Raw genomic sequence first — 72,089 nt, 5'->3', positions numbered from 1 at the left:
ATCGGCAATCATAAGGTAGGTAGCATTTTTTTTAATTTACACAAAATTTGCATTTCTACGTGCGTTCTATACCGAGAGCAAGTCACATTTTAGTCGATGACGGTACATATAGAGCTATCTATGTATAAATATTACAAATTCTTTACCTCCTTTAACACTTCGCTGCTTAGAACCCTTTATATCTTTCAACCCAACATCCGTCAATCTGCGCCAAGAAAATTATCAACTTAGCGGAAACACTTTAAAGATTTAGCATAAAAGAAATTTCTTCTCGAAACTTTTCAATTTCCTGTCAAACTGTAAACGCGGGGTGACTTAAAACTTACGCTGACGTCATAATTTCCACTAAGAGCCTCCGTCAACTCGCTTCAATGATCCGCGATGACAGGTCACTCGATGTACGAAAGAGATGAGAATCTATTGACTTTTGAGAACCCTTTAGTGAAGATTTACAGTAAAAGATGAAAAGGTCTATTAGGATAATTAAACTTAGCTCCTGTAGAGAATTGATCTACGGCCCTCATCCTGTATCTACCTGTTGTAAAATTACACAAGTTATTTACTTACGTATCAGGCACTTATACCTATATACAGTACCGGTCAAAAGTTTAAGTTCACCCTTTGTTTTCGGTACAAATGAGTACTTTTGTGCGAAATTTTTTTGCAGTTCGGATGTCGAAATTTGTTTCCACTGATCCTTGAATGTTTACAGAGATGTGTTTAATTAGTCAGACACAATTTACGTACATTTCTAAACAACTAATTCACTAAAATGTTATTCCGTCTCATTTTAAAACATGCTTAAATTACATGAAACTTGGCAACATTATCTATGTCATATCATATATCTGTGTCTGGTGCTAGTTTTCGTTACTAAAAATTGTTATACAAAGAAAACAGAGCGATTATAAGTCTTGTATGTAAAAACTTCTCACTTTGTATAGGATATTTGACTACTAGTCAAATCAGCAGTTTCTTTTTTCAAACTGTCAGAACGATGTGCTACTATGGAATTTATATGAAACACTAGCGTGTGTCGTCACGATCAAATTACATACCTACTCTTTATAGTTTTATACGGGTTTTAAAATAGAAATTGTGTCTAAAAATAACTGCTGTCTACGTTTCTCTATTAATCTTCTGGTGCTTTATTTCTTGCATGGTGTAAAATAATTTATTTTAAATACAGTCGAATCTCGAATACCCTATTCCGTGTGACGTGTGACCGCTAATACCTCATCCAGAGTCTTAGGAAATCCTTGCAGATCCTATCTAAGACAATCAAGTTTTAAGAGACTAAGTGTCTAGTTGGCGCCGATGGAGGCAGTCATTTCGTCTTCTAAATTTGTCTCCTAATGACAACCACTTTATTCCTAGTACTAATAACCTGAGTGGGAACTGTTACATTTTGTTTTAGTATCACTTTTAGCAACTTTGTAAAATTTGCTGAAATAGTAGATTGTTAACCAAGGGTGGAAAGTGAAGCATCTTTTTTCCGATCAAAATGTGAATTGCGTCAATTCCAGTCCCTAATTCTCTTAGCCGCCAAAAGAAATATACCTATAATAAACCTACATTTCTTGTCTTTGACTTTTCTCATAGTCGAAATGAAAAGTATAGTGTTTAACTTGGGTAAAAGCAATCAGCTCACCCCCAAAATATCTCGGCTGATATCCTTCTATTTCCACTCTTGGTTAGCAATCTACTAAATAATATATGTGGCTAAGGTTATCAGTTACACGGTAGTTCTTAGCTTTAATCTATAAGGGTAAGTAGCCGCTGGCGCTAGCAGCTGCAAGCTGGTTTTTGATAGATGGTATGGTCGCATTCATAATTATTAATTGTCTATGGATTTGTTTGTTTGTTTCTTGAATGTTTTTCTTTTTTTTTCTTTTTTTTTCTTGTATACTTGTCTTTTTATTTTTGTTTGTGCTCTTCATGTATATCTTTTTGGTTTGGTTATTATGTTTGTATATAATTAGGTATTCTTTGTGTGTAGCTTTGTAATGTTTTAATATGTATCTTTGTGTGTTATCTGTCGTGGCATCACCGAATGGGCCCTACGGAAGACCAGCGCTGGCTCTATAGCTAGCATTATGCTGAGTTGGGTCCATTTCGTGATGCACACTTGATGATCTTTTCTTTTCTTGCTGTTGTTGTCTGTACATGTTCGTACTTGTGTTGTGATCGTCACGAATAAATGTCTTTTATCTTTATCTTTTATCTAAATTCCAACTGCCAAAAACCAATTCTTATGTTACTCCTACTATAAACGCACACAAAAATAAAGTTAATAAAGCCAAGTTTTTGTAACACTGTTATTTCGAAGTGTACAAAAAAGCACGTCAGAAGTTCAGATAGAAGGTACCTGTTACACTTTTTTTTATAATAGTTAAAATAAACAAAAAATTTAAATAGTTTTAACTACATAATTATATATATATTAAAAACCGATAGGTAAGTACTTCTGGAAGCACTAGCAAGTGTGTAGCGGAAATAAATACCTTGTTGTCGTCCACATAATATGTGGGTGTTAAGTAAATATAATTACAACATCAAACAACCCTCCTAAAATATCATACAAATTTAGTTTCCCTTAATTCACCAGCAGATTTCCTGTAACAAATGTAAGCTCATATTTACATGTTTATAAAGATAAGTTAGTTAGAAGACTGGTAATATAATTATTTCGAAAGCACAAAGCCGACCTGTGCCTCAATCGCTGGTGAATTTTTGATTATTTTTACCTTAAGTCGTAAAGTCTCACGATTATTACAACAACGGAACAATAAGTCCCAGCTTTATGATCAATAAAATACTTACTGTTATTTGTTTTCATTTAAGTATACCTAACCTGGGCAACACTACAATATACCTAATGAGAGGATAATGATGAAAAACACACCCACCATATACACATTCAAATTTTTACATGCTCCTGAAACATAGCTAACTAACGGGCTATGGCATTGTCTACAGAACATAATGTTTATTTTTTTATTTTTTTTACAAATATTATAGGGACATTCTTACACAAATTGACTAAGTCCCACGGTAAGCTCAAAAAGGCTTGTGATGTGGGTACTCAGACAACGATGTACATAATATGCAAATACTTAAATACATAGAAAACATCCATGACTCAGGAACAAATATCTGTGCTCATCGCACAAATAAATGCCCTTACCGGGATTCGAACCCCGGACCATCGACTTCATAGGCAGGGTCACTACCCACTTGGCCAGACCGGTCGTCATATTGACAGTCTTCATCGTGAAATTGTCTGTATTTGTATGTTTGTTCACACTTACGTTATTTGTCATATTGTTCTGTCCAAATAAGATAACGCACCCTAGCAATAACAAGCTATGGGGGAGATTTCCACTTTAAATTATAAGTGGGAATTAACAAATGTTTTATCTCCTTGTGGTTTAATAACGGTAGGGTGATATTTCACGTTTACCAGACGTAAAGGGGTGGAAGTGATTTGTCAGTTTTTTAAACTTGGCGTGTGCACTACCTTAAATGATCTTGGGGAAGAGTCATATAAATTTAAACGTTATAAAAGTAAGGAATGATTAATGCGAAAGTCTGTCTGCCAAACCTGCCTGCCTGCCTGCTGTCTGTTTGATATCTTTTCGCGGCGCGAGACATTTGGCAACAGGTTACTTTTTTTTGTAATTCGACTTATGTAAAAATGACAGAATGAGCCTAATGTGGACGAAGCCGCGAGAGCAGCTACCTAGTAATATAACGTCTTATTCCAGAATACAAAGTTACTAGGTACCATATAACATTCGGGCTGCCAAATATCTCACGAAGCAGTGTCCTAAGTTCTAACTATAGGCAAGTCTGAGGTACCATTGTTCTGTAAGAAGCTTACGGGCCATTATTTAGAGTTCCATTATTGTATAGTTAGTGTAAGAGTGCCTATTGTAAACTTATCATACACTATAGTGTAGTGTAGTGTAGTGTAGTGAGGGCAAATTTTTGTGGATATCGTTCGTGCTCAATTTAGGTAGGTATGTTTCAAAGAAGAACCGAACCCTAATTTGACAAAATAGGTTTTCTGCAGGATGTTACCCTTTCTTATTGTAATAGGACCTGGAACTAAATTACTTAAGTAACCATATATAATTTTATTATATTTATTATAGGTGAATACATTAAATAGCACTAAAGAAGATACAGGGTAACCAAGAGAATCTGAGCAATTAATTCCTGAGGTCCTAAGGAGTAAAAATTTAAATATTTACTTTAAAAATGAATTAAATAAAAAAAAGTGACGACAGTTACACATGCACCCATACACAATATGTTAAACTCCCTTCAGTGTTTTAGTTCCTTTTTAACTCCCTCTTTTTGCGTCAGAGGTAAAAAATGTACGTTGTGCATCTTATGTTAACCAGATGTTTCTTTGTACTGACATCTTATTACAACCATTAGCATACAGCCATCCATACATATAGGTGGAGTCCATAAATAATTTCATAGTGGTACGGAAGGCCCAAACAAACGCCACAGCATGCCGTTTGCATAATTCCACCGTTTGTATGCCTGCTCCGACGGACCTATAGTCTTTATGCCTGTGTGCGGGGTGCGGTACCACGAGTAAGGTCTGGTTTTAGTTAAAATAATAAACTTACATGAAGCCACATGAGGTGAAAGAAAAATTTTAAGAGTACTTGCACTTGACGAGGGCAATTTGGGATTATTTGCATTCTTTCAGATTGACCTGAACGGAGCTGTTAACAGTTAATGAGTTTATCAAGCCATCAAGTAACAGTTAATGGAAAGCTGTATTGATATATAAAGATCGCGGTTACTTTTTTTAACATTATTTATAGTTGATAAAAATAAATTCACTTTACAAAAATAAATTCAAAACTTATCCCACGAAGATCCTCATTTTCTTTATTCTTGACTGAATTATGGAAGTATTTCATTCAAATAAGCTTATGTAAACGTACATGTGGAAGGCTTTTTCTCAAATTAGCCCATATAAGTACTCAATCTTGATTCAACAAGTATTTTCTACAAGAATATTTAATTTTTCCACAAAGGTAAGTAGGACATTTATGTGTAGAATTTATCAAACTTTAATGTTGCCTTAAGCGTATTTTCATAGAATACATAGATTCAGAGCAAAATGTGATTTTTTCCAGGAAGGCACACATTTTCCAGGAAGCCATATTCTGGCTATGGTTCCTCGAGATCCCCAAATGTCAAATGGTGTGGACATGAAAGAGGGACCTTTAATTAACATGTATACCAAATTTCATGACTGTCCAAGAGATTTCGAGGTTTGTCTTATTCCGATTGTGCTAGTAGTCGGGTAGAAACTTTGACATTGCGAATGTAAAGTGTGTTTACAAATTTTACAATTTCCATAGTACCGCCGCCGCACGTGAATGCGGGCTGTTCGGCAAATTTGATAACCTCGTACGATCGTACGGAGTCAAACGGTAGATTAGTATTGAGTACGGAGAGGAAATGCCGGCTCAACCCTGATTTTCTATCCGTTATATTATGGTGTTAGTGTTCTGTTATAATTTTATGTAATTAGTAAAAAAGAACGACCAAAATCTTGACTCGCTAGGTGGCTGAATCAAGGGCCAGATGCAAAGGGTTGGACTATCTCTGCGATCCTGATCACCGGCAGCTTGGATCCTGTTGCTGGTGTTTCAATACTTTTTTATTGTTTCATATATTTTATATGTATTTCTGTATTTTCTTTTATAAGAATATTGTAAAAAGCCTAACCTTAAACGAAATATATAAATAATAATTAAAACATTGATAATCACAAATATAACATTGTCAATCATCTGATTGAGCACCCCATTGAGCACGACGGAAAACAAATACCAAATTTCTCCGTATCAAATTTTCTTCCTGTACAGTATATCAAGTTCTGTTAGTTTTCAGTGAAATTCGTAATAGGTGCCTAAAAATAAAAGAAACGAGGATGAATGAGGGTTATCATTTTACAACCCCCTTAAAGTTCTTTGACTAAACATGTAAAGGGGATCCTTATGAAATAGCATACCCCTTGTAATTCGAGTTCGTCTAGTTACAGCACACCCTTGCAATACACTTAAATATAGGCGATGTTCAAAAGAAAATTTGGGACATTGTAGCGCTGTTTAGGGCTCGATACCACAAAAAGTGTGGATTGTTTTTTTATCATTGTTGTATTTATCATTCCAGTAAGCAAGGCTGGAATGAACCAGAGACAGCCAATCAAATTCGAATCCGATGAAAAGCTCTTCCTGCAATCCGACAATTTACGATTTGTAGGAAGAACTTTCAAGCAACATTCGGACATGTTAAGAAAATTCCACTAAAACAACTTACTTAATTGATATTTGATTTGTTCTCTGTGTTATGCGAACGAAAACGTTAACCGTCAAACTACAATAGGGGTTCTCAGAAAAAATGGTATCATTTACTTTCTTTCGAAAAACGATCAACTTTTGAGTTATGTAGACTCAGAATCACGACTACTATTGAATGAGACAAAGATAAAAAAGGGTCCCCAGTTTTTCATGCAAATTTTGGGTGTCAGGTTTGTTACGGTCCATACAAAATGTATGTGAAACTTATTTTTTTTTCTTTTTTAATCGATAGTCCTCGTGATTCTGAGTAGAAATAACCCAAAAGTTGATGGATTCTCGAAATAAAATAAATGGTACACTTTTATGTGAAAATGCTCAGGTATTCTTTTCTTTATCTTAGTAGAGTATAACGTTAATTTAACAATTAATTTTAGAACTCAGTGATATATATGTTATTAAGTACTCTCTTTGCATCATGTTCATACCAGCTGATAAACATAAGCGATATGCACAATTCTAGAGAATACATATAATATGCCTCTCGTCAGTCGCGGCGGCAATCAAATGTCTGAAGTTCAAATATACCTAGGTCTCACTTCGGTTAGTTAAGGTACAAAGGCGCCTGCCGATTGATTCGCGCAAGGTGTGAAACGGGCGGATTGCTCAGGGATGTCGGCCAAGCGCTCGTTAACTGTGTTTGAGAATCTGCTTTCAAAGTTTGAGGAGCGTTAGGAATTGTACTTTTCTAGAGCTGAGCTTCAATTAAATGACTAATATTACCAATGACAGTTTCTGGTATTAAAAAATCAAGGGCAAATTGAAAATCGTACGTAATGTCACTAATGTCGTAATGTCACTAATGTAATATACACGTGCAGTCTGTGGGCAACATTTACACAAAAAAGGGCCTATAACACGCTGAAAGTTGAGTACAACAACATCCTGAGGATGCTGTTGAAACTGCCGAAGCACTTTAGCCCTGCGGGCATGTTTGCAGAGACGCGAATAGATGACTTTTACGCGATTAGGCGTAAAAGAATAGCGTCTCTGCTGAAACAACCAAAACAACCAGAGTTCAAGCCTTTTTGACACTTAATCGTCTGTGTATTTAGAAAAAAAATGCCAAAAGAGTTGTTTCTCACCTAGTTACTTAATAAAAAGTAAAGATGTTAACAACATACTTAATAAATTTTTGTAGTACAAAAAATAAAGAATAAATGTCTAAGTTTGACTTTAATTTATATTTATTGGATTCGAGCAATCATAATGGATCCCAATACAAACGATATTTTTTTGCAAAACGTCCGGCCACAAACTTACCTACCTAGCTATTATCAAAGAGAATAGAGTGTATAGAGGGTCATTGTCATAGTAAATTTTGTAGTCACAGTAAAATACTGCCATTTTTCGACACGGGATTAAAACTAAAAATGAAAATGAATAAAAATTTAAAAAATGTATATGTTTGTTATAATATGTTTTTTTAGGACACCATGTGACTTTGACCCTGATATGTGACTGACTTATTTCACTGATATGTGTTAAAATTGTTGAATATCAAACGGTGTCGCCATCTACTCGAGCATAATTTTTTCTTGATTTTTCCGAGGCACGTTTTTTCATTAGACTTTATTTATTATATTACGGAGTTATCTTTGCTATAACCTACGAGTATTAGCTCGTAGGTTATAGCAAAAAAAATCGTTAAACCAAAGTGTAAAACTAAATGAAGCTGGTAATATGCAGTGGCTTAGCTCGTAGCCCCTTAGCCTAGACAGCTGTAGTCTAACCCTCGAGAATTACCAGCGACCGACGTACGTGGCCCGAGCTATAGGCTAAGGCTGTGGTATTTGTTAAGTGTAACTACGGATAAATACATTGTTGCATGTTTTGAGATGTCATATCAGCGTTTATTTACAAGCTGCTTTAGCTAAACGATTTAGATTAGCTAATTTGAAACTATATTTCTCTTTTACTTAGCCTCACTTCAAAAATGTATTAATTTTACTTCTTGTTATTTATTTATCTAACTATTATAGACATTCGCTTATTTAACATAAATTTTAAACATTTTCCGGTGTCTGATTGAGCTGAAATTTTGTATACTCCCATCATTTGATGACACGTTAATTTAATAATGTACTAGCATAGAGCTGAGTCGGAAGGTAGGTACTAAAGAAAGTTCTCACCAAAAAAAAACAATCACATCAAATGTTGGGCTTACTAAAAAGGTCTTGACGAGGAGTTTATAGACGTGCTAAGCAAAAGAGGTTATTATGCAAGTAATAAATACAATTAATTTGACAGTAACTCGTTGTTATAGTAAATTGAAGTATGCCCCCTGATATTGATAGTCAAACCAACTTTAATCACAAACCGCTCGCTTACCCCAAAACCTGTCCTTAACATAGAGTACGTGGGCTGTCGTATAACACTAACAATACAACACTTTTGGGCAACACCCGGTTGTTAACGGTACAAACGTTAGCTTGAATTAAAGCTAGCAATAAAACTGCATAGCCTGCCCTATCAACGCCACTACTATTTGTACTGTCTTTACTATCTAATTTCATGAATTTCACCCTTTATTTCCTGGCCCGTACTTTCTTCTCTCACACAAAAGTTATTTTTCCTATACATATAAGTGTTCACCCGTTTGCTATATCATTCCCAGGGTGTGCTAGGCAATTTCAACCTAAGATTTTTTTAACTAGTTTTTAGGAAAGCGACAATTATTAAATTTTCCAACCCTGGGAAAAACGATTGATATAATTAAACCGTGATGTTTTTCTGTTGCGAAAAGCTTAAATATCTACACCTTATTATAATGTTTTATTTTCGGTATTTGACGTTCGAGAATTTGTTTTTTATTCACTTGGCCTGGCATAAGCCCTAAAGAGTGGATTGCCATTCAGAAATGTCATGAATGTCATTCTTCATAGATCTACAAGCAAAAGTAGCTTTTCTACAGAATATTCTCTTCAATTTACTTATTTTATTTCCATTTTTTATTTATTATTCATTCGAGCGTGTATATGTCTAAGGCATCGTCTGTGGCATAATTTCCCTTGCGCAAGGCCATAAAATCGTAGAAGGATTTTTATGATTTCGATGTTTAGATTTACAGTTATAAAGGAGCGGGGCATCCTGATACAGGTTCATTCACCTAAAAGGAAGTCCCAACCACTGATGACAATTTGTATATTCTTAATAAGGAAATAAGACAATTTTCATTATCATTTTCATTTACAATCGAGTTCCAGTAGTATCAAACGACGTGCTTTAATAAAACTACATTGAAACTAAGACAGCTTAACGTGCACCACGCAGCGTTACTGCAGTAACTGCACTCACGATCTTTAATTCCACCACGTCAACCACTAAGTTTGTTTTTGTGTTAAGTCTGCGAACTACTTTACTAACAAGCATTTGTACACAAATACAAAATAAATCCCAGCATATGCAGCAGATGTGAGGATGGCCTAGTGGTTGAGGGCTCTTTATTTATCCTTTACCAGAGCAAAGCACATCCGTTTCAGCTTGGGAACAATACTTTTGTATGTCTGGCTGTCCTCCTGTCCTTCTCTGCAGGTCGTATTTTCAACCGATTCTCGTTAAACTTTGTAACTTGTAATTTAGGTACTTTTTATACATATACTTAACGCATATACTTAAAAAAGGATTATATTTTATTTCATCCTTTTTGAAGTCGGTTTTCTTATTTTTGTAAAAAGTTTTTATTTCGAAAATAACGATGTATAAAATGTGAGACGTTATTCGACTAAACATTACTTAACCGAAAAGATTACTCTGCCAAATGAAAATCTTCCATTAAGAGTTCTTCTAATTTACACAGAAGCGAACTGAACTGTATGAACTGTGAACCAAGAGTCTGCGTAAAAGTTATGTGGGAACACACTACACATACATCGATTGACACCGTGTGCTGAGGCGGAGAAACGGTGCGATTGACATACTCCGCGGTTAGGCGGAGAAACATGAAATTGCTCTGATAAGAGCAGTTTGGATTGTCCTGAGAAGGACAGTTGGAATATCCTGCAGCATCTTCGTCGGACTCGTCGTGTCTTGTTTCCAAGCAGCGGGCGCGAGGCGGCGCAGCGGGGCACGGCGGACCGACGACACGATGTTGACTCCACAGCGGCCGGCGAGCGAAAGGAGTGAAAGGACTCGCGAAGGCGGGCCACTCAGTTTTATAGGCGCGCCGCGCGCGCCTGCGGCATGTACCAGCGTACCTCCTTATCTCTTGTTTCACTCTTCTATGTAAATATGTCTCTTTCTTTCTTTCCACCATTTTTGTATATAAACCGTGTATTCTGTAAATAAATTTATTCAATTCTTGTACATAGACAAGTGTTTCGCTTCTACTACAAACCTTCTGAACCTACATAGCCAGCACCTTCACTACAGTTACATCTACAAATAAATCACTCTGCGAACCGATGTTCGGCGAATCGTTGTATACGAATCGATAATCTGCTAAAAAAATCTCGGAGAATCATTAGGTACCCCTGGTAGGTGTGAAGATCCCCTAGAGATCTGTGACTGACGTGATGTATTGAAAATGGAAAAGAGGTTTTTCCACTGCAATAACGTACAATATGCACGTTTAAAATAAGCATTGATTAATTATGTAGCAGCACAGTATGGTTGAAGCAAAACTGTAATCCGTAAAACGGTAGACCTCAGTTTGCTGAGAAGTTTAGCCTTGTGAGCGGGCCCACACTCTTGAAAACACAGTATAAATGTAGGAAGTGGATGCGGAAGGAAAATCACTTTATAAACCGAACTTGATACATTTAAGTATTAAAGTATTGTCCAATGTTTATGATGTTAATAAATGTATTTTCTTTCTAAAAGAAGTTGACAAACAAAATTAACATAACGGCTCTCTGAATCCTACCTCCAATGGCGGGCGGCCCGCACCTTATATCTAAAAAGCCTCACCCATGCTATCCCTTTCATACTTGTTGACATGGTCTTTAGTCTATCTTATTCACTCACAATACGTCATTCATACGTTCCATTTCACTCAATCCTACATAAAATAATATTATATGCACTATATTTACCAGTATACTCTAGCCTATCCCGTCTGCATTAGGTTTGACCGACATTTAATTAGCTCTCCCAAAAACTTCGGTGTAGGTACTGCTTGCTGCATGGGACTTGTTGGACTTTAAGACTTAACATTTTGTATATTTTATAATTATTCTGTACATCAAATAGAAGAAGTACCCACAAAGATAGTTCGATATTGAGTTTTTTTTTGATCTCATATCAAACGCTGCTGCAAATGTTTTTACTGTGGCAGACAGACAACCAGAACTATTTCTATTGTAACTGATTGAATATTCTTTGAGTAAAAAGTTTCAACAGTGCCACAGGTTTTTTTTTTCGAAATGGACGGCACATGAGAGAAGCCAGGAATAATATATTCCCAGAACTGGAAAAGGATAATTGACTTAAAGGACACATTAGACCTTAAAAAACTAACCTTTTCTTAAATACATATGTGTTTAGTTCGGTAACCTACAAATTTTAGAGCAAAGTTTTATAAATGGAAGAAATGATTTTTTAATGCTTTTCAAATATGAGTAACCAGTGTAAGTAGGTTAGATCAGACTTGGAAATTGATAAAAAATAGTAACCCGTTCTGGATTGTAACCCGGGAACTCTTAACTGGCCGTTAACCCTTTATGACCCTTTAAATTAATTTAAAGGCACTAACTTATGTATACCTACGATACAGCATAAAATAACTATGTCCAACACATAAATTACGTCAAAAAGCCAAACAATAGCACTACCTAATTCAAAATGTCCTTTGAATACGTTAACGAATAAATGGTTAATGTAAGTGTAGCTCTAGAACTACCGCATTGTTCAAACTAATTTACAAGAGATCGCTGGGTAAGTTTTCCGGGCGGTTGCAAACTTGTTAGTGAAATGGGGGTTGTTTTAGAATTTTATTTACACTGCATTGCAACGGTAGTAAAATTCTTTATTCGTCATAATCCTGCTGTTATTTGACACAAGAGCACCTACGGTCGAAATAGGAATGTTCTAAAATAATCAATCGCCTGGATGGGGTGATATTTCAAGAGGGGGCTATATTAAATTCTTACTTTTAGACATTTAAAAAAAAAAAACAACCGGAAACTATGTTTGCAAGGACAGACTCTAACCACAACCTTTAAAGGCTAAACTTGATAGAAAATGACGAAAACATGTCTAATTTTTATTTATATTTGTTGCGAACGCAACCTTTAGGTATTTATATAAAATCTTAAAATATTCCTAATGCAGTAGCTAAACACAGCCGTCGGGCTTGGCTAGTATACGGAAGCTTTTTCTAAAGCACCAATAGGAGCGCTCCACATAATTTGTAACGCGGCCAATTACAGGCACCTAAATTTAAACCACCTTTTTTAATGTTCAATTTTGCTAGATCATATTTTAACAGCCTCCATACCATAACCACCACTTCTACATTTTTTAGTTAAAAACCCTTGTAACAAGAACCTTGGAACAATTATATCAGTTAACTTCAAATCTAAGCCTTTTTATTTGAGTCGTCGAGACCTGCACGGCGGCTACAATATTCAATTGTATATCATAATACCCTCTCACTCTCTTTAGCGATAAGACCGCCTATTGTAAATGAAAAAAATGAAAAATGATTTATTCAGTAACAAGCTTTTTTAACAAAATACAGGTTGGTGTCCCTTTTTAAGTATATAAATACTTGTGTTAAGGAACACCGCTCTTCCTTAGTGACTACCTAAAAGCTAAGCTATTGTCTGCCTATAAATAATCAATTGTTCTTTTCATTTGTATGTGTTTTTACTGAGTGTACCAATAAAGAGTATTCTATCTATCTATCTACCCTGCACACCATATAGGTACATACCAGTATATTTTTTGTATAAAACAGTTAGTGACATACGCAAGGGACCTGACAAGGACAAGGAAACTTTTCGGAAATGCACATGTATTTACCTAACACTGCCCTACATACCACTACCAGACAACATATACAGTCAGCAGCAATAGTTGCTAAGCGGGCGAGGTGTTCAAAATGATCTTGACGCGACTTTATTGTTAAGACAATAAGAGCGCGTCAAGGAAATTTTGAACACCTCGCCCGCTTTAGTTACTGCTGACTGTACTAAATATAATTATGAAAAAACCTTAAATTAATTTGCTGAACTAACCTAAGAGGTCGGTGGTTAGAATACTGTCCGTCATTTACACTTATCTTATCCATTTTACTTGGCTTAAAATGATATGTGATTAAACCGTATATTAACACTATGGCGGGTATTCATTAAGTTATCGAGTATGATGTCACATTATTCAATATTACCGTGTTTTCATCGCGTAAACTCATTAATCATCATTAAGCGGAGGGCGTATTCAGAATGTACAATATTATCGTTAACGTACCTAAGAATCATCTCATCTTTGCGTTTGTGATGTTAAATGGGTTAATGGGACAATATCTAAATTAGTGCGATTTCTCGGTGGTCGGGTTTTAGTTTTTAAACTTATTTCTTATTACTTTTGCGAACACTAAATGGGTGAGAGCGGAACAACCCGCGTGTGTGTGGCGTTATTCATTTGCATCGGAGTTCCGTTGTAGTTCCGCAGCAGTTTCTGAGATGGTCTTTGTCTCTTCTTTGCTACAATAACTTGTTGACTGCTATAAATTGCCTGTAAGTTTATCAAAGCTTTGAAATTATTATTTTTGGTTACATAAGACATGCATGTGCTCGAAACAAGGAGTAAAGTCAAGCAGCAGTTGTAAAGCTCATCTGAAGTTTGTCACTAGGTACAGCTTCATGGTGTCATAAATTATATATAATACTAGTTTCTTCTTAGCGACTTCGTCCGCAATCAATTTTATTTCCATAGCCAACTTTCATACTAAATTCCATCCCCATTTTACCCCCTTAACAGACGATTTCCATGATAAAAACTTTCTTAATAAAATGTGATATTAATTCTGTTTTCTATTTCCTCTTCTTATAGGCTTTAAGTTATGTTAATTAATTGTATAAACTCATTCGAGTCTGGGTTACCTACGAGACAGGCTAAGCCTAGTGTAGGAACCAGAGTAACCTGACTGTATTTTTCTATGCCAGGTACATTTTGTCAACTGTGTTTAATTTAAGTTAATCTTAACAACCCTGAAAATATTTTTGTGTACCTACAATAAAAAAAATTGAATTTTTTTAATAACATCTACCTAAACCAGTCAGCTGTTTAATCGTAAGCGTTTATTTAGGCTGAAAGGCAGCGGAATCGTTGGTTGGATTTTTGCGTCCAGCCTGTAAAAAGCAGTAGACTAGAAACACATAAAGTACTTACCTCGCATTCGATTAGAAACAGAAATATTCTATGTTCTAGTGACACAATCATTAAAAAAAAATATATCCCCAAAAAAACAATATTAAATTATCAAACCTAACCACCAATTTCACGAGAATGAGAAATGCGACATGTACAGGAGAACAGTCGGCCATAGAACCCAGGTAGCAAAATGACGTCAGCGACGTCTTAATGACGGCATTATTACGTCATAATGACGTCGCTGACGTCATAATGACGTATAAATGCTACTGGGGAATTTTGCCCGCGCTGAAAGGCAGACGCTTCGCTCGCGTCAAAATAATTCTTTTCCCCTCACTAGCTCGGAAAGTTGTCTTTTAACCTTCAAAACAAGCGGGGAAAAACGCGTTTTATCCACTAGTGGGGAAAGTAATTTGACCTTGGATGGAGCGTGTTTAAGTAGCTTGACAGTTAACAAAACGTAAAACGCTCATGATAATGGTTCGTTCGATATTAATTATCATTAAATAAATGGTTTGAGAATCTAATAAAACATATCAAATTTAGCTTTATCTAATGATTTTAAGTCATAAACCTTAAAATTCCATAAGAAACGTTTGTTTTTTTATAATAATGTTAAATATAATTCTGAACGCACAAGTTGAGTCGATGCAATTTCAAAACGCAATCGTTGACATTTCATACGTTAGAAATGTCAACATTGTCAACAATTTTTTTACTTAAAAACTTTTCTCATCGACTCCGTAAAAATACACAACTTCCAGAGTTTTCTGTTATAATATCGTAAAAAAATGAGTGATTCCCAGTGATGAAGATGATCTAACGCCTGTGGATGTTGCACTTTCCTCGCTATAGTGAGGGGAAAAGTTTTGTGTTACACACGGGTGCAAATGTATTTTACTTCTCATGTTTCAATTCTACACTCGCGGGTAAAATACAACTTTGCACCCTTGTATAACAAATAACTATTGTTGACTATCGAATTATAGTAAATGTATATACGACCACACATTTTATAGTATGCTTAACTCATTCGAGTCTTTTCTTTAGATATGGCAAAGTTCAAAGAATCTAAAGCTTTTTATGCTACACCCTTACAGGCGGAATAAATTTTAGTAGTACTTGAGACTCAAATAGGAAAAACGGGATATATACACAGACCGTATTGTTTACAGAGGTGACCTTTTTCTAAAATGTGTCTGACCCAAAGACATTCTCTAAATATTCAGTAATGCTCAGCAAAGCTGCTACAAGAGTAGTTAAGTGCTAAGTGTTCAGACTGGGGGTAATTACGGCTATGTAAATTTAAGTGCGCAGTAAATATATATTGGGATATTTAACGCTCTCATTTACATTCTAACGAACTGTTTACTGGCTACAAAATTACTGTTTCGTTGAATTTTTCATGTATAATCTTTTATTATTCTTTCAATTATTTATATTTATTTATAATTAGCTCAGCTAGCAATGGGAAACTTTTTTCTCCTATCAGGATAGAAAAAGCCCGTGATTTTAAGAACGGAAATACAAATATTCCAAATCCATACTATCCATACTAATATTATAAATGCGAAAGTGTGTCTGTCTGTCTGTCTGACCTCTTCACGCTTAAACCGCTGAACCGACGTAGTTGAAATTTGGTATAGAGATAGTTTGAGTCCCGGGAAAGGACATAAGGTAGTTTTTATGGGGAATCGCTAAAAAGCAGATTGGATAAAAAATAAGCTACCCAAATTACTAACTCCAACTCCACGCAGACGAAGTCGCGAGCAAAAGCTACTTAAAAAATAAAGTGAAATGTACCTACAACTTTAAAGGAAATGGCCCTTATGTACCTACTTATACATCATGTACCTAATGTAGTACTTAGTAGTAGTAGTAGATCACTTTATTGTATAAAAAAAGGTTCACATGAAATTCACATAAATTTAGGTACGAAGGCGAACTTATCCCTATTAGGGATCTCTTCTAGCTAACCTTAGACTCAATGAGTAGAAAATTCTAATTAGACAAACTTACAGAACGTACAATAATATTTAATAATAATGTAAAATACAAAACAAAAAACTATACAAAATTTTCATTGTAAGTATGACAATACAAAATGATATACATATTTAAATAAGTACTTAAATAAAACTTTTATGTACGAAAGTAACCCGTTTTCAATGCTCTTACTTAATTGTATTTTGCTTGTATTTAGAAATTAGTGAAATGATAATCCTTAGTAGGTAAAAAGTTTGACGACGGTAAGTCTTGACTTGATGCTGTAATTAATCGTAAAATGAGGAATGAAAGGGGACGAATGAGCGAATAAAATCTACCCCTACATCAAATGAAACGGGCCTGATTAAAATTACCAAATGTTAGTTTAGCTGCAGTCGCGATGTTGATTAATGGCTCCTGCAAGCTTTTTTACACTCTTTAGGGAAAACTCGACGTCATGCTAATGCCCAATAGATAACCTACTGTGACCTCTGTATTGATAGTGACTTATAAGTACATTAATTTACGATTCCCACCGACCGATCGGCTGGAGTCGGGCCGCGCCGGAGCGCATCTTCAATGCGCCTATACATTATGCACAGAAGCGATGGATACATAATTATGTATGGCAGAAGCGACCGGAGCCGTCCGCGTCCGTGAGAAGTCGACCGACCGGCTTGCGACCGTACAAATGTGAAATGCGCGTTCGGTGGGAATCGTACTTTGGGTTTCATAGAAATAAACCGGTATTCAATTTCGGTATCTCGGTTGTTTATGTATATTTTTCATTTCATTTGGGTAATCTGATAACTCATTGTCCTTACCTAAATACCATTCTCGATATAAAATAAATATTTCAAATTATACGTGATATTTTGATTTTAACTTATACCGGTAACGATCCCTGACTTAAGATGACATGTACTGGACAGTGACGAATTCGGAAGTCTACCTTATCTATTAAAATCCTCCTCTTTATTAAATACCATGCTTACAGACCGACAAAGAAATATTTAGAAAATTATTGAGGGCGCCACTGAGCTCCAACAGGCAACACATGGCAATTGCTTCCTTTACGTTTGTTGCTTGACATTTGACGTTTGCCGTAAACATCGGATGTTTCAAGTAACCTCAAAACTTTACAATACAATAGATAAATCGGAAGGATTTATAAAAAAAGATCCAGCAATAAATGTATTCGTTTCATAAGCCAATCGTTAACGAACGCACTACATGCTAGGGTTGAACCCTAGGGTCCCTAGAGAGGGGTTGTGCAACAATAGACCACTTGCCAGCCCCTGCGATCAGTAATGACTGCTTGTGTTTGTTCACCCGGACTTTTTTGCAGGTACAATCGGCAGCAGAGTGCACTGCTTTTATTCTCTTAATAAAGTTTTTGAGGTAATCTTTAAGTCAAGGTAAGTCCGCCATTTGTCCGTCCGCTGAGCAATTTTTTTTTTGTTTACTGTACAAACAGACACGCAGACGTACTCATCAAAGGAGCTTGTCATGTTGAGATACGAATTAAGAATGGTCAGTAAAGGTTACATTACAACAGCACTGCAGTGCAGCATTGTTGCAAGACAATTGTTCAGGACTTCGACAGTTCCATTTCTACACTGACAAAGTCACGTATAAATTAAGCCAGTAGTATAAATTATAAACATAATGTGAATAAATATTTGGGGACAATCTTACAAAGATCAATCTAGCCCCAAACTAAGCAATGCTTTGTCGCTAAAATTTGTTAAACAAAGAAAGTAGAGCGGGATGAAGTTTTGTATTTAAAACTTATTTCTTCGCATTACAATTTCTAGCAACGACAACTAGAACCAGACATAGGATATACGTTACGTAAATATTCGTGCCAAACTTTATGTAAGTAATTCAAGTATGTCGTTTTAAAATGAGAGCGTAATTGTATGAGAGCGGCTCTTTGACCGCTGGTTCGTGTGGTTCTCAATGCTCAGTAATAACTATTTAATTATTTTTATGCTTATTGAGCATCAATTCTTTTGTTATCATCTTTCACGATAGATCTCCTGATGCCATTTAATCATCCAGTACCCTCGATAGCAAACAGCAATCAAGCCAAATAATATTAGGTAGGAAAGATGCGCCGTACGGAAGAAATAATTAATAAAGCAAATAGTTTGTTAGCAGAGAACTTGCCAGAATACAGTATCGTTTTCCTGTCGATAACAATAAAAATGGACTAGCATGTAGTTTATCATGCAGACTGAGTGTAATGTGCCGCGATTGCATCGATTCAAAGGCAGGTCGATATAAAAATGGGAATGAAAAAATTATATTTAACTATAGATGGAGAAACTAAACTTCACAGAATTCTTAAATAGATGTCATATATATACCAGAGAAAATAATAAAGGCCTTGTCTGACTGAAGATCCTAGTTCAAATTCAGCCTCGGCCACCAGTAACATGTAATGTTTCCTTTAGTATCTTCATCTTTTTTTTTCAAATATAATTCAAAATATCTCTCTGAAACATGTCGCGCGAGTGACTAAAAACCCGTGATTTCTCACAATAGTTTAAATTCGATAATTCAAAATATACATATCACACATCAAAATTCTGAATGAAAATTAATTACAATTATCCTATGTCCATCTAAGTAACTAACTATAATTTTCTTGAATTTAATTTAGTATTTAATTGTCTCTTTTCAATCAAGGTAAGTAATTTTATCCAATCAAATTACTACTACTACAATACTATATAGGTAAGTACTAGGGGGTATTATTACGATAAGTACTAGGGTATCTTTTATGAGTCATACAGTGATGTGGGTATACTAGATATAAATACTAGTACATATATACATCATACGTACATGATGGTATTGGTGGTTTACCTTAAAACGTAGTTAAAACAGATAAAAGTAAAACGCGCCACTGCTTATCCGCCCTAAGTCAAGTTTGAACGAGATTTCCCTTCGACTTAATATAAACTAGAACTATGTATTAACAATGCATAGTTCCTGCGACTACAAATAGCATAGTGACAGACAAAACCAAAGGGTGCAAACTTAACAAAATCTCAGGCGGTATCAGCGATTGCGTCTGAATATTAACGACATAACTTACGGAATGATAAATGATGTCAAACATACGCGACAAGGGAATTACTGATTAAACTTAGTTTCACTTGTAACTTGTCATTCCATAGTTAATATTATACTTAAGTTTCCTGTGTTATAGAACCGTGTTAAAGTGAAACCAATTTTAAAAGTAAAATCCAATTGCCGATTTTTTCTAGTAATATAATAATCGAGACTCTAAACCGAGTGCAAAATTATTTTAAAATCATGGTATAGTGAATAGTATATTCATTGGCGCTATCGGGGCCTATCCTTATAGAAGTTATAAAACTCCTCTCAATTCCCTACGGCTGGTCATATAATAGGCTAATTATCTGTCGGCACAATGGTGGCCGTAACGTCCGCCGCAGACGGGACGATTTATGGTAATGTTGCGCACTAATAATAAGAAATCCTCGCTCGTGAAAATCAGGGAAGTTTGGTAGACATAGATGGTTTTCGAGGTCGTTTAAGTGACGGCGCGATTCGGGAAATGAATTAGAGATTCACTAGATTATGAAATAGTAAAAATATGTGACGTCCCACGGCAAAAGGTACCTTTTGGCGGCTGGCGCTTTCGTCGCATAACGCCGAAAATTATTACGGCGATATGCGACGTAAGCACCATCCAATATTAATTGGAGCGGCGTTAACAATAGCGTAAGCGCCAACCGCCATAAGGTACCTTTACCCGTGGGACGTCACATATCTTTACTATTTCATATCTAGCGAATCTCTAATTCATTTCCCGAATCGCGCCGTGAGTCTCAATAAATGTGCCCTCGAACTTGTTGCAACTAATTGGTAAAGACACTGGTTTACGTGTATAAACTGAAAATAGATTGACATCTATTTATATCGATGTATTTATTTGTGATAGTATATGTTATCATATATACCTACTAAAGATAAAGTAACCAAGTCCTCTTGTGGCTGAAGCAGGAATCGAACCGGCGTCGTCAGCATACGCGGCTAACGCCATTACCTCTAGGCCACCCGGTTATATGTATTCCTTGAAAGGCTTAGGCGTCTTTGTAGTCAAAGGTATGTATTGCTAGCCATTTAAAGTTAGTATCCTAAAGGGAGAGCACCTAGGAACATGATTTCACCGCCTATAGGAATCCCTTGCTGGATTACGGTATAGCAAGAGACTATGTTACGTTACGCTATTTGACAGTTTGACACAACGTTTGGTAGAAATGCTGTAATAACTGGGTATATAGGAAATCAGTTTGAGCTTGGGTGTAAAGGGGCCCACTGACTAACAGACCTAACAGTCCGCCGGACGATATCGGCCTGTCAGTTGTTCGGAACTGTCAAATTTTTGTTCTAACTGACAGGCCGATATCGTCCGGCGGACTGATAGTCAGTGGGCCCCTTAACGCAAGAATACGATAAATAATGAATGAGTTTTCGGGTGACATTCGGATGACGACTGCAGCTGCAGTACTGTTGTGACATTACTGCGGTGGCGTTGATGTCGCCGCTGTATCTATCAATTACTTAAGAAGGTAACCTTTACGGCTGTTATGTGTGCAGAGGCAGAATATACCTACGAAATCTAAAATTTCTGATGTAAAAAATCAAATGTAACAATATGTAGGTATGTAAACTAGCTGAAAAACAATTCCAAACACAGATTAGGGAAACCATAGAAGAACATAATGGGCGACTGCATGCATTAGCCTTGTTTTTACCACTCGAATGGAGTTTGCAGGCGATTTGCATATTTACTTCTAACAATTTAAAAGTAACATGTTCAGGTGGGTACGGCCCACATGGTCACCGCAGCCTATGAACTTTTACAACTCCAAAGATGAAGAAAGAAAATAAACAAGAATGATTGATTCTCGGATAGATGGCGCTACTATATTTGGCCTATTCTATTGGCGTTGACGGTGTCGTTTGAGATACAACAATTTTAACACATATCAGTGAAAGAACATGGGTCAAAATCATATAAAAATAATAAATACAAATAAAAAAAAACATTTATTCATATATAAATAATTTTTGAATATGACGATGTATTACTACAAATAAAATATATTCTGTTCTATATATGTATATATAATATTATATATATATATATATATATCTTTCTTGAAATAAATCATCTAATATGTATGTATATTTTTTACACATTTTCATTTTTAGTTTTAATCGTGTGTCGATAGATGGCAGTAAATTTACTGTGACTACAAAATTTACTATGACAGTAACCCTCTATCCTATCTATTCTCTTCGCTGATATTTTACAAATAGTTTTGTATACCTAAAAAGATTTGCGTATAGGAATAAATACTGGCCCCTTTCCGCCAACACAGTCCATAAGCTGTGATGGTAGACAAGAAGAAAATCTTCCCGAAGCACGCTGCTTAATTCAATTTTGCAATTCGGATCAAGCCTAAGGCGATTTGCATATGTATTTCTAACAACTATGCTACATTTTCACGAACTGCATTATGGCCAATTACCTATAGAAAAATTAAAATCTTTTGACGAAAATGGGGAAACCACGAAGAGCAGAACTGGCGACTGCATACTGCATTAGCACCTTGTTTTTACCGCTCGGTCCAAGTCTGAAGGCGATTTGCATATTTATTGCCACCCCGGCTGTATTTAGCACTGCAACTGCTATGTAAACGGAATCGCTATCGTATTTTATATCATTTGACTATGTAATACCACTAATACCAATCACTAACATATACCGGTTTTTCGGGAGCAATAAGGTACCAGTGCTAATTTTGAACTAAATATCGACTCGATTGCAAGCAATTTCTAAATCATAATAAAAAATGTGACTCATTCTCGAAGTAAACAATATCCCATCAAAAACATAAATGTGAAATGAGTGCCAAGTTTGTTGACTTTGCCTGCAAAGGAAATGAGATCTTTATGGATGGGTGCCAAGTTCTAGCAGGGGTGCGAAACTCCTCCTTTCGGACATTCTCGGCTGCGTTCGGCTCAGTGTTGCTCCGAGCAATTATTAGGGTTGACACAATTTGACGTCCCTTTGCGTGCACGACCACATATAAGATAATGACTTTAATTTTGAAAACCCTAAATAGCTGAAAGGGATAGTGCCATATATTAGAAAGGGACAGCATGCTTCGTCCCTGAACCACTGTCAAACTTTGGTTTTGTAGGAAGTTTCCTTTCTGTACGGTGGTACTATTATTCCTTCTGTGGTTCTAGTTCACCTGGGATGTAATTAAAGTTCAGGAATTGACTTGGCTAATATATATTATTGATTTAAAAAAACTGCGACCTATGTATACGGAAAAAAAGTAGCCACATGTCGAGATTCATGCTTTCGTCGGAATGAAATCGTGTCAATACTTAATTCTACGATTTATACGTCACGGTATATTCCTTCGTCTATGTCAACAGCGATAGCGACCAAACCGACACGTAATACCGACTCAGGTGATACTCGCCTTTATACCGGGGAATAACGCAATTTCTGAACGAAAGCCCGATTAACAGGGCAATTTGGGATCGAGTTATTCGGACCGATTCCGAGACACTTACGCTAAAGATGTTTGTCAGGATTTGCATTTTGGACGGCTTTAGATAAAGTGCGAGGATATTAGCTTATTTGTAAAGGTGAATAAATTGTTGCTTAGATTTGATACTATGATATTATGATAACTAGAGATAATGGGGATTTTCGTGGCAATTTGTAGGAAAATCTGGATTAATTGTAAATTTAATGAAACTTAATATATGTAACTTAATTCCAGTTTTCATTCAATTAGCTCAAGTTTATATAAAAGTTTCGAACTAACAATGTAAATAATTGCCAAGCATTTCATAAAATAGTTAATAGCTTTTAAGGGTCTTCGGCAAGCTCGGTTCTCCATACAAACATAGTTCCGCTCTCATTTTAAAACGACTAGCTAGATTGCTCTGAAACTTTGTACTTACAATAGGATAAGGAACATCTATGTCTGTAATTAGTTTATGTATTGTAGCTTCAGATGCCATAGGTTAAAAAATACAGCTAATTTAAGTTTTTCATACAAAACTTGTTTTTGCTCTATTTGGCTTGTTTTATAAACTGGAGCTATACCGGGTGTTTTCTGTAACAGGAGCATTAAATTAAACTGTAGGCTGTACTCCTCAAACTGACCAACATTTGTTCAACAACTTTTAAAAATAACTTGTGTTTTGATTTTCATTACACTTTAAAGTTTATTCTAAGACGCAATGTATTGCAAATTTTGTTATGTTTAAAGGGTGACAAGCAACGTCAAACACACAGATGGCAGCGTGGCGTGGCATTTAATGAAAAAGATATAATCTACAAATTTCATAATTTTAAAAAGTTGCTGAACAAATGTTGGTAATTTTGAGGCGTACAGCCTCCAGTTTAATTTATTGCTCCTGTTACAGGAAATACCCGGTATAAACTAATTTCGGACCTAGATATACCTCATGTCATTATATGTGCAAAGTTTCATTACAATCCAACATGAAGTTTTAAAATGAGAGCGGAACGCGTAACTACGTTTGTATGGGAAGATGCAATTCGGCCGAGCTTGCCGGGGACTCAAGTAAATAAATAAACTTATTCTGTGAGAAACAATCGCCGTTGCGTGCCCCAATCGAGTTACGTAAACCAATAAAAAGTTTGCAAGAAATCAACAAAGGGCTTAACAGTAATTAAGTATTACGCAACAACCAATACAATTAATAAAACTTGCGATCGAGTTTGTAAACAAGCCGAACTTCTTGTGATAATGGCCAATTTAGAGTATTAATAGCCAATGCAAAGATGTGGTGGAAAATGGTGGAAGATGATTTAGGTAGAACGTAGAACTTAAGCTTTTTTATGTAAGAAGTTTTTACACACACGGAACAAAAACGGTATTTGTTTAGGAAGCTGTTTGTTTGTTGGTGCACACGAAAGTTTCTATTTATCTTTAGATTTAGTTGCGGTTTTTATCTACCTATAGGTAGCTCTTGTGTCATCCATGATTTTAAAGGGGCCCACTGACTATCAGTCCGCCGGACGATATCGGCCTGTCAGTTGTTCGGAACTGTCAAATTTTTGTTCTAACTGACAGGCCGATATCGTCCGGCGAACTGATAGTCAGTGGGCCCCTTTAGATAGGTTTTAACTCAACCGATGGGGATGATTAATATTGTCGAGTGTTTTTAACTTATTAACATTTTACCCAACTGCAGAATGAGCGTATGTGTGTATTTATTAATCTACTAATTCTTTACTTTTTTGGCTAAGTAAGTTCTAGGCTACAAAAAACACACGACGACCCAGGCTCAACAAAGTATGTCGTAGTGACTAAGACTGTATTTCGATTTTATGGGAGAGTATAATTTTGATTATTAGATATTAAACATTTTTAACAACATAGAATTGTTTAAATACATCCAACGCGTATGATTGTTATAGTTTCCTATATGCCTATAAGAGTTCTGAAGGTGCGGCGCTACTAATGTACTTCAGATGTGATTATGCTCGCATGGATATTGTTATTAAATTTTCGGCTTGGATTGGCGGCTGGATCACATTACATCCAGTCCATATGCTGCTCTATCGGGACGACCCAGGCGGCAGTTAGTTCTAGCTTAGCGTATAGTTTTAAATCAGTAATTTTCTAAGGCTGCTTAAAGCTGGATGAAATTTTTTCTTTAGTATGCATGCAGAAACCAAATTGTCACATTTCACCTCCCTACTTTTTGCCAATTTCGTGTTATGTACGAAAATCTAATTTAAACTGTCGTTAGTCATACTAACATGAAGCTAATTATAGTGTTAATCACATATTTTTATTCATTCGCTCCACATCTTGCGGAGGGCCTGCGTCTCCATTTTCAAACACTGCACTGTTATGTACGAAATGTTATTTTTGATTGCATTTTTTGACATGCTTGCCATAAATCTGGCCGTACGGTTGTTTGCCACCATCGTGGTAAAAATAAGTGGATGGCAGATTTGGTGAATGTCCACGGACTGGTATACCTACACGTTAAAACTGGTTGAAGATTTGGAGGTTCCCATTTTCTTATCATCAAATTTTAGGACATACTTACGTATATAAGTACTTACTTACTGTACACATCTATTTACTGTGTTGAAATTTAGGTCATCAGCTTAGGAATATGGCATTAAGCAGTAAACTCACGATACGGTCAAATACAGTCAAATTGCCATGAAAATAACCCCGGATACGCTTGAATCTATTTCAAACTTATTTGAATGCTTGACGTTAGTTCTTTACGTATAAAGATTTAAAGAAATTAAAATGTAAGTACATACTCTGAAAATAAACTTCTGTTTATAATTTTACTCGTCAGATCCCTCGGCTATATTATTAGTTTTTTGGGCATTTTTATTTAAAAGTGTACCATTTATTTATTTTTTCGAAACTCCATGACTTCTTACCGTCAGGCGGTCCGTATGCTTGTTTACCACCGACATACTATTAAAAAAAGTGTAATATGCTCTTGATTAAAATGTGTCAAAATAATGTATAAAACCTCTTCTAAATCACTTTACTTAGTTATTAAAAAAATGAAGGTACTTTTCTAAGAATGTGTAATAAAAATACGTATGTCTCAGTTTCAGATGTCCTACTTTAACAGTAAGGTGAAATATTAGTTTGAAATGTATCGACTTGACAGTAAAGAAAAATAAGTATGTATTTTAATAAAATATACATATGTATCAAGATCGTAATACATTATCGTCTAATATAATTTATATAATATAAAATAATGAACTTTATTCTTTACATTCGGTGTAGCCTAGCATTATGAAATAGTAATTATTGCTTGCTGTATAAGTAAGATACTTACACAGTAAGTTGGCACAGACATATTTGTAACAAATATGTCTGTGCCAATTCTTATAATTAGGTTGCCAAGCAAACTCCTCAAATTGGCAAAACTGGGATAACCAACCCACTTAAAACACAAAACAATCACAAATCATAAAACAAATATTTGAACAATCTCCGTTCCTAATTCAAAAATCCACAAACGGCGAACACAATCACAGATTAAACTCAAATCCTCGCGCAGACGAGCAATTAAAACATATCAGAATTAAATTCTAATCTCAGTGGCGCCATCTGCTAATATACGACAATAATTCCCAAGTTTCCCGATTGTTGTATTACTGAGCAGGCGGCGCCCAAACTTCGCCGAGGGTTGTCGCTGCCGATAATTTTAAGCGACACCACGCGAAGTTTGCATCGCATCAACACAAGGTGCTTCTCTGAGTGTGGGCAACGATGTAAGAGACAGCGATTTTGAGAGAAAATGTGCTAGGTCATTGCGAACATACTACGATTGTTAGGCCCTGTATGCTAGAAAGTTTGGCTATTCGCTTTACGATTAACGCAAGATAGCGTCTTTCTTCCTTCTCGCATATTACTAATGAATAATCTGTAATAGAAAAAAAACCGACTTCTCAAAACAGTTTGAAATGCTATATTAATTATTAGCTGGTATTTAATTAATTACCAGATATGGTATAATTAATCCATTTCGTCACGTTTTTCTAGTAGCATTTCGTTTTTATAAGGGTCGCAGTTCTAACTTTTTTTTTTTATACCACGACGGTGGCAAACAAGTATACGGCGGCCCTAACCTAACGTTACCCACTTCTCTGATAGCAGTTCGGTTCTGTGAGGACCGCAGTTCAAACCTGACCCACCTTGCGCCCAGCGCTGTCTTATCAGACTATTTGACTGTATATTTGTCAAACTGTCCGACTATCCGCGATGTGCTCACGATAAATAAGTATGCAGTCGATTATGACTATAACATTGTCACTTGCGCCTAGCGCTCACTCAACCTAAGAATCCATGCATCACACTATATAGTTGTCAAACTTTGCGACTACTCGCAGTATACCCATGTTCGCCGTCGGTTATTCTGACTATTATGTTCACCACAAATCGCCACATCCCGTCACTTGCTCCTAGCGGTGTCTTTCAACACTCAACTAATCCGCGCGTCACGCTGTACACTTGTCAAACTTTCCTACCACCCGCAGTGTACCTACTTAAGTTCGCTGTCTGTTATGTCTTTAAAATATAAAGTTACTATAAAACATCATAAGTTATGAGAAATAATAAAAATTTAACTTACGAATTTCGGTATTTTTTTCTCGCCTTACCATCCCACGCTTGATGTTCACTTCTTGTCATTCACATATTTCAGTTTTGTTTTATAAACGTACTTTTCGATATTTTTATTCTTAGTTTTAATCGCGTGTCGATAGATGGCAGTGAATTAACATTGGCTAAATAATTTACTATGACAGTACCTACCGCTCTATCCTATTATATCCTCTTTGCTTCTGTCAAAAGTATTGTGTTAATAGCGAATTAGTATGCTTTTTAAACAGCTCTCTGGATTATATAACAACGTTTGGCCAAAGCGTTTGTCAGCTTAAATGTTTGGTATAGTATATCACTATTTTATTCAAAAAAGGTCCTTTGAACAGCCAAATCTTTTACCTTTTTGATTCCAAAGGGTATTAGGCGAGCAAATTGGTTTCCATTTGCATAAGTCTGTGCGTTTACTTTATGTACTTGCTTTGTTTTGACAATGCATGGGGGCTTAATGTATCCAGTGTTAAATGCAAAATGTTTTTGTGGCACCCAGATCTCTCACTAAGTAGAGAAAAGCAAAGATGTTTCGATTTTTTACTCCAAACGCATTCAGTTGGACAAATTTAAAAAAAACGCGAAAAGTTTAAAGGGATTGGGAAAGGGTGGGGAGGGGAAGGGAAGGGAAAGCTTAGTAGTTAACAGCACCGACAAGTAAGACCGCAGATTTACAATGACGCTCGCTTACATAATAGATCTGTGAGTAAGATCAAGTGAGGGTGAGGAAAATACTGGGGCAAGAGAAACACTTATAATTATGGGCTTGTCATACTGTAAAAGGGCCCAAAAATGAAGCACTTGTGGTTTTACAATAATGTACTTTTGGACCGCGAGCCAGGCGCAAATTTCGTCAGTCATCGCCTCCCGGGCGAACACGTATAGCGGTTAACGGCTATGTATGATGAACCCTCGTGAACGTCAGCTGCCGCTCCGTTGGTGGGTTGAGGAATGGCAGCCACCGAAGCGCGTAACACGGTCTTTCCACCGCGATACAACCGGCTGACGATTTGTTTTATTAACAATAGCATCTAAACTATCATCTAACAAAGTATCAAACGGGAGGCGATGACGCCGATGACTGAAAAGAATTTTCTTTTTTACATGTTCATGTGACCAGCTGACGGTCTTTTCACAGCGATACAATCGGCTGACGATTTTGTTTATTTACAATAGCATCTGAACTATCATCTGACAAAGTATCAAGCGGGAGGCGATGACAAAAAAAAATTTATAGACTTTATTTGCTGCCATTCCTCAACCCACCAACGGAGCGGCAGCTGACGTTCACGAGGATTCATCATACATAGCAGTTAACCACTATACGAGTTTTCGCCCAGGAGGCGATTGGTCATGAAATCTGTTCCTGGCCCGCGGTCTATTTATTCCACTGGTTTAAAAGCTTGACAATATTTGGTACCGGCCAGACGTCATGTTTCTCGGAAAAATCTTAACACCGCGAACTAGGATTTTCAACACATGGTACAGCGACATCTAGCGGGAAATTTGACAAATAAATTAACTTCTTGCAAATAAAACTAAGAAATACATACAGAGGTTGGACATATACTGCTCTTCTTACCCTGGCTACAATAAAGTCAACACGGTCCTTGACCTTTCATTTATAGATGATTATTTTTTAAATATAATTACTGAAGAATTAATTGTTCTCAATCAGACTAAAAATATCATTATCCTCTTTTGAAGGGGCGTTCATAATCCTTAAACTCATAAATATGATCGCGCACTATTATGGTTTCAGAAGAATTTCCTCTAGTGATCACTCCGGCTGTGGAATGAGCTGTCGATTTGAGTGGATACATTATTGACTCTGAAGGTGCTCATTAGTATTAAAAGGGTTTTGTCAAACATGTTATATACCTAAAGTTGCAAGTGTGCAAAACATGATTAATATTTTTTATTAAACAATAATTTTCATCAGAAACATTCATAGCAAAATGCAGCGACAGACGAAAATAGTTGATATGAAATCCAATACAATTTTCCGATGAATTAAACAGGAGGCTTAGCGGATTTGTGTTATGAGAAAAACACAAATAACACAACAGATAGTGATTCTATCGGAAAAAGCGGCGTCCGTAAATCCGGATCCGATTTATTTATCAATTTATGAACTAGCGATTTTTTGTAGGTCTTTGTGGCTGTATAAGTTACGTAAGATCCTATTAAATTTTTCTGCATAGAAATATTGCCGCTCTTGGACACTATTTATTATATTAGTGTAACAAAGGAAATCTGTCGAACGCCATCAGACATTGTACTTACGGTCGAAGATTTTAATTTATGACCCATTTCGTACCTTGTCAGAGCGACAATCAATATGTATTATCTTTAAAGTTAAATTAAAATAATGTACGCTTAAAAAATTCCTGTACCTTATAGTTTTTTATTTGCATGGTTTAATTCATTATTAACGATGTGTAAATTTGCATGCTGTTTAAACAGCTGAAGAAGGTGAAACAATTGTATGTAATGTATCTTTTTCTGCAAATAAAATTATTTCTATTTCTATTTCTATGAAAGTCGCTAGAGGCCTCATACTATTGTCACTATGGCAAGGTATGAAATGGGTCCGAAATTAAAAACTTTGATTGTATGTACTTATACAAAGAGGATATAATATTATAGAGCGGTACTGTCATAGTAAATTTTGTAACCACAGTAAATTCACTGCCATCTATCGACACACTTTAACACTAAAAATAAAGATTCATAAAAATACGATTGTATTGTATTGTATTGTAGTTCGGGCGATTTTCCGCAACTCGACGACTGGCGCCTATTTTGCGTGACATGGGGGTGGGCTAGTCCTGCCAGCCCAGCTCCTCGAGGAAACCTATCAAACCTTTGATGTTGAGTAGGACCTCGGGGAGGTCTCTCGGGGATCCGAGATGTTTTGCCCTGTATGGGGCCACTCCGCTGCACTCCAGCACCACGTGAGAGGCTGTTTCTTCTGTCTCCATGCATCCTCTGCATAGGGGACTGTCTGTGACACCTGTTATAAAAAGATGTTTGTTAAATAGTCCATGACCTGTTATGACACTGGTCACCATGCTCAGTCGGGTCTTTCCTAATTGAAGGAGCACCCTTGTGAGCTTTCCGCTGATGCCAGGCATGGCTTGTTTGGCCTGTCTGCATCCAGTCTGGTTTAGCCAATGTTCTGTGTGTAGTTTCCCTGTACGTGCCAGCAGCATTGAGCGTACCTTGCTAAACGGTATCGGGAGGATCGGTTCTGGGCCAATCGCTCCCGCACTCGATCCTTGCCTGGCAAGCTCGTCCGCAGCATCGTTACCCCGGGATCCGCTGTGTCCTTTGATCCATTGTAGGGTGATCTTATTGTTATGACATACCTCCATTAGTCGTTCGTGGCATTCGTGTATAAGTTTGGATGTGACTATATGGCTTTTTAGAGCCATCAAGACTGCTCTACTGTCGGAGAGTATGCGGATGGAGGATCCTACTACCTTCCTTGCAGTGATGGCAGCCGCCGCGTTTATGATGCCCATGCACTCAGCCTGGAATACCGAGTTATGGGCTCCTAGCGGAGTGGTAATTGACATGTTCAGGTCTTCTGAGAAGGTTCCAGAGCCCGATCCGCTGTCTGTTTTGGACCCATCAGTGAAGATTCTGAGCTCCCGAGGATTGAGTCCTTCGTAATTGTCGTCCTCGTATAACTGTATTTTGTACCTTTTGTCGAAGATAGCTTGTTTATGAATCCGATCCGTGCCCGAATTGAGCACTGGAAATTCGTCATATACCTTAGCCAGGCAAGTTGTGTGAAGAGCTCCTATGATGTTGGACCATATATTAAGGGCTCGCAGCCTTACCGCTGAGAGACTGGCCTCTTGTTGTATGTGTAGGTGCAGCGGTGGAAGGCTTAACATGACCTCCATGGCTGCAGTCGGTGTGGACCTCGTACAGCCAGTGGTGGCCGCGCATGCGAGCCTTTGGAGTCTTTGTAGCTTGTCTCGTACGTTGCCTAGGTTTGTTCTTGGCCACCAAACCAGAGCACCGTAACAGAGTAAGGGGCGGATTATTGTCTTATAGAGCCAGAGAGTAATTTTTGGGTTGAGTCCCCACCTCTTACCAATCATCCTTCTGCATTGCCAGAAGACAACTCCCGCCTTGTCTATACGTTTGTTGATGTGATTGTTCCAGTTGAGTTTACTGTCGAGAGTTAGCCCTAAGTACTTAACTTCATCGGTCAGCTGTAGCTCGGTTTGGAAAAGTGTTGGTCTGGTAAAGTTGCCAAGCGCTCTTTTATTGGTGAACATTACCATTTCTGTTTTGGTGGGGTTGACTGATAGGTCGAATTCTCTACACCAGCGTTCTACAATCCGAAGAGCAGCCTGGGTGAGATCGCAGACTGTACTGGCAAATTTACCTGATATTAATATTGCCAGATCATCAGCGTAGCCTATTGTGTAGAAGTGTTCCTCGTTCAGTTTGGTTATAAGGTTGTTGACTACTAGGTTCCACAGCAGAGGTGACAGGACTCCCCCTTGAGGGCATCCTCGCACCGCCGCCACGGCCTGCGGTTCACCTGCATACCTTATAGTTCTTTTGTTTAGCATGTTCATAATCCACTTTGTTAGTCCGGGTTCCGCGCCGTGGCTATCCAAGGCATTCCCTATGCTGGTAAAGTGGGTCTTGTCGAAAGCGCCCTCGATGTCAATGAAGGTGCCAAGGCACAGTTCTTTGGCATGGATGGCTCTTTCAATGCGGCTGACGACCATGTGTAGTGCCGATTCTGTGGATTTACCTGAGCTGTACGCGTGCTGGTTGTTGTGCATCGGTGTGTTCTTTAGCGTTCGATCCCTCAAATCCCTGTCGCACAGTTTTTCCAGTGTTTTCAGCAGGAATGATGTGAGACTGATGGGCCTGAAGGATTTAGCCGCCGTGTAGTCATTCTTACCTGGTTTTGGTATGAATATCACGTTCACATCCCTCCATCTCCTGGGCACGTACCCCCAGGCTAGGCATGCTGCCATGATGTTGGTCAGGGTTTCCTGGATGAGCTCTAGACCCCACTGTAGGAGAGCAGGGAAGATCCCATCCGGACCAGCCGCCTTGAAGGGATGGAAACTGTTTATAGCCCACCTGAGTTTCTCAGCGGTGACGACTCTGTGCGCCATTTGCCAGTTGTTGTCTGCTGTACTGTATACCTCATCCTGCTGATCTTCATCGGCGAGACTTACGCATCCTGGAAAGTGAGTTTCCAGGAGAAGGCGTTGGGTCTCTGCAGGGGAAGATGTGTACGTGCCATCGGGTCTCCGGAGTGAGCCCAATTGTGATGTGGTCTTGTACGCTAATGTTTTCCTTACACGGTTGGCGTGGTCTAGTGTTTCGATGCTGCTGCAGAAGTTCCTCCATGATAAGGATCTCCAGTACCGCAGTCTTTTTTTGTAATTGGCCTTGGCTTCATAGTAGTTGTCCCAGTCTACCTCGGCCGTTGTGTTCATGGCCCTGTTGAAGAGTCTCCTGGTTTTCCGTCGGAGTCTCTCCAGTTCTGGACCCCACCACTTGTGTCCCGTTATGGCAGTCCTTGCCGGTGGTTTTAAGGGACACGCCTTGTGGTAGCTGTCTACGAGGGCATCGGTTAAGATGTTTACCTGCTGTTCTATTTCAGTCGGTTCCCGGAAGTCGTCCCTCGGAGGAAGCAGGTCGAGGCTTTCACCTAGGACATTCCTGAAGGTGGCTCGGTCCGTTTTCCTGGGATTCCTTCGGGCGGTTGGTGTGTCACAAGATGCTAGTAGATTGAAGCGAATCCATCTATGGTCTGAGCAAGAGGCCTCCTGGGAGACGTGCCATCCCATGACTAGTTCACTGACCACCTCCGAAGCCAGAGTCAGGTCAATAATCGTCCTGCATCGTTTGTTTACGAATGTTGGTTCGGCACCTACATTTAAAATGTTTAGATTAGTAGTCACAAGATATTCAACAAGTGTCTTACCTCTGTTGTTACTGGTCTCCATTCCCCACAGCGGGTGGTGTGCGTTGGAGTCGGCCCCGATGATTAATGCGAGGCCCACTCTCTCGCAGTGGCTGACCAGTCGTTGTAGTTCGGCGGGCGGCGGCTCGTCCTCTCCGGGCATGTACGCCGAGGCGAGGACTAGGTCGCGACAGCCTGTTGGCAGTGGAACTTGTAGTTTAATCGCACACAGGTCTCTGGAACAGAACTCAGTGAGCGGTTGTGCAATGATATTGTTAGTGGTTAGGATACAAGCCCTAGGGACGGCGTGTACCGTGGAGTAATAGAGCTTACCTTTCGTGTCGGAGAGCCCGCGTATGTGACCGTTGCCCACCCATGGTTCTTGTAGGAGGGCAACGGCTGTTGGCAAACCTACCAGGCAGCGTCTCAGTTGGGCCGTAGCGGCCACGCTGTGCTGGAGGTTTGCTTGTAGGACACTAGCCGGTGTCCATGTTGTCGGTGGTGGGGTCTCCGTCTTGCATCTCCCCTCCCTCCTTCAACATGTCGGCCAGCCCCGTCTCTATCCAAGCCGACAGGTACTCACCGTCGGATGATGTCCCGGCTGGTTCATCACCAGTGCCAAGGAGTTCATCCTCCGAGGGTTCGGCTGTCGTTGGCTTGGGCATCGATGGGGGGGCAACTTCCTCTCCGGAGGCAGATTTACTCTGACCGGGGGTGCCCGGGGCCTGTCGACTAGGGACCTGTGCTCCCGTTACCCTTAGGGTGGAGTCCTGCAGGGTGGGAGGCTGGTCCAGGTATTTGCCTCCGGGACCCCTGAACCTGAGGTAGACATTACCCACTCCACAGTTCAGGGATCTCCCCCTCTCCATAAAGGCGGGGACGAGGTCTTCGGGGATTGTGAAGGCGACAAACCACCCCTGGTCTTGCCGCAGTATCTCAATGATGGACCAAGTGCCGACCTTGGCCCATTCATTCTGGTACTTCAGTCCGTCAGCTGCCTGACGGACGTCTTCCCAGGACGAGTTGTTTATGTTGGGTATAAGGAGCCCGCATTTAACTCTCCTTGCCATCTCCGACTGGCGAACTGCCGTTAGGGAGATGTCTGGCAAGGTTAGGGACTGGATGCATCGCTGAGACCAGGCGGCCGAGTATTCGTCCTCTGCGAAGACCCTCAGCTGCCCCTCAGCGAAAACCGGTTTACCCTTGAATTTAGGTGGCCGGGCTCCCACGATGTTCTTTCTCGCCTCCACCACGATTGCTTGGTGCAACCCGCGGAGAATGGCGTGGGATGTTTCAGCGGAGATCTTACCCGACTTTGCGTCCGTGATGACGATCGTCAGGTCAGATGCCGCTGCTTGTGCGTACGACGCTTTCGGTTGGCTGGGGCTCACTAGTCGCTGCTTTTTGTTATCTCCTTGCGGGGAGAAGGACTCTTCTCGCGTCCTTTTAGCAGCGGCTCGTGCGAACTTGCCTGGCCGTCGTTTGGGTGGAACTGCAGGCGGAACAGCAGGGCTACTGGCCGACCTTCCTGCCTTAGGGGGTAGGATGGAACCTTTCCCCTTCGGCGGAGGCTTGCCAGCAGCATCCTGCTTGTTCGGCGCCGGTTCGGGTGCCGGCTTCTGAGAAGCCCGTGCTCCCTCCTCGGTTTCAGGGTTGTGTGTCTGTGTGTGTGTGTGTGTCTGTGTGGTGCCCAGCTGCTGATCTCGTGCTAGCCGAGCCGCGCGCCTCTGGTTCTTATTTTTCTTCTTCTTCTTAGCCACCCCACCTTGACGTTGAACAGGGGGGGGTGGGTTGGAAGAGGAAGAATTCCCGGCTCTGGCTAGGTGAGGCTTCCCACTAGTGGGTCGCTTCTTGGGCCTGCGGTCCACTACCTGCCAGTCCAGGAATGTGTTTGGGCCAGTCTGCTCCCCAGATGAACTAGGTTGCTGACCAGCCGGGTGGTTTGCTTGACGCACTGTCTCTGGGACAGCTTGTCTCGCATGTGTGGCTTCACCATTAGCGATGAACGCTGCTGGATCAGCTTGGGGGTTTTCGTTCGACCTGTTATCCATAGTTCGTACGTTTATCTTCATCCTCATCGGCTCCCACCCTACAAGGGCCCACAACATTGGGAACGCTTACCGGCACATATAAAAGGTGCTTTCAGTCGTTAGGACACCGACTCGGGTATAGAAGTGAGAAGTTGGCTAGTTGCGCGACATCGGAAATTTGTGAAGGTGGGACGTAGGGTCGCCCAGGTCAGACGCCCTCCGCCCGAATCACCTAAACGAATCTCCTCAGCATGGCCTTTCACCACCACATCAGCAGCCGAAACTACCTCTGCGGCCCTCCCACTTCTTGCCGTGAGCCCACCTACGGTACCTCACTAGACCATTTCCCGGACTGTGGCTAGTAGCCCGGGCCACCGTTTCGCCCGAAATTCGGGCCGAAGCAGACGTGTTGCCACGCGGGTTGGCAATGGCTCAATCGCCAGGATCCCGTCATCCTTGCTTACGGCGCTCAACTGTGCAGGTCCTAGCACAGGTGGGTTGTGTGTAGGTTGTCAGCAGTAACCCACTCCTGCTGACAACACCAGTGTGGATGTTAGCCGTGACTAGGAAGAGGCACGAATGCCAGTCGCTAGTGACGTTGCCCAGGGTGGACCAGAGGAGACAGACGGACCTTTGGGCGGGCCGAAGCCCACCCAAACTTCCCCCTGTCTCCCGCTCGGGGAGGTCATCACACCACACCACCCAAAAAAAAATATTTAAATACGATAAAATGTATTTAAATATGGATAAATGACTTTTTTTATTTGCATTAATTATTTTTATGATTTTGACCCATGTTCTTTCACTGGTATGCGTTAAAATTATTAAATAACAAACGAAACGGTCAACGCCCTCTATACGAGAGTAGATCAAAGGTAGTGGCGCCATCTGATCGAGAATCAAATTTTCGTGATGTTCGAGGCACGTTTTTTCCTTAGTCTGTATTCATCTATTACGGAGTTATATCTATCTTTGCTTATACTTATGTCCAGACCAGACTACTACTACAAGTAATTAAACTGAAAATTATACTAAAACATTCGAATTATTAAACGCCAGGTTAGGTATAGTGTAATTATGATTTGCTGCTAGTTAAGGCGAATTTATGTATGTAGGTAGATACTAGGCGGTACGAGCTTACACGCGCGTCACATTACCCTACATTTGGTTATACAAGCTTACACGAGCGTTACTTTTCCCTACATTTGGTCTATACGAGCTTACACACGCGGTACGCGTACGCTCGTTTAAAACGTTAGTCTGAAGCTGCCCTTAGGGTACGTATTTTTTAGGCTTTCGTACCCAAAGGGTAAAAACGGGACCATATTACTAAGACTCCTCTGTCTGTCTGTCACCAGGTTGTATTTCATGAACCGTGATAGCTAGACAGTTGAAATTTTCACAGATGATATATTACTATTGCTGCTATAACAAGAAATACTAAAAAGTACGGAACCCTCGGTGGGCGACTCCGACTCGCACTTGTCCGATTTGTCAACATTTATATTTTAAGAACTGCAACTTTGATAACGTGATTTGGTAACTAATTAAATACACTCTTCACACAAGCTGTAAAGAATTGCAGGGGAGTCCATATCCATACCCCACACCTAAGCACAGTAGGTAATCCCTCCCGTTTCCTCAGCTGAACATGCACGAAGACCGATAGTTAACAAGCGTTAATGTTTGAAATTGCAGTTACCACAAAGCGCGGTGTCGTGTCGCCACCCTTGTCAACATTATTTTTATTTTCATATGTTACCGTAAAAACCCGTTATTAGTGAAAAAAAAAAGTCAAAATGTGTTGTCCCTAGATAAAATATATTTCCGTTTCGCCTCAGGGAAAACGCGTTATCACAAAGATAAAACTAGTTTTCCGTACCGCCTCGGTGAAAACTTTCCAGTCCAAACTAGTTTCCTAAAGTGCCTTAGTGAAAACTATAGTTTTTCCTGGACGATGCACGTCACACAAAAAAAGCTTTTTTTCGAAGTTAACATTATAAAATCCAAGTCAGTTTTAACTAGTGGAAACGCGTTTCTCTTAGGCAATACGGAAAATAGTTATAAAAAAGGGAAAACCCGTTTTTACTAAATCTGGCTTTCGTGACTATAAATTATAATTACGCGTCTTATCTCTTTCTCTAATAGCAATGATGCGTGATCGGAGAGGACATATTATTTCAGCCGATTTCAGTACGGGATTGAAGTGAAATCCCTTGGCTTTATATCTCATATTCTTTCCAAATCGTACCTATTTTCGAGAATTGTAACAATACTTTACCAACTGACGTATGAAATTACCCAAACTCGAGAAGAATAAAACTTGTGGAAAAAGAACAACTCGTGCGAGTCATATATTATGATATAATATATAATGCCTTGAATCCAAATATTTATGACGTTATTCATAGAGGCGCTGCGGGTTTAAATTAGCTATTAATCTTTTGCTGTAACTTTGACATATATAAGTAGTTAGTTTGTGCCGGTTCTAGCCCCTCCTCCTCCTCCCGTTCTAGACCAAAACTTTTCCGCTAGGGGGCGCCACTAGTTAGTTTGGCAAAGATCCGTCAGATGGCGCCACTAGTTAGTTTGGCAAAGATCCGCTAGATGGCGCCACTTGCTAGTTCCATAAAAGTCCGCCAGAGGCGCCACTAGTTAGTTCTAAAAATATCCGCTATGAAATGTATAGATGGCGCCACTTGTTAGTTCCGCAATGATCCCCGCTAGATGGCGCCACTGTGTATGTGTAAGAGCGCCTGTTGTTATTTTCATAGCAAATCCGTTAGATGGCGCCACTTGTGAGTTCCATAGAAATCCGCCAGAGGCGTCACTAGTTAGTTTGGCAAAGATCCGTGAGATGGCGCCACTTGTTAGTTCCGCAATGATCACCGCTAGATGGCGCCACTTTGTATGCGAGTTATCGATTCGCTTAATGGTTCTCGATGAAATGTATAGATGTCGCTAGAGTCAGTGGACGTGGAAGTTTTAGTTCCAAAAACATCCGCTACAAAAAGGTATAGATGAGCTGCCGTCCGAGTAGTTCTAAAAAAGTTCGCAGCTAGTTAGGCAAAGATCCGTTAGAGGAAGCTACGTTTCAAAAGTGCGCTAAGAAATGTATAGATGTCGCTAGAGTCAGTGGACGTGGAAGTTTTAGTTCCAAAAACATCCGCTACAAAAAGGTATAGATGAGCTGCCGTCCGAGTAGTTCTAAAAAAGTCCGCAGCTAGTTAGGCAAAGATCCGTTAGAGGAAGCTACGTTTCAAAAGTGCGCTAAGAAATGTATAGATGGCGCTCGCTAGCAGCACTGAGTACACTTTGTAAGCTAAGTTTATAAAGAAAAAAAAAACAAAAAAGTGACGGGGTGGCGCATCCATGCACAGTGGCTAAGGTCGGATTCGAACCGGCGCTATTCTTTAGCTAACCGGGCTAACGTCTCTCATTCATGATGATGAACCCTTAGGCCACCTCGTCACTGTATAACAGGTTCAAATTTCGAGACTATATGTGAGCAGCAGCAGCAGAATCATAGTAGGACTAGGCGTTGTGTGAAATTTGCAGCGAGTCCTACTGGAATGTCGGAATGTGGCATCACAGCAGTGACACGTGCAAATGAGGTATGCACCCAGACACCCCGCCCCCTACGCCCACTCAGCCGCGTACGCATTCCATGATTACGTCATGCGTCTAGACACCCGGCGCATGACGCAAGTTATTCTCTCGCCCAGTTGTTGTCGGCCAGCCAACCTCACGCCACGTCACGCAGTACGGTGTCGTTTGAGCTCGCGATTCGTAAACAATATTTTTATAAAACAGTCATCTTACTACCATATTCTACTACTACTACTATTCCAGTGTCACAACGAATATCGCGTTATAGTCAATAACGATGGATCTGCAAGCTTCATCACATGCCAAATGTAAGTTTTTATTTCAATTATATACAAGTTGTACTAACATGTTGAGTATTTAAACTCTGTTCTATGTAATTTGAAAATCTATCACTTTTACACTTGCTTACTTTTAATATAAATAATTACAATATTTTGTATTATATCTTCCCCAGCTGCAGCTGACACGACTGACGGTACCAACACCACCACCACCACCACCACTTGGTGCTGCCAGTGCTGGTTGTCCACCATTAAAACAGGCGGCGGCGGCGTCGGCGGCAGTGGCTGTAGCAGTTCCACTTCTCAATCGCCACCAGCAGCAGCAGCAGCAGCAGCAGCACAACCGATGACAACAACAACAAAAGCACAAGACGATGGGGCCATGTACTGCTGCGATACCGAGAGCGATACCAGCAGCAGCAGCAGCAGTGATGAAATGAAAATCAAGTGGCTAAAAGCGTTCGAGGACAATACTCTGATTAAAAGATGGCGCCTGCCCATGGCATTACACACATTTAGAGGGGAAGTAGCGAAATTGTTGAAACGTATATATTTCGAAGGTCACCATGCAGACGATTGTCATGTTTACTGGTTAATTGTAATGTGGTATGATTTAAACGATACAGTGGAAGAGATTGTGGAAGACGCTCAAATCAACTATCAAGACTGGATTGTGTTATTAGGCGGTGTTAAAGCGGAACTTTTTTCACGTGCAGTGTTCAATATGAAATCTTTTAATTGTTTGATCAATGTTATATTTTGTGTGGTAGGTCCGAACATAATAGCTTCCGGTGATTATGAATGTGTGTAAGAGTCCTCGTACAGATATAGATGTTTTTTTTCCCATTCTAATTGTTTAATTTTAAATTGCTAGCTCGCTGCGAATGTATAAATAGGTACTACACAATTATAAAATAAATATATATATATATATATATAGAGAGATGTTTTTATTGAATGAAACCTCATTGACTTAGAGTAGATAAATATTTATTGAGAAAAAAAAGAAAACTTAGACAATGTTATCTTTATCTATCCAACTCTTTTCATTTAAGCCGAGCCATTTTACATACACTTTATTTCCACGACGTTTCAAAACTTTTTCCACTAGATAAATGTCATTGTGTTTAGTTTTCTGCAACTCTTGTTCGTAGAAACATCCAGAGATGGGTTGGTGATTAGCGTCTTGAAGTAAATATGTCACTGGATTCGTAGTTTGCACTTTAGTTATTGTAAATATCTCCGTAGTCCAATTGCCTATGTAGCCTTTGGCGAAAGTGGATTTATATTTACTAATTCTCACATGTTGACCCACCTTGAACTTGGCACGAGGTTTGATTTTAATGTGATTGTAGACTTTATGTAACAACTGTTTAGAGTTGTTTTTATTCACACTCGCCGGCGCCATACCGATAGTGCGGTGCAGTTTGTTGTTGTAACAATATCCCACTTGGCTTATCAGTTGTAGCCATTTGTATGAACCATTCAAGCTAAATTGTTTCCAAATCCAATGTTTTAAGGTTCTAATTAGTCTTTCCACTATGGAAGCTTTCATCGCACTATAGGTAGAGTAGTGATTGATGTGATGACGATTCATGAGCAATTGAAATTTGACATTGAAAAACTCTTTCCCATCATCTGATTGAATATTCTTGGGCTTTCTGCCGACTTGACTCAAAATTCTGCTCATTGCCTTTGTAACATGTTCAGCGCTTTTAGATTTTAGCGGTTGCATCCAAGCGTACTTTGAAAAGGTATCAATACACACTAGAATGTATTTATAGTTGTTATTATACTTGGAGTACTTTTGCATATCAATTAGATCAATCTGCCACGTGTCATCGAGCCCCCTCTGAACGAATCGACGACGTGGAAATGTTTTTCTCGCATACTTATGTATCTCGTCTACTACTTGAGCTTTACTCATTTTTCTTCAATATAATACGCTTTCCTGGAAACGCTGCCGCTTCCGATGGTGTTTGTGGTTGTGGTGTAGCAATTCTTTGTGATAATTTTTCAAGCTTGAACCGTAAATCTTTTAAATCTTTAACATTTGCCTTTAGCTTTGCGTTTAAAAATACCACTTGTTCATCTAGTTCAGCTCTACATATGGCATCAGTTTTGAGAAAAGACTTGTGAATTCCCGCCACTCGTCTATTTTCAAAATTTACCAAATCTCGTTCCACTTTTATGTCGTCACGGATTGTAGATTCGCTACCCAAGTATTGTCCAAACTTGTTAAGAGGCATTGTGAAAGTGAACCATGGAGAGAGTCCTCATCCGTATTTATAACAAGGGGCGTGTACGTGTGGGGAGGCTTGGATACAAAACAGGTCTGTTTTATTAGATAACAGGTTTAAAAAAAAAAACAGCCAACAGAAGAGGGTCAGTTTTCTTACTTTAAAACTATACCGCTCTCAGTCAGTTCCTCAACGATTGCATTGATCTCGTTCGAATGAGAGGTGTTGCCAGCACTCTGTGATGCTATCAAAAGCTGTAAACGACTCACCAGTTCGTTTGGATCATCCCAATAGATGTAATCAGTTTTCGGATAAAAAGTTTTAGTTGTTAATAAATCCCTTTTACCAGAGTTCAAACATCCACCTCCTTTATGTTTCTTTGATTCTTGTAGTTGTTTAATGTAGCGTTGATACTTTAAACTTCTATCTCCACTCAATTGACCGTTTGGTGAGAATCCTCTACGATGAGCGTTTGTCATGTCTAAAATCTTATTGTAATCCTCTACATCTTTTCTCGAAACAATATGCTTGTTTGGTAGTCTTTTAAAGATGAGTTCCAACAGTCCAGGAGTCATGTTGAATCGTGCATGTTTAACATGTAACACGTCATCAATGATTTTAACTCGACTATTACCAATATGCATTTTATCATCCTCGAGATAAACACCAAATGGTATTTTTGGCGTTTTAATAAGATGTTTAATATATTTGTTTTGTAGATCATCAATACTACTATTATTACCACCACCACCTTCATCAGCGTCAATGTCAAGAGCCGACTTCATATCATCATCATCATTATCGCTACTCGTAAGCTCTTCATCTCCCTCTGTTTTTGTTTCATCATCTTTTTCTTCATCATCATCATCATCATTAAAATCATTCGAATCATAATCATCATCATCAGCAAACTGTTGTGTTTTTTTTAAAAGATTATTACTGTACTTGAGTAGTTTACTATTGGGCTCTTCGGTTTTGATTAGATATTTCCTTTTACGTGATCCTTGTGGTAATGGTGTGGAGGTATTTATCAAGGGAGGATGAGGATGATGAGGGTAATTCATTACTGTGGGTTTGGCATTGTCACCATTATCATTCTTATTATTACCCTTTGACTCTAAAGCTTTATTCATCAAAACATTGAGCGGTTTTGTAATTGGTTCAAAGGTTTGCGCTAGCGAAGTGTCGAGCGACGTCTTATCTGCTCGCAACGCTTTTACTTTTCTCTTTACACTCTCAATGGAGTCTACGAGTTTCCGTTTCAACTTTTTGTTACCAAACATGTCTTCTTCTTCTTCTTCTTCTTTTTTAGTACAAGTGCACCGTTGCTAATGTAAATTAATAGAGGTTCGTCCTCAGTAGCCGACCGCATAAAACTGATAATAAACCGGAGATGACACTTAATTTTATACAATAATGAAAACGTCAAATCCTTTACGATATCGACCCTTGTTAATGTCTCTCTCCTTGTCGATTGTTAAAAAAGTGTACTTTTTCTGCCAACACTCGCGACAAATTTCCTTAAGCTTTTCCCAACTCATATCGGTGTTTACGTGATCGTCATAGGCATGTTTTAAATTCAACTCGTCCTGCTTGAATAGCAATATAAGATTGGCATTGTCACGTACCAACTGTTTAGGTATCCTACTGTATGTCTGGCACAAGTAGAAACAATCCAACCAACGATGACGTCCCATTGCAAAGTACTGACGAATGGCATCTTGATCTTCCAAAGCCACATCATCAAATACAATGACGCTGTCCTCGGCGGCTACTTCCGGAGGGACGACTTGACTCTTATCATTGTACGTGTGAAACGGTATGTGACCCGCCTGCTCTAAAACTTTACCCAGAAACTTGTATTTAGGTTGATTCAATGATTTCGAATACAGATACACATTATGAAACTTTACACCGTTCGGATGTAAGAGTAGAGACAACAAAACATTTGTCTTGCCACAATTGGAAGGTCCACAGATGAGACATCTAATGTTATTCGCCAGCAACGAGCCATGTTTAAAAGAGTTTTGATCATGTGCTTTTACATTGTCATCCAGCACAACACTCCAATCTTTAATAGCGAGTGACGTGTTTTGTTTTTTAAGCTTCATTTCAGTGTGATGTACCAAATCGTAAGGACGTGTATTTTATACACATTCACATGTCCAAAAGTATAAAAATTATATAGATATATATAGGCATACTTTATACTCACCGGCACAGTCAAGTAGAGATACTTGAGATGATAACACACATTGGTGGGGTTAGTGTTAAACATAATCCCAAACGACGTAGACGACAGCAACCTCATAATAGCTGTAGCGGCGGTGGTATAATAAATAGTTTAATTAATAATCTACCATTTGAAGTGCACATACCCGGTTACAATTATTGCGGTCCCGGTACTAGATTGAAGGAGAGATTGGCTCGCAACGATCCCGGTGTGAATCCGCTTGACGAAGCTTGTAAATTACACGATATAGCCTACTCGCGTGACAAGACATTGGAGGGACGACATCAAGCAGATTTACTATTGGCCAAAGCTGCTAAAAATCGTTGGCTTGGTGGCCACAATCGTCCAATTGGTGAACGTATTGCCGCGTTGGCGGTAGATAAGATTATGAAGTATAAAGTTAAACACGGTATGGGCATGATTCCCATATCAAAAGTCATAAAAGCAAGTCGTGATGCTGTAAAGAAACACATTGCGAAAAAGAAGGATACAACTACTAATACACTACTCAAAGTGGGTGTAAAAGCGGCAAAACATTTTGTTAAAGGAAAAATTGTCAAGGGACAACACAAACAGCGAGTCATCCCGATACCCAAGAGAGGCGGTTTCCTGCCAGCTTTGATACCGCTACTGGGTGCTTTAGCCGCCACGGGAACTTTGGCCGGTGGTGTTACCACTGTTGCTAAAAATATTTATGAAATGGTAAAGAGCAGAAATAATAATAATAATAATACCGAAAGCAAGATTGTCGGTAGAGGTTTATATTTAGCACCTTATAAACGTGGAATGGGACTCTACATTACACCGGCTAATGGAGGCGATGAAAAAAAAAAAACAAGAAATTAAATTTACCCCCAATGGGTAAAGCTCTCACCGATGTGGACATTGTGAGATTTGAACGTAGAGTGAAAATCCCCTACTTTAGAGGTGTTTTCATGCGAGATAATCTCCCAAAGAAACCTCACTATTATGAAACTGGTATTATCAATTTGGACTCTCAGCGGGGTGAAGGTACGCATTGGTGTGCCTATGCGAAAAAGGGTGATTATTGTCTATATTTTGATAGCTTTGGTGATTTGAGGCCACCTCGAGAGTTTATTGATTATATAAATGATGTCAAACAACAACAACAACGCAACGTGCGAATAGAGTATAATTACAATCGATTGCAGAAATTTAATACTGTAAATTGTGGACACTTGTGTTTGGATTTCCTATATACCAATGCTAAGCGTTTGTTTTAAATAAATATCATGAGCATTACATGTGTAGTTTCATTCTTACATTAAACGTGGTAGACGTCAGCAGGTATCATCATCATCATGTCTATGACATCATTCACAATTAGTGTGAGCGGTAACGAGCCTGTGTTGAATGTAGACTTTCAACCGGCTCTAGAATTGGACATTGATGGTTTTTACGAGTGTGCTCTCGTGTACTTTAAGACTTTCAACACTATTCCCAATGTTGATAAGAGCAATAATCTGTTTCACTATGGGGATGATATAATCGCAATTCCTGAAGGTTCATACGAGCTCTCCAGCATAATACACTTGTTGAAGGAGGAAATGTCAAAGAGGACTAAAGGGTCAGAGGGTGAAGGAATGGTGGCAGTGGCAGACATCTTGGTAAATAACAATACCTCCAAATGTATGATTTTCTCGCCAAAGTATGATATTCACTTTGACAAACCAAACAGCATAGGGTCACTGTTTGGTTATTCACCGAAAAAGCTCAAAGCAAAAACTGCACATTGGTCGGATAAAACAATTAACATAATCATAACAAACACTATAAGAATAGAGTGCAACATTGTGGAGGGCTCATTCGTAAACAACAAGCCGTCACATGTTTTACACGAGTTTTCACCTGACGTCCCGCCCGGCTATCAAATTATTGAACAACCCACCAACATTATATATCTGCCTGTCAAGAAGAGTAACATTCGCATACAAAACATTGGTTTGCGCATTGTAAACGAGCACGGTGATACGGTGAATTTTCGAGGTGAAAGCATTGCACTTCGTTTGCATATTCGTAAAAAGTAAAATGATTATTCATAACAATAAAAGCCCTGGTAACAACACCTCTACAATTAGTCGAGATCTTGCTCTCGTTGAGAGAACTACTACTCTTCGTCCTCATCGTCATCGTCGTATTAACAAGAGACAGCTGCACCAGTCACTACAGAAACAACAACAACAACAACAGCCAAAGAAATTGACTAGAGAAAACAGTGCATTTTTACAGAGTATCGGTTTCAAAGTATGTCCTCGTCATCTATATTAGACATTGGTGAGAAGGTGTTATTCGACGATAGTATAGAAAGTATAGAATTTCACCCATACACTCCGTATAATGACTCTTTCAAAAATAACGACAACATCCACATTTGTATCAACCGTCAAGATCTAATTCTACTGCCGAGTCAGAGTCAAATATTAGTGGAGGGCACAGTGGAGAAAGGATGTCTACTGGTGAACAATGGTGCTGCATTTTTATTTCAAGACATTCGTTATGAATTGAACGGTGTGGAGATTGATCAAGCGAGAAACTGCGGTATCACGTCCACCATGAAGGGACTAGTCTCCTACACCAAGGAAATGGATCATAGTCTTCAGACGGCGGGGTGGGAAGTTGGCGCCAAAAAGATACATGACAAGTTTACTGTAACTATACCACTATCTCATATCTTGGGTTTCGCCGAGGACTATAAGAAGGTTATAATGAATGGGAAACACGAGTTGATATTGAATCGCGCCAGTACAGATGTAAACTGTTTAGATTTAGCAGCCGTTGATGCCAACACGGTACCGCAACCGCCGGTTCCAAATGGTGAGATTAAAATCACCCGTGTCACATGGAGGATGCCTGTCATAAAAGTATCAGACAAGGAGAAACTGCGCTTAATGTCGTATGTTGAGAGAAGCATACCGGTTCAAATAGCGTTCCGCACATGGGAGCTGTATGAATACCCCATACTACCTGCCTCAGAACGTCATATTTGGTGCATCAAGACGAGTACTCAGCTGGAGAAACCTCGCTATCTCATTGTTGGTTTCCAAACGGCTCGTAGGAACGACAAGAGCAAAGATATGAGTATATTCGACCATTGTAATCTCACCAATTGCAGGGCGTATTTGAACGCACAGTATTATCCATACGATTCCTTTTCGGCTGAATTTAAAACAAACAACTATGTGCTTTTATATGACGCATTTACCAATTTCCAACTATCCTACTACAACCGTGATCATACCAGCCCTCAAGTAAATTATGCTCATTACAAGACACAATCTCCATTGGTAGTCATCGACACGTCAAGACAGTGTGACAGCTTCAACTCGGGAGCTGGGGCTATTGATATTAAATTGGAAATGGAGTTTAAAGGGAATGTGCCGGCTAACACCACGGCATACTGTCTCATTATCAGTGATTCACTGTTTGAGTACAACGCACTCACCAGTACCACGCGTAAAATCATTCAGTAGACCATTGACCGTCCTCACTTGTAAACGTGTCTTGGAGCTTTAAAAAAATAATAATTAAAAAAATGAATTATTCAAACATTTTTTCACCTTCTTACACACCGTCAATTGATTGTTCCGGTGCTGCTGCTGCTGCTGCTAATGTTGTTGGTTTCGGTTGCTGTGAGCTGAGCAAGAGTGTCTACAATCTTAAACGCTGTCCTGCTGATGCAAGTGCTCTGATTGAAACTATCCATGTATACTTAAAGTTGCAGTTTATTGAAGCTAAAATCAGATTAGATACCTGTGTCAGTTTTAATGGACAATATGAACTCACCTGTGAAGAATGGAATGCAATGTTTGCGGAAAAAGTTGATGTAATTGGAAACTACTTTCATAACCCAATGAGTGTTTCACCAGAGCTGCTTCAGTGCGATCGTCTTCGGATGTGTATCTCTCCAGTACCGTTGCTTTTACTCACATGTGACGGTGACGATGATGATGAATCTATGACAAACTCACACCCCTTGGTGATTAACCACATGGAATGGAGTCTTATCGAATGTGTTATGGAGTGTATTAACGCACGTATCGGATACTTGAACAAGATAAAGTCTACATATGAGAACCGTCTCAACTTTTTCAAAAAGCATTTCAAGATATATTACCCCACCAATATTCAGCAGGCACGCAATATTATAAGTAGTTTGTGCAACGTAAACGATATTGTCGACTCTGAAATAAAGTGTTATGCAGCCGATATTTTGTGTAATACCTATATTTTCATTGAATAGATTAAAGATTGATGAAAATAAAAAGTATCAATAACTAACCAATTTTTTTATTTTAACATAAACCCTTATTATTCTTTAAGCAAAAAAAAATGCAGTCTCTTCTTTGACTTGTCTTTGATTGATGATGCAATAATCACAATAATAATAATAATATGTGCGTGGGCGGCACCCGCCGTCCTGCACCTGCCGTCGCGACATTTGTGTGTGTGTGTGTGTGTGTGTGTGTGTGTGTGTGTGTGTGTATGTGAGTGTACCAGGCAGTGCCAGCGCACCTCACCGCCGCATTCCTGAGTTACGTCATCTTTCTAGACACTTCCACGTCCCCCGCTCCCCGCGCCCCGCAGACGCACGCCCAGTTGCCTGCGAGTCAGCCGTCACGTGGCACGCCCCGTACCTCGTAAATAATTTCCAGCTAATAATAATTTCGTCAGTCTGAGTGTATGTAGATGTGTAAAAAGTAAACATGGTCATTGTTTGTGAATATTGTAACCAAAACTTTACTCGGAAAGATAACATGCTTCGACATGTGGTTTACTGTAAGAAACATTTAAAGTCGGATAAGTCAGCGTGTTCTAAACGTGATAAGACCTTTCCAAAGCAAGATATACCTGCCAAATGTGAAAATTCATATCAGCGGTTGGGGGAGAAACGCAGTCGAGTTAGCGATGAAGAGCTACCACTACGAGCTAAAGATGACGCATCAACCTCCAAAAAGCGAAAATGTGATATATGTGAAACAGATGTCACGTCATTACATAATCACCTGAAGAGTGCAATGCATAAACAGAGTCTAAAATGTGAGATGTATGATGGAGATACGGAAATAGTAACATCCGCTTTCAAGAGCCGGATAATCTCATATAGACTGTTTTCGAAGGATGAATATCTCACTCCTGAAGATTTCATGGAGAGTGTACGCCTGCGAGTTATTAACCTCATAGAGGAGAACATTTCTAGGGTTAAGAGCGCTGTTAAGGTGAATTTAGAACTCTTCGGACGATACAGTAAATGGATAAAGGTTAATGATAATGATCAGGAGGTGGAGGAGGTGAAATCTTTCAATACTAAGAATAAAGTGATTTCATTAGATGCTAGCAAAATAAATAAAATATATCAATCGTTTATGGAGGAGATCCGAGTCAAGGCTGAAGACTTTCAAGAACGTGACAGTGGGTGGGCTATAAGTAAAGTGTTGCATCTAGAAGTGAATATTAATAAGTATCAACCCTTGCAAGGATCATCGTACATCCCCCTTCCAAAGTGGGTGCAAGCGAGGAAGGCCTGTATTAATGTTAAAAATGATGATAACGCATGCTTTGCGTGGGCCGTTGTTAGTGCTCTCTACCCTGGTGATAAACATGTGGATCGCCCCACATCATATCCCCACTATAAGGAGATACTAAACCTTGAAGGAGTGTCTTTTCCCATGTCATTGAGTGGGATTAAACGTTTTGAAGTATTGAATAATATAAGTGTAAACGTATTTGAAATCATTGAGGAGTCAATAGCGGGACCTGTGTATCATTCGAAAAAACGACGCGACCGTCATATAAATATGCTTATAATCGAAGATGGTGAGAAGAAACACTTTTGTTGGATAAAAAATTTAAGTAGATTGATAAGCGCGCAGCTTTCAAGACATCATCATAAGATGTGGTTTTGTGATGGATGTCTCTTACCTTTTTCTAATGAAATTAAATTCAAGCAGCATATAAAACATGACTGTTCCCATGTTAAAACAATTATACCAAATGATGGGGATAATATATTAAAGTTTAAAAACTTTCGAAATCAATTACGAGCACCAGTTGTCGTGTATGCTGATTTCGAGGCTTTATTAAAGCCTATAATACCTACATGCTCGCCGTCTCAATCTTCCTCATATACTCTAGACTATCAGTCACATGAACCGTATAGCTTTGGTTATTTTATTAAATGCTCATATGATGAATCAAAATCGAAATATGTTACATTTCGCGGTGAGGACTGTGCGAAAGAGTTTATTAAATCATTAGAGACAGAGTTAGTGCCATTTGTAAACAAGATTAATACTATAGAACCTATGCGTTCTCTTACACGAGAGCAGCAGGTAGAATTCCAATCTGTTATAAACTGTCATATTTGTGGGGGTGTGTTAGGATATGATAGGGTACGTGATCATTGTCACCTCACAGGTGAGTTTAGGGGCGCTGCACATTCTAACTGCAACTTAAATTATAAGATTATTAACGCAATCCCCATAGTGATGCATAATTTCAGTGGGTATGACTCACACTTTATAATTAAATCATTGAAAAAGTATGATAATGTTAATGTTATACCTCAGAATAAAGAGAAATTTATATCACTTAGTTTAAAGAGTGAGGTTCTAAAGTTAGATCTTAGGTTTATAGACTCTTTTAGATTCATGGCATCCTCATTGGATACATTAGTGCAAAACCTTCCAAAAAATCAATTTAGCATTATCACCTCGCATTTCCCTCATGATAAAATAGATTTACTCACGCGCAAGGGGGTTTTCCCATATGAGTATGTACGAGGGTGGGCCCAGCTTGAGGAAACTTCACTACCTCCTGTGACTGCCTTCTATAACAGCCTCGCCAGCTCCCCCATTTCCGATGAGGATTACCAATATGCCCGAGATGTTTGGGATGCCTTCAATATCGGAACTCTGGGGGAGTATAGTGACCACTACCTTAAGACCGACGTCATGTTATTGGCAGAAGTTTTTGAGAACTTCCGTGATATTTGTCTTAAGACGTATAAGCTTGACCCGGCTCATTATTATACCGCCCCCGGACTCAGCTGGGACTCTATGCTAAAGCATACTAAAATCGAGTTAGAACTACTTACTGACATATCTATGATAAAATTCATTTCATCTGGAATACGAGGGGGGCTGAGTCAGTGTTGTGGGAAATATGCAGTAGTAAATAATAAATATATGAAAAATTATGATTCGGATAAACCTTCCAATTACATCGTTTATTTAGATGCTAATAATTTATATGGATGGGCTATGTCCCAGTATTTGCCTACAGGAAGTTTTCGCTGGCTGTCTCAAGAGGAAATAATCAGTTTCGATATGAGTACATTATGTCCTGAAAATGATAAGGGTTACTTTTTTGAAGTAGATTTAGAGTATCCTACGAGCTTGCATGATTTACACAACGACCTCCCGTTTTGTCTTGAAAATAAGGTTCCATCGATAGGTATGAGTAAAACAAAGAAATTATTAGCTACACTAGAAGATAAAAGCAATTATAAAATTCATTATATAAATCTGCTACAGGCTATAAGACATGGATTGAAAGTAAAAAAAATTCACCGCATCCTCGAGTTTACTCAACGTCCATGGCTTAAATCGTACATTGATCTCAATACAGATAAAAAAATACAGTCTAGAAACAAGTTTGAGAAAGACTTTTATAAATTAATGAACAATGCAGTCTTTGGTAAAACTATGGAAAACGTTGAAAAACGACAGGATGTTAGAGTTGTTAGTGCTTGGGAGAGTCAAGGAAGACGGTTAGGTGCGCGCGCTCTAATCGGTCGTCTTAATTTTCATAGCTCATGCATAATCAGTGATGATATCTCGATAATACAAATGACTAGAAATAGTATAAAGTATGATAAGCCTATATATGTAGGGTTTACAGTCTTAGAACTAAGTAAAACCCATATGTATGATTTCCATTATAATTACATGCTACCTAAATATAATGAAAATATACAGCTATTATACACAGATACAGACTCATTCATCTATAACATTAATACTAATGATTTCTATAAGGATATCAAACCGGATGTAGAAGGTAGATTCGATACATCAGATTTGCAAATTGATAATATTTACGCTTTACCTAGAGTTAATAAGAATGTATTGGGAAAAATGAAGGATGAGGTTAGTGGGAGAATAATTTCTAAATTTATAGGGATAAGATCCAAATGTTATTATATAGAGAAAGCAGAGAATGCTTTTATGGGGGAAATAGGGGGTAGAGAGAAGGAAGAGGAAGAGGATAATGTTATTAAAAAAATCAAGGGCATAAAAAAATATGTCATAGCTAAAACTGTACGAGGTGAGGATTTTTACAACTGTGTAATGAACGCTCCACCTCAATATAGGAACATGAATGTTATACGAAGTAAAGGTCATCAGTTATATTCACAAACTGTCAACAAAATCGCTCTAAAGAATTATGATGACAAGCGATTCCCAATCCCATCAAAACCACATCAAACATTGGCATTAGGACATAAGGAGATAGATGCATATTATAGTTTATTTATAGATTTATGTTAGATATTATATTCTAATTTTACATGTGTTTGTTTTAGATTTTAATATTTGATAATATTTTTTGTATTTTACATATATATGGTATAAATTTAGTTTTGTCTATTGACTAAATAAAAATGTTTAGTGAGTGAATACATTATTTTATTATGCATCCAATCACCCACGTGGAGCATGAACCACGCGATCAAAACGTCGTAAAATGCGGACTGTTTTAGAACTACTCGGACGGCAGCTCATCTATACCTTTTTGTAGCGGATGTTTTTGGAACTAAAACTTCCACGTCCACTGACTCTAGCGACATCTATACATTTCTTAGCACACTTTTGAAACGTAGCTTCCTCTAACGGATCTTTGCCTAACTAGCTGCGGACTTTTTTAGAACTACTCGGACGGCAGCTCATCTATACCTTTTTGTAGCGGATGTTTTTGGAACTAAAACTTCCACGTCCACTGACTCTAGCGACATCTATACATTTCATCGAGAACCATTAAGCGAATCGATAACTCGCATACAAAGTGGCGCCATCTAGCGGTGATCATTGCGGAACTAACAAGTGGCGCCATCTCACGGATCTTTGCCAAACTAACTAGTGGCGCCTCTGGCGGATTTGTATGGAACTCACAAGTGGCGCCATCTAACGGATTTGCTATGAAAATAACAACAGGCGCTCTTACACATACACAGTGGCGCCATCTAGCGGGGATCATTGCGGAACTAACAAGTGGCGAAATCTATACATTTCATAGCGGATATTTTTAGAACTAACTAGTGGCGCCTCTGGCGGACTTTTATGGAACTAGCAAGTGGCGCCATCTAGCGGATCTTTGCCAAACTAACTAGTGGCGCCATCTGACGGATCTTTGCCAAACTAACTAGTGGCGCCCCCTAGCGGAAAAGTTTTGGTCTAGAACGGGAGGAGGAGGAGGGGCTAGAACCGGCACAAACTAACTACTTATATACTTGTTAGATAGGGATAAATGAACTAATTAATGCTTGTAAAGTTTTATTAATGAGAGTAGTGTCAAAGATAGATATAACTCCGTAATAGATGGATACACTCTAAGGAAAAAACGTGCCTCGAAAATCAAGAAAATTTGATTCTCGTTCAGAGGGCGCTACTAGTTTTGGCCTACTGTCATATAGATGGCGTCGACGGTTTCGTTTGTTATTTAACAATTTTAACGCATATCAGTGAAAGAACATGGGTCAAAAACATAAAAATAATTAATGCAAATAAAAAAAATCATTTATCTATATTTAAATACATTCTATCGTATTTTTATAAATCTTCATTTTTAGTTTTAAAGTGTGTCGACAGATGGCAGTGAATTTACTGGGGTTACAAAATTTACTATGACAGTAACGCTCTAGTATCAGTTACTCTATGGTAGTGTATAATGTGTTAAGTAGGTACTTAAATAACATTTTAATAAAGCATTGTAATATTTTATTGATTTTAACAATTAAGCCCGTCTTCTCCCTATGTATAAAATTCATGTTTGGTCACAAACAGACCCTCTGTGAACTTACCGGCACCTTCTTTTATCATCTGAACTAATCTTCTATTCAAACGTGAAACGTCGTAATAGGTACATTGGCGCAACCTATTATTACCTAGCACTAAATCAGTATGGAACGTCCAATCCTCACGACAGTTCCCAATGAGCAGGGAAATTGTGCTCCGCGTTTGGAACATTGTCTCCGACTGGGCAGGCGACTCGAACTTACAAATTGATGTCAACTTAACCCATTTTATCATTGTGTAATAACAGAATAAAAAATCCTAGTAGATGTGTAAATATCTAACTCATTTTTTGAAACAATCTTAGTTGTGCCCTTCTTCCTACTGACTGCAGAATACGTAAATTACGAGTGACCTTTTTTGATTAATATTACCTATATACACGGTGGCTAAAAAATAAGTGCATTCCCGTTGCCAGGGAGGTTTTGGGATTATACTGAGAAACTTACTATGGGACCAACCACGTAATCGCGGAAATAAATTTGGCTGTTTAATACATTTTGGCTAGTCCATTTTCTACTATACTTACTTACTTACTGCTGTGGCGCGACGACCCGAAGTGGATCTTGGCCTCCGACACCAAAGACCGCCATGCTATTCTGTCCAAAGCCGTTTCTGTCCACTCGACGGCGCCGAGTTCGCTGAGGTCTTTCTGCACTTCGTCTCTCCAGCGGTACCTAGGGCGTCCTAGGGGTTTTCTATGGGAGGGTAATTTTTTTTTTGAGATTTCGTGGTTGGTCCCATAATAAAAGTTGCTCGGTATAATCCCAAAACCTCCCTGGCAACGGGAATACACATTTTTTAACCACCCTGTATAGGCAAGTAAGGTAAAACTACCCAAGTCTATTCCTAAATCTCTCAACTATGGTTCTACGGAACTCCAATATCTTCGTTTAGGTGTGATTTTTATTTCAATGACGCAGTTCTGAGGCAAAAAAAAATCATAAGTCAGAGAAAAAACCCAGATGAAACCAAAAAGAACATTAGTATTCATACTTAATTACGTACCTATCAGAATTTACACAGTATGATTCCAAAAAGCAGTCGTATCCCCCGGCGCTGTTTCTCGCAGCAGCAAATTTCATGGGTGCACTGCACTTTAATGCTGCCGGCCGGCACAAAGCAGTTACTTGAATATTTACGGGCGCAATAATCTTGAGTGGTCTAGCGCTGTTATTATTGGGCTTATGCGGCGTCGTTATACTGAAAATATTAAATTTATATCGGAACAAGAAAAACATGAGTACCTACTAGATAATTTTTCATATAGAACCTCGTGTTTTTGGAACTCTATCAGAATTTTAGCTAGCGGCATCAGAAAAACACACATGTCTATTAGACTGTGCCGTAATGACATTATGCATCAAGGCGGTTTGATTACAGAGGATCTACCGGGAAACGCGAATCCAAAATTTCGCTATCTGTCTCTTTATCGCTCGAATATGCAAGAGTGACAGAGATATAGACCCTCAGATTGTGGAAGTGGCGCCCCCTACGCAGAGTTTCGCGTTATAGTCCCTATTGAATTAAACTTTAGTAAGCAGAATTTTTATTTAATGCGATTTGACTCCGTACGAGGGTGTTTTTGGTCTATGGCACTCGATTCAGTGACATTATAGGTCAATACTTACATTATTGGTAAGGATATAGGATCTTAGGATAAACCTAAAAAGTAACACGTTTCCCAATACTAAATCAAAGCCTTCCGCAACTCCGCATGTCCTTCCTCTAGGACGTATATAACTTACGGTCGGACGGCATGCAGATAGCGCGATAAATTCTCGCTGATTGTCCCGCCCGTGTCTCAACGTCGCCTATTCTGTGCACGCACGGGACCTTGAGCCCATTTTTCGAATAGTATTAGACTAATATTATTAGTGTGTTGCAATGGTATTAACCCGTACCATTTGACAGTTCGTGGACTAATAATATTAGTCAAATATCGTTCGTGAAATGGGCCATTTGCTATTGAGAATGTGAAAATTAATTAGGTTTTTCACAATTTCGGTTCAACTTCAAAATGGTGAATTCGTCGCAAGAATATTGTTTTCTTTTTTGCTTACTGTGTTGTTTAAATTCTAATATTAATAGTGTTAGCCTAAGCTAAGTTGGCAGCGATTTTTATAGCACAGACGCGTTATTTTCAACGTCAAACTTCTATGAAATTTAAAATAATACCTTTGCCTGTGCTTTCAACATCGCTGCTAACTTAGCTTGGTCTAACTATAGCTTATTACGCTGTGAATTAACGGGCCCTGTGCATCTAATAAAGAGTTAAGGGGCCCTATGACTATCAGTCCGCCGGACTATAAATATCGGCCCGTCAGTTAGAACAAAAATTTGACAGTTCCTAACAACTGACAGGCCGATATCGTCCGGCGGACTGATAGTCAGTGCGTGTGTCTCGAAACGCGTTTAACCATTCTGTAGGCGCTGGCCACGACATTGCGCGACTAGCTTAGGCTACGACGACAACCCGACAACCATAGATTGGAGCGAGACACAGCGATCGGACCTTTCGTTCCCACCTATGGTTGTCGCCTTAGCCTAAGCTAGTCGCGCAATGTCGTGGCCAGCGCTGTCAGCACCCGGCAATCTGTTATCGTGGCTTTTTGTAAAGTCCAGCTATCACTACTAAAATCAACTGCCGAACAACGTCATGCTCTACAAACACACTTTTGCTATAATTATTATATTGATGAAAGCCATTTTTTAAAACATGAACGCTTTTCATATGGCGACTGACTTCTAACCACCTAATCCAGAGAAGAAAAACGGGTTTGTTTAAATTAAACCAGATAAGTAGGTACTAGCCACCACCAACCACCATGCACCACCGGGTAACCAGGTAGCTGGGATTAGGTGGTTAGAAGTATACTTAAAATAAATATTACACAATTATCATTCATTCGTTAAAACATGTTAAAAGGATTCAAACCTGGAATAACCTGGAATATCACAAACACACCAACTTGGCTAAAGTCGATGTTATAGAACTTTTTTTAAGTTAGTCAAAGCGTTCAACCAACACAAATCTCTTGGGGCAGAATACACTTCTCGATATAATTTTAATAATTTTACGGGTTAAATTTATTTTTATTGTTGTCATAAATATTTTCATGAAAAATGGCCTAAATAGTAAACTATTTTTAAGCGGCTATGATTCCCTTCTAATTCAGAACTTCCCTATAATATCTCTCCAAATAAACATGTCAAAACAAGCGAATCCCAATTGGCGTCACGGAGCCGACAGCGGCCTGTGGGAATACCCATCACAAGTTGAGACACGGAGCGAACAAAATGGCCGCCGGCGGGAGACCAACTTAAATTAGAATGCGCATGCAATTGCGACGGACGATTGTCTTGTAAACATGGATTACAAGCAACAGACTTCGCTTGAAGCGCTTACAAATTTAATACGAGTTCACAACAGATGCGCGCTTTAACAGACTCCAAACTTTCGTAGGAGTATATTTTTTATGTTTGTGTTTTCCGATTTTTCGTAAGTGGTTGGATTTTACCTATTCTAATTTTGCACATCACTGTAATATCTTAATGAACACGTCAAAACAAGCGAATCCCAATCGGCGTCACGGAGCCGGCAGCGGCCTGTGGGAATATCTATCACAAGTTGAGGCACGGAAAAATGGCCGCCGGCGGGAGTCCAACCTAAATTAGACTGCACATGCAATTGCAACGGACGATTATCTTGTAAACATTCATTACAGGCATTAGAGCTTGCGTCGCTTGAAGCTTTTACAAAGACCGAGGTTATCGAGGTTAGCGTTATTTTACTTATACATACAATACTGCGCCACGAATATGGACCACTCAGTGGCATTCTTCACCATTTTATACTACAATAGCCCATGGTTACCCCAATTTTTTTCTGTTCATATTAGTAATTGATGTAGGGTATCCTCCAGGGACTGAATGTGTATGGCGAGAATTCCCGGTTCCAGAACTGACTTTCCAAATATCGCGTACCTACTTAACTCACATTTATCCTTCGTTCATTCTCTACCTTTTTTTTTACAATTAGTCCTAGTCTGTGTGTATGTGTATGTCACCTCAACTCTCTTGCCGACAAGTAAATCTAGACGACACTGAAATCAACGCACGGGCTCTAATGTTAAATGTAGGGAAGCGCAATCTGTAGTGACACTGGTGAACTCCATTTATCTCACATGTTTCCATTTATCGACCTCCAAGAAAAGAGCGTAATCCCATCTTAAAGGCCGGCAACGCAGTGGCAACCCCTCTGGTTTTCCAGGTGTCCATAGATGACGATAATTGCTTACCATCAGGCAATTCGTGTGCTCGTTTGCCTCCTTTATCATAAAAAATGGCACCATCTAGTGGAAAGAGATCTGTGCTTGTAAAGCAAGCTACCGCGTTGTACTGTGGTGTTCTACATCCCTGAACGGGTATTCACGACGTTTACTACGCTACAATTACACCAGTACCCGTACCACGAGTCACTGATAGTGTCAAAACTGACATACGCTATCGAGAACGTAATTTACTTTCTATACATCTCGCTCGCACTAATATGCGAGTACGAGTGAGATGCATAGAAAGTAAGTTACGTTCTCGATAGCGTATAATTATGTCAGTGCCAAACTGAAAAAAAAAATTACACTCCCATGCCCCAGCCAAAATGTATAAAACAGCCAAATTTTTTTTCGCGATTTTGGGGTTGGTCCCATAGTAAAAGTTGCTCAGCATAATCCCAAAATTTCCCTGGCAACGGGAATGCACTAATTTTTTAGCCAACCTATATATATTATTATGCTGACAGATAAATATCAACTCGGCGTTTGCCCGTCAACAACTATAATATATGGTATTTTTTACATAAACGTATTCGGCCAACAAAAAAAATCTGTAAATATGAGGTTTCCCTGTGGTCGGCTAAAAATAACTTCCGTCCAACTGGAATACAAATAAACACAATCTCCCTGAAATAGTGAATGCAAAACAGATGAGATGACTTACCTAGGTAGATCGTGCATGTAAGACGAGTCGCACTTTTCACACAAGCCAACAAATTAATAAGGTATAGAGGGGTCACAAACCCGGTTTCACCGAATTCGAAAAAAACCGGAAAAACCGGGTTTTTCAGGCAATTGCAAAAACCAGGTATTAACTATGATAAAACCGAAAAAACCGGAAACCCGGTTTTGCTGTTTCACAAAAACCGAAAAACCGGTTTTCTGAAATACGCACGGTTTTGTGACCCCCTAGGTATAGGTAGGTGGTGATTAATAATTATATTCCTCTAGTGTGCCTATAATGCCTATTTTATTAATATTAAAATAAAGAAATATCATAGGCCAAGAGGGCAGGTGCACAAGAGAGAATATTGCTACAACTACAAAGGCGCCAGTCATTTATTACGTAAGACGATTTTTGCCAGTTTTTGACCCCCTCCCTACCCTATATAGGAAAAAATAAGAATAGGCCTACTTCCTCCCGCCCCCCTATATTACGTAAGAATCTAAAAGAAAAAATTAATACATGTTTGTTTTGTTTTAGTGTTTATTTTTCAATAAAATCATTTTTGGGCGTTTATTTGAACCAATTGAACCTACCCCGTCTAAGCTAACTCTGCACCGTGTTTGATAGCATAGTGTGGGAGTATTATTTTAAACGTCATCATTTCATAGAAATTTATAGTTTCTCATCTTTGTAATCTTACGTAAGAACTACGAAGTCCCCTCCCACCCCTTGTAAGAAAAAATAAGACGTTCGAACCCCTTTACCCTCTAAATCGTCTTACGTAATAAATGAATGGCGCCAAAGTGGTCTGACAGCTGAAGCTTACAAGGCCCTCGACCACGTCATAGAGGGATTCTATGATTGGTCACAATACTCAGCCATGAAGAAACGACGATGAAGAAAAAATATACTTATACCTAAAATAATAGTGTGGGATAAAACAGAGTGGTACAGCTCGCGATGTAAACATTTATACTTATAAGTGCGCCTAGGTGTGGTGCCCGTGCGTTTTCATATTTATTTATTTTATTGTTATTTTATAAGAAAGGCTACGTATTTATATAGATAGATAGATAGATAAACTGTTTATTTGTTTGCCACAATACACACAAAATATTCAAATACAGAAATGACATAGGTACACAGAACAATCCAGAAAATAAATAAAAATTACAACAACAAATAAGTCACACCGATTTTTACATAATATGTAGAGGAAAAGGAAAAAAATACATAAAAATACTGTTTTATACAAATAAAAATAAAAATCCTGTGTGCGTCGCAGCAAAACAAAAAGGTTCTGGCTCAGTATTACGCTTCACCCATTAGGAAAAGCACTGATTTTCTGCCAGGACCTGATCACGTCAACAAAAAACAGTGGAAAATAATGAAATAGTCGAAAGTTAGTACTTACCTAATTAATTATTAATAAATAACTAGTGACACAGTTTAAACTATAGAGACATTTAATGCTTGCACATAGTTGTGACATAGAAGTGTCAGTGTGGTTAGCATGTATGTAGTGTCAAATGTGATTTAGAGAAAATCTTTATTTTTATTTTTAAGCAGGATTACTAAGACTAAATTCGGTAATCAGCAACCAGGTAACCGTGAGGAATTCCCAAACTTTGCTTCTCTAAAAGGAATTTTTTGAAATGAAATTTGAAACTACGCTTAGTTTTCATAACACGAATAGGTGGAGGAATATTGTTCCAACACCTGGTTGCGAGATACCGAAAGCAGCCTGTAAAAGCAACGGTTTTGTGAGGATGTGCTTCTAGGAGACATCGTCTGGTGGAACGAGTACCGTGTCGTTTATGGAAAGAGGATATACGAATTTTGGTAAACAGGTATTCGGGCTTTTTGTCATTCAAAACGCCAAATAGCAGACTCGCAAGATGTAGGTGTCTACGAGAAGACATGTTGTATGATTCGCAATGTGAGGTGTAGTCTATGACATTTAGTCTGGTAAAATTTGATCCGTTTAGAACTCCGTGCATGTCCGGAATATTCAGACTGTTCCAGACATTTCCCGACTAACCTCCTCAAATAGTTTAAAAATTTTACAATGCTATAAAATTTCGCAGTTTTACGAGAGACCTCTGGACTCTTGGGGCCGATTCGAATTTAGAAACTGAGGTTGATTTGGTCTAATTTTGTTATTATTCGCCCTTGCATTTCGCTAATACTTCGTATATCGGTGGTAATCCAGTACCTACAGTAATTCTGGACACGTGCATAATCCGGCGGTTCCTCTCTCTGCGGCACCTTGGGGCTTGCCTTGCTTGCTGGCGGCACGTAGTTTTTTTTTGTGCAACAGTAATTCTGTCCCTCTGTTTCTTCACGCTTAAACCGCTGAAACGATTTAGATGAAATTTGGTATGCAGAAAGTTTGAGGCCCGATGAAGAACATAGTATAGTTTTTATAAATCGTGGGCAGAAGCTAGTATCTTTATATTTATTTTGTATGTTTTCTATTTTATTTTAATATAGCCTAACTTGAGAGCAAAAGTGAAAAAGAAGAAACAAACGCAAATAAATAAACTTTTTTAAGTTCGAATTTCGCTGGTTTAGGTTCGAATTCCGCTCCTGGATTGTAGATTGAAGTGTTCTCTGAAATTTATCTGCAGTGTTATTGAATTTAAAGAGGTTCGCAATAAAATGCTGTAAGTATCGGTATGATTGAAGAATATTTGATTTACGACAATATGAGTACGTGGGGCGCTCCGATCTGACCGGGCTTTAAATACATACAACGATTGAAACTTCTTCAAGTCAATGCGAGATACTACGAGTAATTTGTTATAATATATATATGTTTCAAACGAACTTTATAATATATGTTTATACAGTAATCTGCACAGAAAGTTGACCCCCCTACTTACAAACACATTTATATGCAGGGGGTCAGCTATCGCTGCAACTGACTGTACTTAATTCATCTGGTTGAATTTTCAAACGTTATTAGATTTTCGAATTATTAGTAAGATATATTCAGTAACATTCGGACACTTTAAACAAACACACTATAGGTATGTTACAACAGTTACATAATTCAAGGTAGATACTACGAGTATATAAACATACCTACCTACAATCGATAGAAGTCAAATATCTTTAGGCATATTATATGATTTTCAAAAGCTAAGGTACCTACTACCGGTTCATAAAGGAATCCCTTCATTTCGGAAGTTTTTTTCAAGCCGTAAATATAACTAAGAACATCAATAACAAATTATTATTACGTATAATTTAAAACGGACTTAATACCTTTATCCTATCCTAATCCCTTATTTTTCTTCAATATTTAAATAAAGACTATTAAAGACCTGTTAACCACAGAACTCAATTACCGAGAACCGATTGACTAACCGACTTAGTAAAATAATTAATTTTACCTACTTAATTAAATGACGACTTTGACGGAATGAATTAATTAAGAATCCAGGCTCTAGCATGACGAACTAATATCAGCTGCAGTACATATACATTTTACGCAGCGTACTACGTAGGCGAACAACGCCAAGCGAAGCGATGCGGCGCGGGGTGAATCAATCCTTTGATACCTATAGAAGTGTCCTACGTGGGCGATCTCGTTGCGAACGCGAAAGCCGTTGTGGGCCCGCCGAACCGCTTCGCGTTCGCGAGTTGTTCGCTTACGTAAGACGCAGCGGACTAATACGAAATAACTACAACAAAAATCACGAAAAACTGTTTTTTTTAACCTACACCTTATGAAAATATCGATTATTGTCTGTCTATTGAAGTTTATGAAATAGGTACATTACGATCACATACGAAAGGACACTAGACCATATGGTATGGATCCCTAAAACAATATCGTGTATGTTTTAGGGATGTGTTTACATGAAATTATTATCAATCATGAATATTATAGTGACATTCTTACGTAAAACCTACCACTACCAATTTTTGACCAAGCGGGCGTGAAGCATCTCCGTTTCAGCTTTGCCACAGAATAAATAATAGTACTAGGTATAGAAGATTTACTCTCTAACAAAACGCGTCTATTACGACAGATATGACCGCTAGGTGGCGCAAGCGCGAACTGGCGTCCGTTCTGTACCGGTGCGCGGCAGCTACTATGGCTAGACACCAAAACTGGTGTGGGCCGCATGTACTTGTAGCGACGCGACGAAATCGCGGAGTGAACCACGCCTGGCTTTGACAAAAATGAATTCGTGTCTGGCTGTTTTCCGCTACAAGTACTTAGCATTTCTCAACCGATTCTCGTCAGATGCTGTGAGCTGGTTGCATTATAATTATATAGGTATGGATTCTTTTTTACGTAGGTTTTTTAATGGGGGAGCCATGGGGGTTGTCGTTGTCTACAGTTCGTACAGCCACTAGAATAATCTTAATAATGTATAGTGTTTTATAAATAAAATCATGCTAGTGCTGCGGAAATCTGCTGGTAAAAACTTCAGTTTCCCCGTGGCCAATTAGCCACTTCTTACCTTATCTTTTTGATACAAAGAAGAAGCAATCACTGATTTTCATTATCATCATTAACTTAAGAGTTATTCTCTTGTCGGTCGAGTATCTTCCAGCTTTCCCTATCCTGTGCCAGCTCTGACTTTTTGATACGACACAACACGACCCCTACTTTTTCCTTCACTTGTTCCAAAAATCTGCGTCTGTGTTTTCCTCTGCTTGCTTCCTATCCGCCCCTCCGGATACTTTTAAAGAATCGCGTTCGCGTGTTGTTCGCCTACGTAGTACTACGCTGCGTTACATATCAAACTTCGCAACTCCGTCCGCGTTGGAGTTGTAAAATTTACCAACACTATTTTTAACTCCTTATTATAAATTACATAAAAACATGATTTTGTAGAGTACATACTTAGTGAATTCATGTAGGTTATGCTGAACAATACTAGCTGCCATATGGCTAATCCCAAAATCGTTAAAGTTATATATAACTTGTCCTATATAATATATTGACGTAACAAAAAACCCGCCGGAATGTATTAAACAGCTGTTGTTTTTAACATAATCGCCTCTTAAAAATTTGCAGTATTTAAAGAAATGCCTAAAAAAGACCCTGTAACTATTGACCTGCAATCGTCAATTAACTCAAATCTAAATCTCAATTTACTCTATCACAGGTGCAAAATGCTCATGATTTTCTTTAGCCTATCCCACTAAAATAAAGAAATTCACCCCCACATGCAATTTTGAAGATTAAGTAAGTAACATCGGAGAGCCCAATCAAACCATGCTTATAAATCACTCTCTGACACTTGCGTGACTGTTTCACATAGTCGAACTTCGTATGGCCTTGAGATGCGTAGAAATTGTATAAAGTCGGAGATCAGACTTATGCTGGTTTTAATGAGGCGAAACACTTGGAATATCAGCCCTGGCTATATTCATATTGGTTGCCTATATGCGAGCGAATCGAGTTTTCTAGCCAGAGTATTTTCTTAAATTTTTGAACTCGTACGAGTTCCAAAATAAAGTTCTCGTATAGTCCGCTTCTCTCATTGTGATTCATTGGAAGCACTGCTTTGCTTAGAGCCAGTTCCGCTCGCAGTGGAAGGTGGGCATAAGGCCATCATCCATACGCAAAATATCAGCAAGAATCGAGTAATCTCTCTTCACTAAGAGAGTTTTTGTTCGCAGGCTGGTTTTGGAGACACAGAAATTTGTTGCACCTGTCCTCTCTCGTGTGGGCATACTCACAGCTATAAAGCCTAATTTCCTTATTGAATCCTTATCCGTGTCAAAACTTTTGTAAGTAGTATGATTTCTTCTTTCTGAACTTTCTGTTCTTTATATCCTGCTACCTTAAGGTTGTCTGGAAGAGATCGCTTACAGCGACAAGATCGCCTGTTGCTACCTTTATTTACATTGTAAATCTGTTTTTAATTTTTGTTCTCTGTGGTGCAATAAAGAATATTTATTATTATTAGTTAAGGCGACTTTCTTGTGAACATCACAAAACACATGGACTTCAAAGCCATCATACTTTATCCGTATCGGTACCTTTAACTTCTTTAAATTTGTATGATGAATGTTTTAGAAAGTGTATCCAAATCGTTATCTTCAAAGCCGTCGGTTTGCCCGCACGTTTTTGACCCATCAGCAAAGTGGTATTACCTTCTAAGGAGTAGTTCTATAAACTTATATTAACTGTTAATAAATTGTCAATAAATAACTTTACCAAGTGTCCATTTTTGTTTTAGAATCTTTTTTCGTTAGTTTTTAGAACAAAAATAGTCGATTGCACAGAATATAGCATTGCTAGTTGCTGAATACTGGTCCCTCCAAACGATAAACTCGCCCGCTCGTAGAATGACACACCCACACCCCTGTTCACCACCAATACCCGATTCCATCATTTTGCGTGACAGATGGCTTCCTAGCCACAATCATTTCCGTTACATCACTATTCACACTTAAGCTTTAGACATATGGTTGAGTTTCCATTGAACTGGTGGTAAATGTAAGTTGGTTCTAGTTAGGGTTGTAACAATGATTGATTCGGTGTAAAACATAACATTTAAAACTTTCGCGGTTTAAACACATATTAAATCACATTTAGAAACGGGTCGGGTCGGTAAATAAAGGTAACAAAATAAATTCGCGATAGACCCGTTTCTAAATGTGATTTAATATCGGTGTAAAACGTTATTGATTGAGTTTTTAAATTTGCGTTCTGGAAACTATTGAATAATTGACATAGGTATCTGAAATCTTGTAAAATATGTATATTATGTATGTATTATTATTTTCATAACTAAATATAATAAGACAGTCGCAATGCTACTTATCATTAAAGTTAGCATTCCATATTCCAGCCATTCCAGGTCTAAGTAAATACGGACAAAAAGCCAAAAACATATATACATGTATACAATGAGCAACATCGTCATATAGTTCACATGTGTGATGTGTGTATTTTTTGTTAAGAATAATGAGCGTGTGCACTTGCGCAGGTCATCTTGAATACTTCACCAGCTTAGCTAATTCTGCTGCTGACTGTAAATTTGATATTTATTTGGTATTTTATAACTGTTGATAATTTTTTTGTATTGCTTGTAAAACATCTTACTTGACAGTGGTGTAGCTAGGCGTGGGCGAATTCGGCCTTCGCCCACGGCCTCGCACTTAGAGGGGCCTCGCAAAGCCAACCTTTTTATTACCTTGGAAAAACACATTGAAAAGGGCCTCGCAGATGTGGTTTTCGCCCACGGCTAGATTAGTTCACGCTCCGCCACAGCACTGTTACTTGTCGTATAAAATTGAGTTTGAGATATTTACAAAGCCTTAGATATTGATAGTTCAACCCTTTGAGCTTTGAACGCCGCGCCTATCGTGTGCTACAAGCGTCATCGTGATCCTTGTCTTGATATTGGGCCGTACTCGCGCGGGACAGTTCAAAAGGTTAAATTTTAGCTCCTAAAAGTAATGTTATTACAATTGTATTCATCACATTCGAGGGTTAAAATATGCTTTGTTAATATCCCATTTTCTTTTTAAATTGTAATTTTACATCCCTAAGAAAAGTATGTAAATGCACCCCATAAGAGCAGCGAGGCGTACCTACTGACTTAACTTCTGTTTGCATTTTCTAGGCATTTCCTTGTGGAGGCTACTGTAGAAATGTTTTATCATGTGAAGCCTATATGATGGATGTGGCATAAATACATTCTAAAGATTATTTCACCTTTTTCACCGCCACTTGTACTGTACAACACAGTAACATGCCATAGGTACATATTATCTGAGATACACACGTATTCGAAAAGATCATGCATACCTACGCTACAATAGCTAGCCAATATAAGCGACGTTGGTTGTACCTTCTTTTGCAGAAAATTGTTTCATAGAATGTAATGTTTCGCAGAATTTTCATTTCTAAAAAAAACATATTTTTTTTTACAAAGGGTCGCAGTTCCAACCTAACCTAACGTACTTTTCTGTTAGAACCTAATGGGTAACGTACTTTTCTGTTAGAACCTAATGGGTTCTACACAATGACCTTTTATGATTAAAAACACAATGACAATGATTAAAAAGTTAACGGTATTTGAAAAAAAAAATGTTTGTATGAAATGAAAATTCTGCAAAACATTACATTCTATGAAACAATTTTCTGTGAAAGAAGCCGACACCAACAGGTAAAGGTACCTTATGGCGGTCGCGGTCGGCGCTTACGCTATCATTATCCACTCTACAATACTATGCGGTGCTACGCGACGTAAGCGCCAATCGCCATAAGGTACCTTTATCCGTGGAACGTCACGAAGACTTACTTGAAAGCACAATTTAGACTGAGTACGCCGCCATAGTAATTAACCTTTGGACCTTCCAACCCTGACAGGAACAAGGACTTGTTGTAAATACCAGTTCTTCCACTGTTTTCCTTACCGAAAGGAAAGAGGAATAATGTTTCCGAATTGATGCCTGAACCAGTGAAACATTCGGCGAATAATTTTAATGTTGAATATTTCTTAATTTCTTAATTACTTTATGGTGCACAATAATAGTTATTTGTTATACAAGGGTGCAAAGTTGTATTTTACCCGCGAGTGTGGAATTGATACACGAGCAAGCGAAATGATTCTATAGTTGAACCACGAGCGTAGCGAGTGGTTCTAAAATAGAATCCTGAGCGTAGCGAGTGTTTCAACACACGAGAAGTAAAATACATTTGCACCCGTGTGTAACACAAAACTTTTCCCCTCACTATAGCGAGGAAAGTGCAACATACACAGGCGTTAGATCATCTTCGTCACTGGAATCGCTATTTTTTTTAACGATAATACGATATTATAACAGAAAACTCTGGAAGTTGTGCATTTTTACGTGTCGGAGCCGGTGAGAAAAATTTTGTTGACAATGTTGACATTAGAGTTTTGAATGATTCACGGTTAGTTTCACTAGACTTATATTGACCGGGATATGACTGCGTCGAAATATCGGGAGCTCACAAATAATACAAAAGGTAATCACGGTCTATATCCCGGTCAATATAAGTCTAATGTTGACATTTCTGACAATGCGTTTTGAAATTGCATCGACTCAACTTGTGCGTTCAGAATTACATTCAACATCATTTAAAAAACAAATGTTTCTTATGGAATTTAAGGTTTATGACTTAAAATCATTAAATAAAGCCAAATTTGGTATTTTTTATTAAATTCTCAAACCATTTATTTAATGATAATTAATATCGAACGAACCATTATTATGAGCGTTTTACGTTTTGTTATCTGTCAAAAGCTACTTAAACCACAGAACTAGGATGATATAAGCATAAATTTTAGGACTGTGACTTAAACACGCTCCATCCAAGGTCAAATTACTTTCCCCACTAGTGGATAAAATGCGTTTTCCCCCGCTTGTTTTAAAGGATAAAAGACGGCTTTCCGAGCTAGTGAGGGGAAAAGAATATTTACTTACTTACATAATAATTTTTTGCCGCCTCCATTTTTCATAACCCTACCTTTTAAGGAACCTTAAAATTCCATGCCTCTTTCTCTCATATGACGTGCATGTTCGTAGAACCGGCGTTGCTTTTTTTTCTTTCTTTCTTTCTTGTGCAACGTTTAAAGAAACCCGTGAGAATAATTTAGCGTAATTTCTAGCAAGGAAATGCAGTTTTGCTGCTTCAGAGACAGTTTGAAATATTTTAAAGAACGCATAATAAAAGTAGAGGCTTATGATTTAGCTAGAATAATATTCTGACACAATTAAAGTCTCTAGTGTCTTCGTTTCCCTGAACGGCACCCGAGATAAACGGAGTGGTGGAAAAACCCTCAATACTAATTAGAAAAAACCTCCAAAAGCGCTAAATAGAGGTTTCGTTTTATAAACATTTTTCGGGTAGCAGAACCTTCTCAGCTAGCTCTTACTGCGTTTTAGGGTTCCGTACCCAACACTGGTACCCAAAGGGTAAAAACGGGATCCTATTACTAAGACCCCGCTGTCTGTCTGTCTGTCCGTCTGTCACCAGGCTGTATCTCATCAACCGTAATAGCTAGACTTGAAATTTTCACAGATGATGTATTTCTGTTGCCGCTATAACAACAAATACTAAAAATAGAATAAAATAAATTAATATTCAAGTAGGGCTCCCATACAACAAACGTGATTATTTTGCCGTTTCTTGCGTAATGGTACGGTACCCTTCGTGCGCGAGTCCGACTCGCACTTGGCCGGTTTTTTTAAATAACATAGCTATGAGCTTTGCGTTAGCTTTTCGAATGATCACGATGCACAACCCAACTTGCATATCACACCTCAGCGGTTTGAGTTTTAGTTCTATTTTATCACCATACTATCTATAATAGGTGTTACTTGATTCAATCCCTACGGCAGTCGCCTGTCATGCAACGCAACAACCCGTAGCTTAAGTTATGTGATACTTGCTGCAAATTTTTAAAATAATTATCGCAAAAATTTATACGATATTCCGGTATTTCGGGATTCTGGAATTCCCAAACCCCGTGCCTAAATAGAAACGCAACTTACTCATATACCTGTAAGTAAATGCCGCTAAATGGTACTGCACATCACAGCATTATACAATACAATACAATACAATAATTTTTATTTTCAAAAAAAGGGTAACGTTTACAGGTCTTAATGTAAGTAAACAGTGGTTTGTTTCACCTTTTCAGCTGTTGTACAGCATGCAAATCCACGAAGGCATCTTAAAAATATGTAATTACATTTGAAAACTTAATAACTAACAACAACTTAATAACTAACAACATTTTATTATTATTATCAAATATTATATAATAACAGCCATTCATATGTGGTAGTTATAACCATAACCATTAAGATTATTATTATTTACAATTTTACACAAACTGTTACTCTACGACCTACGTTATTTAAAAAATCTTGAGTACTATAGAAACACCGAGCAAGAAGCCAATTTCTTAAGGTTTGCTTAAATTCATTGCCTTCGAGAGCTTTTATTTGAACTGGCAACTTATTATAGATCACAATACTTATATTAAAAGCATTTTTTTATAAATGCTAGTCATACATCGTGGCTGATTGAGGCGATTTTTATATTGTGGTCTTGGATTAGCACAAAACAAGTCTGAACGCTTTAGGAAATAATGTTGTGAAACATTGTGCAACATTGTGCGTTTCAATCACCAATCAGAAAATAAGCTGTATGTAGACTAGCTTCTGTAATACTTGACCCAGGTGCAGCTAATGGCCTATTATTGTAAGTAGGATGAACTTCCCTTGTCGTTAAAGAAGCGCCTTCGAATTCCCAATACTGTATCAATTTGTGTCGTTTGTTGCTTCCTGTGGAGGTGTGACGCGGTACACGAATTATATATATATTTTTTTTTTTGCCTACTTTGGTGTCCCACTGCTGGGCAAAGGCCTCCCCTCGTTTTCTCCACTCGACCCTGTCATCGCCATTTTCCCACCATTTGGGGTAGAATGCGTCCAAGTCGTCCCGCCATCTCCTTTTTGGTCTGCCTGAACCCCGTCCGGCACCGTCTATGGTGCTCCGTGGGTCCCACTCAGTAACCATTTTGGCCCACCTTTCCGGGTGCATGCGACAGACATGTCCCGCCCAGTCCCACTTAAGCTTAGCGGTCTTGACGCCTACATCTGCAACTCTAGTTCTGGAGCGTAATTCCGTGTTTCTGATTCGATCAGTTCTACGAACACCTAATATACTACGCTCCATAGCTCGCTGACCTTGATTTTAGGGCCTCATTCTATATAATATTTCTAATACTCCGTTCAAATTATTGATATTGATTCAAATGTATACTTTCTATTTTGGTACACGTTACGTTTTTATTAGTGAAACTAATCTCCACAATTTTAATACAGGTCAAAACTAAGTTGGAAGCGTTATTGGCTAACATAATTCATAACCATAAATTAAGGCTCGCAGAAGAGAAAATACTTCTGTATGTGATTATCCAAGCACAGCAGAAATAAACATGCTTCATTTTGGGTACACATTTGGGAAACAAGGAGACTTGGCTTTTAAATTTCTCCTTTTGCATTCTACCTTAAGGAAACGAGGTTCACTTTTGCGAACTTTTACTCAAAAATTGGCGCAATCACTGGTTGTTAGAAAAGGGAAAAGATATAGGTAAGCGGTGCCGAAAACAACAGCCATCAGAGGGTAATAAACTAGGCGTTTTAGGTTTCGTCACGATGGTTCTGAATCGATGACTGCTTCCCATCAGGCGGGTCGTCTGCTCGTTTGCTGACTATCACATAAAAAAAATATCAAGAAAAACTCAATGCAATAAGCCACAAGCCGGGGTTTGCATCGACGGTACGCGTCGACGGACGGTAAACTGGAGTTTAGAAGATGAAATAAGATAAGAAATACTTGTCTTTATTTATAAATACAAACGCAGAAGAAAACATTATGAAAACTTACTACGAGTAATAGTGCCACGAAATGCCTCATCTCGGTGCTGGTGCTCGAAGCTGGTGATTTATAGCGCTGATCTTCCGATGAGACCGTCACCTGTAAAAATCACAGCAAGTAACACAAAAATAGATATACAGCAACACACCTTACAAATAGAGTAACCTCTACGAAGCTAACAGTGCTCAATAAATTACTGTAAGACTTTACGTGCTGAAATGTTGTTACCGGACTTGGTTCCGGGTTGCAGGGGATTATGCGCACGACAGGGGACGCGGTGCAGATATTAAATGCACCTGGCTGCTTGC

This window comes from Cydia strobilella, chromosome 16, assembly GCF_947568885.1.
Source record: "Cydia strobilella chromosome 16, ilCydStro3.1, whole genome shotgun sequence".
Taxonomy (NCBI): Eukaryota; Metazoa; Arthropoda; class Insecta; order Lepidoptera; family Tortricidae; genus Cydia; species Cydia strobilella.
The sequence above is the reverse complement of the archived record's forward strand: the minus strand, read 5'-3'. Positions refer to the sequence as shown.